Source organism: Saccoglossus kowalevskii, chromosome 19 (genome assembly GCF_978046115.1).
Source record: "Saccoglossus kowalevskii chromosome 19, keSacKowa6.1, whole genome shotgun sequence".
Classification (NCBI taxonomy): Eukaryota; Metazoa; Hemichordata; class Enteropneusta; family Harrimaniidae; genus Saccoglossus; species Saccoglossus kowalevskii.
The window spans coordinates 24,430,216-24,502,304 of NC_140659.1; the positions used below are offsets into that span (position 1 = coordinate 24,430,216).

General features: G+C 35.5%; 4 protein-coding genes and 1 long non-coding RNA gene across 5 annotated transcripts; 4 read left to right on the forward strand and 1 right to left on the reverse strand.

The window, feature by feature from the left end:
* Nucleotides 1-19,253: 19,253 nt before the first annotated feature.
* LOC144342506 (uncharacterized) lies at nt 19,254-26,212 on the reverse strand. Its single transcript, XM_085494122.1, has 6 exons — nt 25,830-26,212; nt 23,493-23,704; nt 22,403-22,461; nt 21,525-21,619; nt 20,609-20,721; nt 19,254-19,735 (listed from the first exon to the last, which is right to left on the reverse strand). The coding sequence occupies exons 1-6, from the start codon at nt 26,095-26,097 to the stop codon at nt 19,448-19,450; spliced, it is 1,035 nt and encodes a 344-aa protein (XP_085350248.1). The 5' UTR covers nt 26,098-26,212; the 3' UTR covers nt 19,254-19,447.
* A 219-nt stretch (nt 26,213-26,431) lies between these two features.
* LOC144354693 (uncharacterized) lies at nt 26,432-30,704 on the forward strand. Its single transcript, XM_085493760.1, has 5 exons — nt 26,432-26,708; nt 27,715-27,856; nt 29,530-29,611; nt 30,477-30,534; nt 30,697-30,704. Exons 1-5 carry the CDS (start codon nt 26,552-26,554, stop codon nt 30,702-30,704), a joined length of 447 nt encoding a protein of 148 aa, XP_085349886.1. The 5' UTR covers nt 26,432-26,551.
* LOC144354692 (uncharacterized) lies at nt 27,796-35,436 on the forward strand. Its single transcript, XM_085493641.1, has 4 exons — nt 27,796-27,856; nt 29,530-29,611; nt 30,697-31,816; nt 32,900-35,436. The coding sequence occupies exons 3-4, from the start codon at nt 30,802-30,804 to the stop codon at nt 34,423-34,425; spliced, it is 2,541 nt and encodes an 846-aa protein (XP_085349767.1). The 5' UTR covers nt 27,796-27,856; nt 29,530-29,611; nt 30,697-30,801; the 3' UTR covers nt 34,426-35,436.
* A 3,602-nt stretch (nt 35,437-39,038) lies between these two features.
* On the forward strand, nt 39,039-42,766 carry LOC144362056 (uncharacterized). The gene is made up of 4 exons (XR_014927418.1): nt 39,039-39,189; nt 39,293-39,334; nt 39,503-39,581; nt 42,690-42,766. It is a non-coding gene; the product is annotated as an uncharacterized LOC144362056 (long non-coding RNA).
* A 16,609-nt stretch (nt 42,767-59,375) lies between these two features.
* On the forward strand, nt 59,376-62,876 carry LOC100373400 (prokineticin receptor 2-like). Its single transcript, XM_002731432.2, has 3 exons — nt 59,376-59,781; nt 61,472-61,684; nt 62,575-62,876. Exons 1-3 carry the CDS (start codon nt 59,389-59,391, stop codon nt 62,761-62,763), a joined length of 795 nt encoding a protein of 264 aa, XP_002731478.2. The 5' UTR covers nt 59,376-59,388; the 3' UTR covers nt 62,764-62,876.
* The last annotated feature ends 9,213 nt before the right edge of the window (nt 62,877-72,089 follow it).

The following is a 72,089-nucleotide window of genomic DNA, read 5'->3' on the forward strand; positions in this document are numbered from 1 at the left end:
GACGCACAATAATATTTGAAAAATAAAAACAACACTATGTAACGCATATGTAAAGAGTGTTATAGGCGCACTCGTATCATAGAGCGTGTCACTATTGCACTGCAAGAAATAGCGTTTTCAGTCCATGAAATATATATATATAACGTATTGCGGTAATTGTTTCCCTCCCTCCCACCCATTATTTGCCCCCACACTCAGTGACGTTAACTTTGTCATTTGTTCAACAAACTTGATTTGCTACTTGCAGTCAAGATTTAGGGATTTTAGGAAATCTTTACTGTTTATTCAAATAAAGATTCGTTGTCGTTTATTCAAGCAATTTGTTCACTTTACCAAAATAGTTAGGGTTTTTTGCATAAACCGGCCACAACTGGGGTATACAAGTTGCGGTATATACTAACAAAAAGTATGTGTATTTAACAACAATATTAACAACTACAGTTATTATTCATTTTAAATCGTCTCTTAAAACTGACTGATAAGTGAGATACGACTGGCAACATCTGCGTTTTTTTGAGACATTGAATCTATATGAAACCCAGTAACATATATGTGTCTTTCTATATATGCTATTAAAATTACTGATCACTGACAGCTTCAATATCAAGTACTATTACTATTAAACATACTAATAAGTATATATTAAATAAAACTTAATATTGTGGGTATTAAGGCATTATTGATATGGAAGATATCATTAGGAGATTTGTATAATATTTTTTCAATGATTAATGGTAAATAATATAATAAAAAGAGCGTCACTGTGTTTACATGGTTTATATTAAATTTAATATAACCATACATATCCCCTTCAATGTTCCAAAGCATGGCAAGTTACATTTTATATGATGTTGATTGTACTTTGTTTCATTTTTTTTAATGTTGTGTTAAGGCGTTACTTATACTGTTATACCAGTATATGTGTTAGGGGCGAATGTCCGTGTTATAACGCGAAGGTAAAATTAGGTACGGACTTCAAACTTGAAACAAATGTTCTCAAAGTTATCAACACGACACAACATCTTTTCGATAACAACGATTCAAATATCAAGGTCACAGCTTGTGTTTATGTGTGTTTGTGATATATATTATAACTACAAACAAATATACAGCGCTATCAAATTTAGCGCACATATTCCATGTGCGAGTCGCAAGATCTTGCCAAATTTTAGGACAAGGAAATGAATCACAGTTTACGTATGTGTTATATATAACAAAAAAGAAAAACTACAGGCTTGACAAATGTGTTCCCTATACGTGCACGTGTCTCCCAGCACCTGGGCGCAGTCAAAAGGTCAAGGTTACATTATCGATTTATGTTCCATAATGATCTGCAAAAGGAATAGCTAGATACTTCTAACTTGGCACACATACAATCCATGTAACCAACACGACATGATATTTTAGGGACAAACGGTCAAAGATCACAGTGTATATGTTTGTACACAATACCAGAAAGATTATTCCATCGATCCTTTGAATTGTGAAATTCATAAATATTTATAAAGATGAAAGGAAATTTGTCATTTGTGTTGTGTTTTTCATTGTTGCGCCTAATTCAAATTATCGTGTGTCGTGCTTGTTAGAGGCATACTATCATTAAGAGCTAACACCGTCCGCATATCCAATTTACAATGACATTGGGTTGCACTATATATGACGTGAGCTGTTTTCCAAACAGGCTGATAGATCACGTATACGTGTCAGGAAATGCTACATTATATATGTTTGATTAACTGCTAACAAGTATTATTTTTATATTAGGAACTTTGAGATGCATAATACATCGAATTGTTCTAAATTGTTCTAGTTATCTCCGCATGTGATACAAGGTGATACCCGGGTATGCAATTCATGAGTTTCACTACTTTGTAGCTAAGACAATGAAATCTTGGAAGGTTTGTCAAATGACATCGCAAATAAACGACGTAATTTACTTTTTAATGGTTCATCAAATAGAAGTAATCCTCCTTAGTCCTCTTAGGAGCTATAAAGGTCAGACAAACTGTATACGAGCTTTGAATCATGTCACGTTTTCGTAAAATGTACCGCGTAAAGTCTCATATTGACCTGGCTGCACTTGAACAGCAGACAAATTATGTATGCATGGCAGTATTATTCATTCCTTCCGAGTGTATATTCGATTGCGACAATAGTTCACTGAGAGTATATAGTTATGAAGTAAGCTGATGAGCACTGGCATTATGAACGCCAAGTATAATAGAAATGAAAGAGAGTTGACACAGAGAAGAGAGCAAAGATATTAGATATATTATTTGAGTGACATTTCCCGGGGTAACTTCCACATAAGAACATCATCCATTTTTTATATTGATTTTAATCTCTCAGATATATTCCTTCTTTTTTTACATCTGTTTAATCTTTGCTATGAGGATCAATAAAAAATAGTTGTTCAAGGTCAACTCGTAGAAAATTACACCATAAAGTGCTTGATTTCATCCTAATTAAATTATGTGATGTTTTATACGCTATTATGTGGCGGGTATAGTAGGCACTTGCGATTAGTTAATATTAGTATCAGAGGGGGAATATAATTATCATCCTATTATTTATAAAATGGTATAAATGTTCCAGCCTATAAAACTATTCAACTTTACTGAGTCTTGGAGTTCACTGATTAAGAAGTGTATAAAAGTTTATGATATTATACTTAAATATTGGATAATACATATAATAACATGAGGTTATCACGATGATACCTCAAAATATGCAGTACCTCAACAAGACCGAGTATCGACCGACGTGTACATATTTTGAGATATCCTCATAACAACCTTATTAATATACATCTTTTCTTTCCAAGGATACTTCATGGGAATTCTGAAACCCATAACAAATTAGAACGGAATCGGTGAACTTCTTTGTTTTGTTCGAAATTCTTCATTTTTGTTTTTACTATTAAAGGACGCTTGCGCGCGTGCATCATTCTATATTTGGAATTCGCAGTTCCTTATATGGTAGGATAAAAATACCCCTTAAAATATCGCAAAATTACGGCACGCTGTAAGTTATGGCGTTACGGTGACAGGTGTATAATAATAGTTAATACTAAGACAGAATTAAACGACACAGTAGTTGCGTAGGTCAACAGCAGAGAGTCGGGATTACCTAAATTGCTTTTCAGTTTTATCGTAGGTGCTATCGCTTGAGGAATCCCACTGAATATGTAAATCAATAATCTCTGTCGAGATTGATCATCTTACTAGACATTGGTTACAAATTCACGTGAAATGAACATACCTTTGAGCATTCACTAATTACAATCATCACCTAATCTAATTAAGGTAGCTTTGCTTTGAATGATATAATATAATGACATATACACATTTATAATATTATAATTACAAATATATGTCGCTATACGATAGGCTGTCATGTTCTTCTGTTCCACAAAGCGAACTTATTATAACCAATTGTTATCATAAAAACAAAGTTATAAACCGTGATTTTAACACAACTGAACAAATTATTGTTCGAATGTCAAGGTTGATGACGTATACCTACAAAAAGCATTATGCACGTCGCAGTACCGATATATTATACAATCACATTTATTCAAAATTCACTGAATCAAGTTGAATCATTCACATTGACGCGCGCGGTTATATATTATCCATTACTGTTAAGGATTTAGGAATGCCTGTATTTCCGACAATCAGATGATATGCTGTTTTACTTAGTTTCTTGGTGTAACTCTAATATAAAGTATAGTTGGTGTGATTATATAGATATCTCTTTAATTGTCACGTTTTTGCTAAATGGCGTCATTCTACTGACGTCATATGTGATTTGAAGGTGTGCACGGACGGATGAACCCACCCTACTTACTTCTATATATTATTAATTATAAAATAACGTTAATAACGTATCTTTGACATTTACGACGACAATTGTAGGGATTGACTAGATTATTAACCTTATTGATGAGGGGGATATAATTGTAAATGATGCGTGGGATGATCTTACATGTCGCGACACCATGATTCACCTTGATCGAAATATAGTGCGACAACGAAGTAGAGTTGATCTTGATAACGAACGAAATTCTAGAGTAGTAATTTGCTAATATCTGCAAGTGTTTTGTGGTCATATAAGCATTCTAAAATCGATACAATCAACATGAAATGGCATTTGTGACGGGAAATATCCTAAAAACATTACATAGATTCAGATTAGATAAACTACTAATAATGCATTTTAAACATGCATACAGACAGACAGATAGGCATACGAATATCTCCAACTCCTACAGCTACGTATGCCATTTGTATTAATTAAAAGAGTTTGATAATATTGAACATGGAATTAATCATCTCCTGTCGCAGACGGCGTTCCACGTTAAACAACAGCAAATTGGAAAACAAATCACCTAAAAAGTATAATATTCAGATAATGTTCGCATACAGTTGCATATTCCGATTTGTAATTCATGTATCTAATCAGGTTTAATTCTGATCAGTTCAGTCTGTTGAGATCAATATTTAATGTTACCGCCATCGGATTATTTTGTAGGACCTCACAGATTAACATTTTTACACGATAATGTAAACCTCTATTCGCAAGTGAATTCATTAAAACAAAAAAGTCTACAAATTTAACTAAATTTATTTTAATTCCGATATTGGTATTTTAAAAACAATGAGTCATTCAATAGGGCGCCGGAGAGGACTCATTGTTGTTTAAATGAATGTGTGAATATGTTTGTGTGGTGATGTACATGTGAATCCTGTGTGTGGTAGGTTACTTGGAGAAATGAAAACAAATCCTTTGCATTATACCCCCCATTATATGGTGCGTACATATAAAATAGGGAGCATGCGCATATCACAGATATGTACTCTACTGTATGCATTTACATCTACTCTACTGTATGTAATTTTGTATATAAATCATTTATACATGTTATTTCCTTGTTACAATGTCACTTTATTAAATCTGAATATTTAGTATAATTTGCTATAAACGCGAGTCAACACAGGCAATTACTTGACCATGTTCACAACGACGTAACCCATCGCACACCAATATAGTAGTCACACCATTGCAAATTTAGAACGATAATACGGTTTCTGAATCGCCTAGCTTGATCAACAATGATGCTATTTACATAATGATTGAACATGAGCTTGATGAACATATATCTTATCTGTTATAATTATTTTTCTAGATAAAAAATAGTGGATGGACTGGCGCTGTTCCACTCACTTTACACAAGAAATAATGAATGGGCTGCCGCTGTTCCACTTACTTTACACTGGGGGTCGCCAATTGATAGTATGAAGCTTATAGCCTGATATCACTGATGGAAGAGCTGAATGCTACGTGTGACGTCATGGGATAGTATTTCCAACGAACCGAAGCCTATGAAGCCACAGGTATTGACCAGCTATGTAAATAAATGATACCAGGTGAGAGTTTTTTTTTCTCAAATGACTATGATGCTAGAACGGGGGATAAATTGTAATTTGAAGTAACTATGCAAATTACAACGATGACGTATTGCAATATGGAAGACGTCTAAGCGCATCACTAAAGAAACATTTAGAGTTACAGTAAATGGTAGCCAGCTAAAAAAATGGCGGGTCAAATGATGGTGGCAAATGAACAATCCAAACTACAAACACAGAGAGCGCTCTCTCTACCCAGAAACAGAGTTATCTGAAATTAATTACTAGTAACAAAATTGTTCCCAATACTGGTAATAATGTTACTACGCGATTAATATTAATAATAATAATAATAATAATAATAATTCGTAATTTTCAGCGCATTTGACTATCGAAATACAAAATTTTGAAAGTCTGAGTACGCAAAAGTTTGGCAAACTCAAAAAACAGAACAATGTTGCCAATACAGATGCTGAAAGCCATAACGATATTTCACTTGTGCGAGTAGCCGACAAGATCGCTCCAGTCACGTGGCTGGTATCACAACGTGAACGAAGCGCACAATTGTAATACGTAAACCAACGTGAGCGGGCCGGGGTCGCTGAATATATGAGATTCAAAACAGTTTTGTTACTTAACACATTGAAAGTAGAATATCGGGGACATTCCCCTTGTACAGCACATACCCGTAACTACTGTTCAGGGCCGTTGGACGGTGCGCAGATTACCAGTGATATCATGGCCATTCACATCACCTCACGATTTTGGCAAGTACACGTGATGACAAAAGAATTACTAACTGTACCCTTCGGGTATATGAAGATTTCGGCCCCGCGTCGGTGAATAATTGTCACATCGGGAGGCAAATTTTCATTTATCTCTCAGTTGCAGAGAATAATTGTTTATTACCATATTGGTCGTAGGTGGCGCAATAGTATTTAAAAATTGAAGTGACAGTGGGTAAAATAAGAGCGGGATACTGATAGAAATCAATGTCAAAATAGTAATTGAAACTATAAGTATAATGATGTTCCACATTAGTAGCCAAGTCATTGAATTTATCAATAAAAATGTATATGTAAAAAAATATTTTGGAGTTAAACATGTTATTACTGTCTGTGAATTACGGAGTTAATAAACGACGTGCTCAATTTGATTTGTTTTTAAAAAAACTCGAGATCATAAACCAGTTTCTCTGGCACCACATTTAAAAAAATAAAATAAAAAAGGTACCTATTCATTTCTAAACATACGTCATTTTGAGTAATTTTCCAAATTCTGCTACACTGGCGATATAACGTGTTCTCACACAATATCTGCCGCGTTCACTTTGAACCCGTCCACTTCCGAGAGATTGTATTGACCAACCTTATGTGTTGGTTAACTGTTTTCGTGTACGCAAATGTGTATGAAATATACCAAGTAACGTGCCAAGTATTGTTCTTTTTTCATGAAGGTGTGCAACACGATATCCTTTGTGTCCATTAACGTTCATTGTATCCTGATGTGAACAAAATCAAAGTGCTCTTACAAATTGTTTTATATCATCTTTCTTGTTAAACCTTTTACACATATGCAATCAGTCTGTATCAACTTGAGGAAAGTCTACGATCAACTGTTTTAATTAGTCATATTTCGCCTGTAATCGATGTTTTTTTTTAATAATGAATTTGTATCCAAAATATACGCTTTCAATGATCCCACTGGGATTACATCTAGGACAATTTGATTTAATTTGAAGGGATGTTGGTGTATATCGCCATCATTTGGCGAGTTTCGCTAATCGCACTGCCCCTTACCATGCGTGAGTGTGAAAGATAGTTTCAGGTTATTTTAACGTTTTATAATACTAAATTAGAATATAATGTGTAATTTTCTTGTATTTTCTCGTCATTGATGTGTAAAACAGGCTGAATAAACAACATTGAAAGACGTAGCTGGCATGGACGACCAGACTTGAGATGGCGATTTCGTGCATCGAATTCAGAAATAGAATGGAGGCCAGTTCTGCAGTTGAGATTTATAATAACATGAGCCACTTCTAACTTTACTTCTTTCGGAGAAAAGATAGTAACATAAACGTTGCTTAAAATTACGTGTTTCAATAAAAGATACACAAATCGAAAAAAAACACATATAGAATCTGGATAATTGCACAGTATCCTAATCATGTAATATATTGTCGAAGAGATCAGAGGGAATATATTTGTATGTTATGGTGTGACGTTTTTGGGACTACTTTATTACATGCGTCATAATACATACTTTTGTAATGCTGTTATATGTCACCTGATCACCCGAGTGTATTGATATATGTAAAAAGTAGTGCTGTTGGAGAACTGAAAATGGCGGAATAAACAAGAAGTTAAACTTGAAAGTTATCTGGTTTCTTTGATGTTTCGTGTGTTTCTGAGTCAACACATCACATGAGTCAAATGAATCTAGTCTTTGTTCACTGTATATACAACTCCATAAAAAAAGTTTTAAAGAAGTGTTAAAATAAATCTACGAGTTTGTGTTTAAATGATCTACTAGTAATTGTTGCGTGATCACATAACACGGAATATGTGTACGTTCAATGAATATTGTCGATGTGTGTGAACAGCGTCCTCAACGAACATTATCGATTTATCTAAATATTGTCCTCCACAAACATGATCATCACGGTACGTGAGTACAGCGCCCTCAATTTGTGAATACACTGTGCTTGTGTTTTATTTACATTCATCATCGAACTGGCCGTGTTGAACTGACCCTTGTGCCAACAAACTGTACTATGTATATGTATCAGGTTTGTATTTATGGCTTGTTCTCTGGTTATGAGTTAGTTGGTTGGTTGTCCGGAAGAAAATAAGTGACGCTGTCTGGCTTGAATTTGGGGTATGTTGCTTGGCTTTGAGTGTACCTTCTGGGAATCGCATAGGGGATATTTGAACTGCTCAACAATATTTACACAAGTCACTACATGTCGTTTTTTAATCACTTTATAATATAACACACACCCAGAGTTGCACGTCGTGAGGCCTAATTGTACATCAACGCCGAGTGCCGTATTGAACCGATCCGTCGTTCACTCAGTCTTCCATTTTTGTAACACAGGTCCAAATCAAATGCTTTCTGAAAGTCTACTTCTATCAAAACACCAGGCAATTTATTTTCAGCATACCACAGCATTTCCTCTATCAGTCTAACACAGTCTCTTATGTCTCTCTCCCTGACGAATGCACCCTGTATTTTGTGTGATAGAATTGTTTCTAATCATTTAGCAAAACCTTTTTGCATCTACAATAATGAGAAATATTGGTCGCAGTTCTTAATGTATATAATATCTCAACCCTTTTTCTCTATAAGTAAAATAACTCTTTGTCTCTGAGAATTAGATAATTCATCATTTTCATACATAGTTCAAGTCAACCACTAACTTACCCACAAGTTACCAGAAATGTCTATTGAATTCTACAGATAATCCATCATTACCCAGGGTGTTATTCAGTGTCATACTATTTAGAGTCAGAAACGCTTCATTGAGAGTAATTTCCATCTCACAGTGGGTTCTCGTATTATTAGTTATGACTTCATCTTAGGGTTCTAAAAAAGGGGTTGGCATTTGATTTCCCTTTCAACACCAGCAAGACAGCCTACCCAGACAAGAACCAGAAGTTCAACGAACGTCTTCAAGAGGCTCACAGCATTGAGGAACAAAGTGCAGATTGATTTGAAGCCAGTATAACTGAAATGGAGTCGATAATTGATGCAAAACGCAGCACATTCATCAGCTATAAGCGTGACGAGCTACCCGTTCTGGAGGAGTTGGATTCTGAACCAACTACGGAGGAGTTCAGCAAGGCAATCGATGCTCTGGTCTGTGGCAAAGCATTCCACCCGAGATCATCAAGTGCGGGAAACCTGTCCTGTTGAAAACACTTCATGCGCTACTATGTCACCACTGCAGAGAAGGCGAGGTACCCCAGTATATGCGCAATGCCAAGATCATCACCCTCTACAAAAACAAAGGCGATCGCAGTGACTGTAACAACTACAGGGGCATCTCTCAATTGAGTATTGTGGGTAAAGTCTTCGCGTCAGTTAATCCTCACCGAAAGGATATACCCGGAGTCGCAGTATGGCTTCAGAGCCAACAGGTCGACAGTGGACATGATTTGCCGTGAACAGGAGTTGCCTCTTTACATTGCATTTATTGATCTGACGAAGGCATTTGACCTCGTTAGCAAGAAAGGATAGTTCCAGCTGCTGAAGAAGATTGGCTGTCCTCCTTGGTTGCTCAGCATCACTGCCTCCTTCCACAACGACATGAAGGGCACCATCAGCTTTGGCGTCGAAGGATCAGAACCCTTCCAGATGCAGGGCGGCATTAAACAAAGCTGTGTCCTTGCACCAACTTTTTGCATTCGGTCAGTCCACGGAAGATGTACATTTACATACCAGCAGTAATGGCAAGCTGTTCAATCTGGCTTGCCTAAAGACAAAGACTAAGGTCCGCACAGTCGTCATACGGGAGATGCTGTTTGCAGACAACGTAGCTCTGAGCTCACATACTGAGGTAGACCTTCAGCGACTGATGAACAGGTTCTCCTATGCCTGCAAGGTGTTCGGGCTGACAATCAGCATCAAGAAAACGGAAGTTTTGGGCCAGGATGTCCCTTCATCACCATCAATCAGCATCGACGGTGAGGTCATTGATGTCGCCAACCATTTCACCTACCTGGGCTCAACCGTCACCAGCAAAATCGACAAACGCATCGCCAAAGCTGCTGCCGTCATGGCACAACCAAGTAAGAAAGTGTGGGGAAACAACCAGCTAACTCTGAACACCAAACTCAAAGTCTACCAGGCGCATGTGCTCAGCAGCCTACTGTACGACAGCGAATCCTGGAAAACTTCCACATATATTCTCAGCATCACGTGGCAGGACAGGGTCACAAACATCACAGTGCTAGAGAAAGCTGGCTCTCTCAGTATGCATCTCTTGCTCTGTCAGCGCCGTTTGTGATACTTGGGCATGTACACAGGATGGAGGATGGCCACATACCAAAATATGTAATGTACGGGAGTTGGCTACCGACCGTCGACCAACAGGTTGTCCAGTTCTGCGTTTTAAGGACGTCTGTAAGCGTGATTTGAAACTGACAGGCATTAATCCTAATTCCCGGGAATCGCTTGCAGTGTTTGAAGACAGACAGTGATAGAGGGAGTCAAGCGAGGCAAGAAAAAGAACACCAACAGTTGGAGGAGAGAAGAGCAAGAAGAAAAGAAAGGCAGCAGAACAAAGCAACAAATCCACCTTCAAACAATGTGTGCGGCAACTGCAGCAGAGACTGTCATGCAAGGATCGGGCTGCTTAGTCAACCCGCCGCTGCTCTAAACAAGAATGAGCGAATGACTCACTGGGCGCAAACTCATCGTCTCACAAGACAGAAGAATGCCTACTACAAGTCTGAATAAAAGTATTTAAGTTCTTTTGAAATTTCATTAGAACGAGTTTCCATACTTTGAGTTTTTCTCACCCTTTTGACTGAATTCACCATGGGAGAAGAAACAGTGACCGGCTATCTGTGTTGACCAAAATATTTCATCACTCTTAACACGGTGGGTCTCTTGCAGGAAAACAATGTCTGTTTTTTTTTATTTAATCCATTTATATAAGTACTTTTTTCTTTTTGCATATTTTCTAAACCCCAGTATATTCAATGAAAGTATGGTCAGTTTGAACACTGTTTATATTTCGGTAATACATTAAAACTCCCTAATTTATGGGCACCTGAATTCTACTTTGTCTTGAATGCAAAACAAAAACACAAAACAAAACATGAACAAGAATACAACAATCCGACCAGCAAAGAACAACTAGAAACATAGTTGGCAAAGATGGCCAAACCGCTAAGTGAGCCCACCACCAGACGAAAAAAAGGGCGGGTGGAAGAAAAACAGAGGCACGGGCCAAATGCCAGCTCCACATTTTGTTACATATTAATATCAATTTGCAACAGCAGGTTATAGATATACTCACATACTCGTAGTATTGAGTGGCATAACAACTCACTATGGAGTTCTATGAACTAACCAACCCGAGTAAAACAGTCAGACTGATAACAAAAGTTCCTGTTCATATGTCCGTAGTGGTCAAATCCTTTATTTTTCCATCAGAATCTTCTATCATCAGTGTTGGTTCAAATTAGATTTTATGGGCTACCAATCGCTGACTCCTCTGCTGCACCTGGATACTTACATCGTCAGTTATAAAAACATGATTTCCTTTATACAGGTAGTTCACAGCTTCTTTTGTGCTGACATTAAAATTGACCTTGCTACTGCTGCATTATTAAATGACACTTTAAAGGAAACATAATTCCAAACAACATAATGACCCCTAACGAAAATTCTCTACAAATGTAGGAGAATGCAATTTACAGTTTTTTTAAATCACTTTTTAGATATGAAACTTTTCATCAGTATTATGTAGTCAGCCATCTTGATTTTCAAGCAAAGGATTATGGGTAAAATATGACATCATAGAATATGTTGTCAGAAATTGACAATCAGTAAGAAAAATATACTGTGGACCTCATGGTCAATGTAAATACAAAATGAATGTCAGTGAATACAATATTTATGAAAACAATATTGCAGCCTCCATGGACAAGTTAACAAGCCCTAATATTACAAAACCGCCAGTTGTAAACTGAACTTAAAATTTCATTAGGATTTCCACATAAAGTTACACAGATTGTAAAAAAAAATGCATTATTAAGACGAGGAAAAAATAATGCTTTTTTGCCAAGGCTATATACTAAATTCTCTTATTTTGGGGGTATTTTGGCGAGTGTACACGAATGCATTAAAATATGTATACCCATTAAAATTATCAAAACTTCAAATGTGTGTGACAGTGATTTTGAATTTGTTGAAAAAAAAAACAACGAAATGCTGTGACAAGGTGGGAATTGCCAAGCCAGTTTAGAAAGTAATGAACAAAATTGTTTTTAAATATTACTGACCGCGAAAGAAGCCCATCGCGAAGTGTATTATAATTGTGATAAGAAAAACTGATGATAGCTTTTTGGGGGAAAAAAAGTATACCTTTTGCCTACTTGATATACAAACACTTAGGGAAAAGGCAAAACATGATTATCATATATGGACAGAATTAATATTCATTTTATGATAATCAGTGGAGTTTTAGAGCACAACATGTAAAAATAATGAGTCGTCTATTTCATTTTATTGATACTCAAGTATAAATAGTTTGTGATATACTGAAATATGTGCGAAAGAAGGTTTCTCAACTAAAATGTCTCAATGTTCACTACAGCTAGTGACCTAAAAACTGTAAACCATACTCGAACATATTCAAAAGTGTCTTGAATACTTTGAAATTTCAATAATTGCTAGAAGTCCTTCAAAATACGATATATTGAATTAAAAAAAACTTCATCCATATTAAAGCCGGGCAGTCGTCACCTGCGCATGTGTCAGATGGCCATGGCGTGTCATTGTTTACAAACAGTCGTGACGATCACCCCCCCCCCCCGCTTCATCATTGTGGCAATCGTATGAGTTCGAACTAGCAGATCATACGCACGAAGCTAAAAGTAAAATCTAGCCGAACATTTCTAATGTAATGCACAGTGCTATCAAATCAGATATAATCGATATATAGCTACTCAATAAACATGTATGGCTGAAATGAGTCATAAACAAAGAGAGATAATATCAGGTGACTTATGTGAAAACCTATAATGAAATTCAAGTACATTATACTTAAGCACGCCCCCAGTATGCATAAAACATCTTTGAGAAAAATACGATGAATTACTTTTGATTTATTGCTCGATCAACGGAGTAGTGATCAATATCAATTGTGCTAGAAATTTTCTAAAATATTTACCCTTATTTCGTGTTAATTAATCTTGATCAAATTAATATGAATAACATTCGACACATAACATTCGAAGGTTATTCCAGTTTTCGTAGTTTCTATTTTTCAGAATCATATTTCGCAATGATGACTTCTGCATGCAAACCACCATGTAGGCATTGTTATATAATATTAAAGATGCAGGCATACACAACTCATCAAAACCTCAATCATATGTAACTACCGCTGCGGTATCACAAGAATATAATTGATACCCGACGGAACTAGTCGTCAAACAACATTCAAAAAACGTTTAAAAATACAGTGAATTTAGACGCAAAAGGGCAAGTATAGTGACTTGAATTTAAATAACCCCCAAATCAATATTTATTGGTATCAATGCTGAATACTTGGCCAGCTCATGCGTGACACCAGAGAAAACTGTTATAATACGGTATTTTTCTATAATCCAGATGAGTTAAGGCTTTGCTTTGTTTTTGTGCTTTCTCAGCCCAACTCAATTGGTCTATTAGATCATTCATCTTCATTCATCTTACTTTACACCATTTTGTTGTTATCAAAGGCCAGTTTTAACTGAAAGCTGCCTTGTCAAATTATATCAATAAGCCGTTGGCAATTAAATGTATCCATCCAATAAAATAAATCACAACAATGTCTTCCCAGTGACTAAAAGACAGGGTGGCATATATGGTATGGAGCGGAAGGGATGGGTATTTTCTTCGATTGAAGGGAAATTACGCATGCACGGAATCAATTTTTCATGAAAAAAGCAATTATTGACGAAGACATTTCCAATAAGTATAGGTGAATTGTAAATATCGAGACGAGTATTTGTTAGTGACACCGTATCAACAAAAAATTGTTTCAGAAGGTTCATGTATCTCTCCCTAGACGTACTGTGTTGTATTATGTTATGTTTTTTTCTATTTGTTTTTCCGGAACTGTGAGTTTTTCTGTCAACTTTGATTATTAACATTTGATATATGCATAGTATATATGCACATTGAAGTGCGTTGTTAAATATGTGTTGAGAGGAAGGAAATTTCAAAATTTTCTGTGCCGGGCAGCTGTGCGGTGTGGGAAGAAAAAACATCATGCAAATGAACTATTCCAGACAACCTCAGTTTTGCAGAAAGTGAAAAATAGAAAAAGTAAAGGTGAAAGCATACGATTAAATCAAGAACTGTTTAAATCGAATAATCCACCCGCACTTGTACTCCGTTCAAACCAAAAATATAGTAGACATATATTGTCTCTATTTAATTTGCGAACCTATAGGTTTATCGAATGACACTTTGACTTGTTTGAAACATATGGTCACTAGGAATTTGGAACAAAAGTTTGTAGTATTTCCATTTAATAGGTTTTTTTTTCACACTGCCTTCTAAAAGTTTCACACCTTTGAATTGACCCGTAATTAACGCTATTGCCGATTGTCAATGCGGTTACTTTTTTTTCTTGGAACGATTAATTGTTCCTGAAAATATCAAAGGAAATGAAAAAATAGTTTGAGAGCTAAATAGTTTTGAAGGACCTGGTCGAAAATAGGTTGAGATAATCGCCATTTTGTTTAAATTTAAGCGAAACCACGAATACCTTTTGAACACATCACGAAAAGATCGAGTACCACAATCGGAATAACACTGTTTTAAAAAAAATGCGCGAAGCTATTTTGATGAGCGTGTTTGTTCCACAAAACGCGGAGTTGGCGAAACTGTCTTCGTGAGCCAAGCTTCTGATGTCCCGCTATGTTCATAAAATCAACAGTTTGTACGCACATGTATGCAAATTACCGATCAGCTGATTGTTTATAAATCCCGACTCGCAAGGGGCTAGGGTGTAAAATTCGACTTGCAGATGTCATAATAAAAATAAATAACGTTAAAAGGCTATGTAAAAGTATATTGTGCATCACAATATTACTGTCTCTGTAATTTCTGGGAAAATGCGACTGTCTATTTTGTTGATTGCTCTCATTACCAGATTTTTTTCTGTTAATGTCGAAATGTTTTCCATTTTATTTTGAAGAAACATATCCATAGCTCGACGACTCAAACACTCCCAACTCGAGAAAAATCTCCCAATCTTGTCGCGTCTTTTCATGCAGTATCAAAGTTCCTTTCCTATAGAGGGCACAGTCCGCGGCTTTCTCCAAGAATTTGTTCAGGGACATTAAGTCGATTATTCTCAGAACGCTTTTTGCTTTATAAAAAAGTAAAATTTCACCTCTAAATGCATTTTCCCTGCAACGCCACCTTAATAGCGTGAATTTTTATTTCTGTAAAATGTCTTTTGTATTATGAGTCGTCTATATCATTTAATAATATTCAACTACTAAAACCGTTCAGTATCGTAGACTAATTGTCCTTAAAATATTACATATTCTTTTAATAGAGGGCCAAACATATGACCGACATTGTATTGTTTTGCAAATGTTGACCCCGTAAAGTCGATGTGGATGTTTCTCGATCCAGAGAAAGGCGAGGTCGGTCCCGATGCCACCATCTGCTGTTACTCAAAACTACGCTTCCCACACGTGTCAAGACAAATTCATATTCGCGAGACAAAAATTCTAATTTGCAGGAAAAAAAGTTTCAATAACGCAGAACAGTGCGATCCCAACTAATATATTTGCACTTTGAACTCAGAAAGAAATCAGCTATATAGCTATTGCATGTGGTACAGAAATACTAAATACTAGTAGTTTATTTGGATAAATGAATAAGCTATAAAACGTACGTACGTAATGTACGTAGATTAACAGTTCTAGCGGCGATTGTGCTGTGATTGGGTTCACATGTCATATGTATTATTCTGTTAATAAATCACAATACCAGCGTAGGAAGTTGCGACTTCCTGCTCGCAATTGTAGTTTTTCATTTAGCCTTACAAATTAATACATCACTCGCATTTAGCGATTAAATATCAATTGCAGACACGAATTTAGCGAGTAAAATGGAAGCCTTAGTCGTACTAAAAATACACTGCCTTAAAAAAATAACAGAAAAGTAGGTCATCACAACAGTGTGTAGTTTAATTAAAAACATCTCGCGATTCACACGTGAAATTTGCTTCGAGACGAGTAGTTTTCTACATGTAATGTTTCTATCGATTGGCTTCTGGAATCCAAAGAGTCGATTTGTAACCAATGTTTCGTTACACATTTTCTGTGAGAGAACAAACACTCACTTGCGTGTGGTCGTCTTACAGCAATTGCAACCAGCTCTTTCAATAGTAGTGTTTAACTCTCAGGACATTCGTTCGACTTTATTAATTCAAAATGGGGAAGAACCTGTTCCCATATCGGCAAATACTGCGTTTCTTTTAGTTTCAATGTCGGGGCTAGTCGACTGTAAACCAGGTTTATTTATTTAGTTGTATTTTTGTGAACGTGATATTTCTGATATCATAATGAGTCGGCAGATTACAAGCTTTTTCCGTGTCAGTCTAAGTGAGCACGATGCAGACGGGCTCCACTGACCCGACGCGTAAACATCCAACAGGCGATCCTGAATGTGGTAAACTTGTCGAAAAAAAGGAAAGCTTATCGTTGCACGTGTGTCCATGCGTCACATCGCCGCAAGAAATAAATATTTTGCTGCTCCCATAAAAGACAGTTCTCTTGCCATTGCCTTCCAAAAATCAGACAAGTGTGATAAAACAGAAACGGACATGAAAATACAAATGAACATTGCCTATTTTATTACCAAGCGAGAGATGCCATTTCCCAATTTGCCAGAATTGCTCCCTTTACACAGGGAATATGGAGTGGAAATCAAACCCTTATATGACAACATCCACAAGTGTGCAGAAATAATGTTATGATCACTTTCAATTTCAGCAAATGTATAATCACTTACTTCAAAGTAATACGTTTTTTTAATGTTTTAATGCCTTGTATATAAGCTTCGAATCAAACTTATCCCCGAATCTGTAAGCATTGACGGATCATCGTGCGAATTAAATAGTTAATACAAAGTCGTGTGAATTTAGTTTTGTACTGACGCTTTGAAGTTGTCCCGACCCTTGTGGGATACTGTACAAAACTGTATATTGATCTTGGTTCAGGTTTACATTTCTAATATTATACCAAACAAAACACAACAGCTGTATTGTGTTGTTTCTATCTTGGTGTCGATCCCACTGACACATTAAATTAGTGTAATTAGTGTTTATAGCATTGCCATTAAATATGACCACTAAACCGTGTACTATAAAATGTTAACAAACCCTGTTTGAGTGAAGATTTGATACACATCGCGCGTACAGCGACACAGCCGCGGTATTTCGTCGTTATGCCGCCTGGTATACTTGCTTTTATATCTCATTCGCTATGTCAATGCTTCAAAAGTATCCAATGACGCAATATCCAATGGTCAATACCATTAGTTTATGTACAAATGTAACAATAATGTTACACACTTACTTAACGACTGTTTTGTTACTGCGACTATGGTTAATATTTGAACAGCGCTTCATGTGATGAAACATCAGATTCATGAGTGTATGAACAAAGTGGGTACTGGCAGTATTAGTAGTAGTAATAATCCGTTATTTATAAAGTGGTCAATGCCCGAATCGACTGAGAAGAATGCATGTAAATATCTGTCCACATCTAAAAAACAAATGAACACCAAACCTATTATTATTTGTTCATATTAGGTAACACTAAACACTTTTTATCTGAAAAATTACATATGGGCTATTTTGTATCAAGACATTTTCTTGTGAGCGTCACCCCCTCCCCCAATCATTAACCTCATATACCATTTCGCTTTTCTCCACTAAACTACTGCAAGTATATAGATCTTTGAGACATTTCGGGTATTATATTTGAAATAATGTGAGTAGTCTTACCAATTCCCAAGAAACGCTGCTTTGATTGTTAATCTCGTTATTAGCAGTCATCGGTTATTAAACAGGATTACAATATCCGCGTTTACAACGACCACATTGTTTGGGTACATTTATTTACGTTATGAATCAGTCCAATTAGCTAGCACTACGTGAAATTACGAAAATACAGACTGTATCATGCTGCATATTAACTTGTATTAACAGAAAATACACCAAAATATACGAGAATGTTACAATGCATTCATGTGAATATAATGTGAATACATGCTGTATTCACATGTAATTGCACTCTTTTAATACAGGTACAATACACATCCTACATTCAGTTGTATTCATGCTGAATGCAATCCTGCATTTTTCTGTATTATTGCTATATTTCATATGAATACAAGCTGATACAAGCAGTGTACTTTTCTGTATTTATGATATTGTAAATATAGTCTAATGCAAGGGACTGTATTTTTATGAATTAATGGAAAAACAGCTTAATGCAGGGAACTGCATTTTTATGAATTAATGGAAAAACAGCTTAATGCAGGGAACTGTATTTTTATGAATTAATGGAAAAACAGCTTAATGCAGAGGACTGTATTTTTAAGAATCAATGGAAAAGCAGCTTAATGCAGGAGACTGTATTTTTATGAATTAATGGAAAAACAGCTTAATGCAGGGAACTGTATTTTCATAAATTTATGGAAAACAGCTTAATGCAGAGGACTGTATTTTTATGAATTAATGGGAAAAAGCCTAATGCAGGGGAGTGTAATTTCATTAATTTATGCAATGGTTTAATATTGAAACTTTTTTTCTTATCATAAGGTCAGCATTAATACAAATACTTCAATACAGGGACTGGCACACTCAATTTGAAGGTTTAAATAAAATATCACAGAATTGTTGTTACAAATATCATTATCATTGTGCAGTCCTGCATGTAAGTAAGTGGTAAATTCTAATTTATGTGCTAACATCGGCCTTTGTTTGACATTTTGCAATGTCACTTAACTAATCCCATTAAAGTGGTGTTTCTCTATCCTATGGATCGGGGGTATTCTATTAAAGACAATCACAATACACAAACAACAATTAAATAAAATGAGAATAACTTGTATTGTTTATTATTTAAAAAAAAAGAATGATGAAAATAAATACAGGTAATAATTTTTTTTAAAATACATGAAAAGCAGCCTCTCACTCCATCCCCACACAAAGTACTTATCACTGTGCCTTGAGATCAATTTGTAAATAGTTACAGGGTCAAATTAAACACAACACAACACAAAGTTTAAATTACACAGCTGGCAGAAAAATGTTTATTTGGTTTATTTCTGAGGGAAAAAACTGTTGCTCTGTGCCTTTGTTTAACAAGCCTGTCCGTAATCCCTCTATCATTGAGTCGCTGGTCCAATTTTATAACGAGTTCATTTAGCGGGACAGCCCTCCACCTTGGAGATCTGAGGAGGAGAGAACCATCCTCCTGCTCCTCCTCGTCAGACATCAATTCAGGTTGTACTTCTTTCCATATGGCTCTCTCCTCCTCTCCATCCACCACTCTTCCACGTCTTTTCATTGTCTGGAAAAAATTGTTTCATAAGTTAACTATACATACATGTTTCAATTTGTTAATTACAATGTATATTATCAATATAAATGTTTGAAGACAATGTTGTCTGTACCATTGACTGATTTTTGGGTTTTAGATCATAATATAATTTTAACAGGGCACTGTTTGCTAAAGATACCAAAATATTGTAAATTGGCTCTATTCTATCATTAGGATACATAAACTCCAACATGTTGACTGTTGAGAGAAAAAAAATCAAATTAGAATAATACCGTATTTTCTCTATTAGAAGCACACCTCCAATAGAAGCACATATGATGTTTTTATTTAAATGTGCATCTGGTGTTTACAGTGTTCCAGCTATCTTATCCAGTTTGTGCTTTCATGCTCCTATTCAGACTTTACGCAATTGCTCACTTTTTAAATCTCCATCTCATATCAATGTTTAGAAATTTTTACCGTTAGTACAGTACGATGTATGAACTCTTATAATGATATTACTAAATTTTATCACATGATTGATATTTTCAACAGCATGGGTGATTTTAAATCGACTTTAGCTAATGCTGTTTATAACATGAAAGCAATCCAGTTATGGTTTTTGGGGAAGAATTAAAAATTCAACCGTACAGAACAAATTTGAGAAATTACCACTATGTATCTACACACACTAAGTGTGAATGCAATCCCGCTAACAGTTTTGAAAAACTACATTTCTTGACCTAATGTGCAGCATTACAAGTGTATCCTCTTCAAGTGAGCAAATTCCCATCTACAACTCAAAGCTGTACATGTATAGCAGTTTTTGAGAAGTGATTCATGGACAGATGTCTCAGCATTCACCACCACAAAACAATAAAAATTAGTTAACAAAAAACTCACCTGCCAACGGAGTGTGTGTGATCGCTTATTCTTTGTGTTTTTTGCCTTTAATGTCATGTTTGCAGCTTCTCTCGCCCTAATCCTTTGATTTTCATAGGCTCTTCTCACAGCAACTGGAAAGGAATTGAAACAAAATTATATGCTGCTATTAAAGATAGAGTTTAATCTTTCACATATTTCTTGTGTGTTCTTTCTATGAATACTCTTGTTCAAGTGATCATCTGTGAATTCAAAACCATAGCTGTGGTGATTAGGGTGCCATTTAAATCTTGTTACACTGCATCCATATACATGCACCCCTCCCATCCCATTTGTAACGCATCCCCGGAATGGGATAATAGCAGCAAACATATAAACTTTGAAATTATCTTGATCTGAACTTGGAATATTTTTGGAAAGTATATTGGCCCATGTGCAATATGTTGAAATATAGAAGGCCTAACATTCAATTGAACAAACCTGGAAGAGAACCAGCCTTTGTATCTACATTATGAATCTCAACACAATCTATCGAAAATGTGCAACAATATGCCAAAACCTGAATACGTTGAAACTAACAAGTCAGGGTCTAGTCTATGTCAAAAACATTCATGCCATATTTTAAAAGCAATCTTACATGCGGTTGATGAAAAAATAATCTTTGATCAAAAATGATAACATTTGCTAAAAAGAGAGATTTGCAATTATTGTCATGAAATAAACTAATCTGACAGAGGACCATCTGATGTAGCATTGGTTTGAATAACAAGACAGCTGACATTTATGCAGATAAAATATTCATAAAGTAGTGCACTGCATTAAAAAAAAGCACTGTAAGTTGAAATGCAATGAACTAAATATATTTTAATTATCAGGTACCCAGTAAATAATTAACCAAAATGTATACATGCAGAAACCAGTATCAACATTTACTTACACTGGTACTCTTTCTCAGAATACTTATTCTCAAACTTCAATCGTAGCTGATCTATTATTTTTTCTCTTTTATTTATGTTATGTGCAACATTCCAGCTGTAACAAACAAAAAGACAATATGCAATTATAATAATAAAATAATGATTGACAAAAAAATAAAATTCTGTTGTTGGTGACTGATAAATTAATGGAAAAATCTTAATATGATAATTATAGTAGTACCAATAAGCTATTCTCCAAATATCAGTAGTCCAGAAAAAAATAAACTGACAAAATTGATGGAAGCGGGACATCACAAACCCCCACAAGGGAGTCAGACCAGGTGCACATGAAGCATCTGCTGCTGGCAAGCCACACCCGCCGTGATGATTTTATTCTATAAACTAGTATAACAAATACATGCTGAACATAGAACCATCACTGTTGGCCTTAAAGTTGTAATATTTCCTCTTTTCGAAAATATGTTTTACTATACTGCGTACAGTATAATGCCTGAAAACGGTCTGTTTTAAAAGACTGAGTTCTCAGCAACTTGGGGAGTCCCAAACAACATGGTTAAATGCAGACTGTTGTATTGCTGGCAACTATTCACTTATATCACAATGTGTTTTTTGCTATGTTTTGCTAAGTTTCTTCATCTGTTTATGCTTTTAATATGCAATCAGACTCCCTAGGCCAATGCTGATAAGGTAACCCACTGTTGCATCATGGGATTTAATTTGTCCCATAATAACTTAGCAATTTTCAAGTAAAACCCATACATGTTGTCATGGATTTTTCGAGAATGGCGCATTTGTTGAACTTAGTTAAGGGGTCAAATTAACCTATTCACAAAGGGCTTTCGAAATATAACACATATTTAAGGAGTTTCATGCTTACCCAGAGAGAGCATCAAATGCCAGAGTCTGATCATCTGCACATAGCTGTTTGATTCTCATCTACAAAAACAGAAAATACATGACAATAGTGTTAGCCCTGATAAGTAGGTCAAAATATAATTTCCAGGATGTAGAATTGTGAAATCTGGCATACAAATCATTCATGATATCAATTATTTGTATGTTGCCTGTGATAAATTGATTAATTTCTTTATTTACAAGTTTAGCTTAAGAAAATTAAAATTACGAAAAATGATGCAATATCGCTCCTAATTTTCGAAGTGTGATAAGCATAGGCAGTCAATCTTTTAATCACATTGGTTTCTTGTGAAGCTTATAATCCTACAAATTTATAAAAAGTTGGAGGATTGAAATAGTATTTTGGAAGATACAATTGACGAGACATTTCTCACAAGAAATTGATTTTAAAATAAAATATTCGGCCGCGCACGGAAAAATTACCACTGATATATAGTGTTTTTGATGTACTTTCAAACACGCTTGAATTGAAGTTTGTGCTCCCATGGCCAAATTTACAATCACGTTTTTCAGTTCCGTTCCTCTGTCCTACTTCCTGTGTGGGCCCTCCTAGAAAACACACGTTTTGTATAAACAACACATTAGATTTGAGCTCCGGTAAATTCTATTTTTTTTGGTCAAATCTTTGCCTGTGGACGTCGAAATTTAGTTAAATAGTAAGCTGACCTCTTCTACGTCATGTTAGGGTAGGTGCCAATAACAGCATATCGTGGCCAAAATGGCCATCGCCGATTGAATTTGACATGTGCTGCGTCGCTTTCATTTGTGTTGTTAGGGGATAGTTAAATTGTGGCAGGTTGAAAGTTAATGATATTTTGTTCCCTGATACAGTGATTTCTTCACAAATACTTGTGTAATACACATCACCAATTTGCCCTTTTGTTTCCTACTTGAGTCGTTTTAAAAACATTTTTTCGTTCATCTGTTGACTAAATAGTCAGCAGAAGTCATGAAGCTCCATGTTACAACCTAACACAATCACACATAAAACTACAAAAAAACAACAATGATGTATGGCAATGTTTTTTAGCCGAGAATATGTTAATACTTACAGAAAGCTCCAATGGTGTTCTCATCTTGCTGCTGGCATTTGACTGGGATGGAAGTTGTTGATGCTGCTGGTATAATCTTACTGATTCATCAACCTTGTTTTCAAGATTGGCTAATTTCATCAAAATACTCTCCTTCAGTTCTTGCTGACTTGATGTTATATTCTCACAAGAATCTTGAATAGCGTTGAAATTTTCATAGATTCCTTGTAAATCTGAAATTAAATGCATGAAAATTAGCATAGCCAGCAGTGAGGATGTCTGAAATATGGTTTGAAAATACACTGCCTGTGACCAGTGTTCTCCCCAGACTTCATGTCAAGCATCACGACAAATTTGCATAACAATGCATCTAATTTGCATAATAATCAGTTTTTCCCAACAAATATTGTCAATCTACAATTAATTAAAGACAAGATATTTTTATATCTGATAAATTTTATATCATTTTACTGCATTGTATTTTATGTTTTTGTATCAAGTCAAATAAAGTTTGAAATGGAACAGCATAAAATGAAAAAAAAATGAAAGACTTGTGTTATAGCCAGTCAGTGAATATATTGTTATCCATGGATGTAACTGGTTCATCATTGTGTATAAGTATTAGAGCCCATGTCTGTTGATCTGCAGCGGCTCGGGAATCGATCGTGATTGGTTAATGTTAATGAGCTGCGCCATCTACGGCCAACTGGGTCAACGGTCTTTTAATCTTAATCTCCGAGAAGTTGCTTGTTGACCTCCTTTCGATTCATCGCGCAGTTGCTTTGAGCGCAATGTATCGAGTACAACGCTACGATCACTGTAACATTGTCAGCTGACGGCATTGCGTTGGGCGGGTATTCACCGCTGCTATTGCGATCATCGGTATCCATTTTTTGGTGTGAAATACACAAATTCTTTATTAAAACGATTCATTGACGATTATCATAGGCATTACATCAAAATCGCCAACGAGATGTTTTTAAACATCGCGGAAAATCATGCATTCTGCGCCGCCATCTTTGTATACCTCGATCAGAACATTGGTCACAATGTTGCAACGAGCATTATGTCGCCTTAGGACGGCGTTCTTCTGTACAAAGGCACCCTATGAATGGGGTATTTCCAGAAGTCAGAGTTCGTTTTTTCTCAACCCGTCTCGTCTGCTGTTGAATTATTCATACTTTTCTTTCCAATGCAACTTAATTTCACTTGTTTGTTTTTTTTAATTTTGGGGTAATTAATGTCACCGGCGATTGAGTGATAACAAATCAGAGTGCAGAAAATCGGGGTTGATCTTCCCGACGTACGCCGTGACTTGTTTTGTCACATTGTTGCCTTTGCGTGCAATGGGCAAATTATTGCTACTCTAGTTAATTTTTTTTTTATTTGGAGGCTCTGCACCTTTGAAAGACTTCGCAACATATTGCAGACTTCCGTTTTTATCACTGTCTTTGTATGGCTAACAAAAGCAGGATTACCTTTCGATCAATACATGTTATTGTTTTAAATACGTGCAAGACGAGACTGACACTTGTAAACAAAAACATAAGCATCACGGCGAGTGACCAAGCTTCAGAAGACTGGGGAGAACACTGACTGTCTCAACAAACACCGAAACAAAGGGGTTACAACTGTATTTAACTCATTTGCATAAATTGCAAGCTGAAAGCTAAGTAAAAAAATGTTGATCCTACAGTCAACAAAGAAAAAACAATTGAAAGACAATTTCACAAATATACAAGGAATGTTGTGAAAAACTTTAGATTCCTAAAAAAGCATACTGTATAGCTTTGCTTAATGATATGACTATTTTTATTTACTCACTAGAGTATTATAAAAAAGATTAATAATGAATAGATCAGTCAAACTGACTTATCAATGAAGCTTTAAAAATAAAAATAAAAAACTTTACTGGGGTTTAATTACTACATCAATCTACTCTATTCATCTATATGAACTACAGGGGAGTAGTTTTACATATGGTACAGACCATTTTTACAGATCCTTTCATCAACTGATAAAACAGGAAGCCAGGCATACTTCAATAAACTTGCACTGTGAACCACCGAATGGTATTTACATGAAAAATTACTTATAGTTCTATAAAAATGTTACATTTAAAAGAATGGGTGTATATTTTGGTTCATTTTTTTCTTTCCAAATGATTCTTTTGCAACTATTTCCATTACTTCAAGGGAATTATGTATAAACCAAAAACAAACTTAGACAAACATTAACTCAGACAAAGAAACACTTGCTGTTGAGATTGTCTGTTCACACCTTTAACAATGAATGAAACGATAAACGTATACTTATAGAATGACACAAGAATAGAAACAGAAAATAGTTCTTCATTACCTGGATTCTGGTCAGATGATGGAAATCCACTAGCTGCGTTATGATTATGCTGTTGCAGTGGTTGTCTTGGAGTTGACCACCTTGGTAACTGGGCTGGCTGTGCGTCTAAATCGGTATATTGCATGGATGATGTTGATGGATTACTCGTATTGTAGAATGAGCCACTATTGAGACTACTATTGGTGCTATTAGTAAATAAACGTGGCGGACTGTCTTCCATTATAGAACTGAATGCTTCAGTTGCACCAAGGCGTCGTCGAGAATTCATTGTAGATTATAACTTTAAATTGTAGCAATAAATGCAATCGAGTGCGAACGGTTCATAAGCAAAAGCTGAATGAGTGAAGCGTTGTGTACGCTGAATGACCTACATCTGGTGGCGCTGTGCTTGGACCACCTAGCTTGTTCATTACTATACAAACATATGTACATTTTTATCTTATCAATGTTCTTCATGTTGTCACTACTGAATTCAGTTGCATCAAATGTAATGAATCTAGTTGCCGTGAAAATTATTTGTTTTACTATAAATATTAACTGTTAGGTGAAAAAAATGTACACTAATATTAATATACACTGATCTAGGGGGTTCTTTACGCTGAAGTGTCTCGAGCGGATCACTTCCGGTGACTTTATGTGTTGCTTATGAGCTATCGCTATTTTTATCTTGTCCGTGAAGCGCCAAATACAATTCTGTTTTATGCAATTAATAATTCTAAAGTATGTCAGAACCACCGCCGAAAAAGCAACGCATGTGGAAGTGTGGCCACTGTTTTAGATTGATGGGAAAGTCGTCATTTTATAACCACAAACAAATGTATTTTGAAAGGCACGGTTACTGGGTTGACGACGACGGAAAGAAGATTGGAGACGAAAGAGGTGAGCCTGCACATATTTCAGTTTGAATTAAATCCATATTTGGATTATAACCCACCATTTTCGAGAGTTGTCTGACATTCTATTTTTTACCTCCTAAAATGGAACTGGCAACAAGCCATTTGGCTATTACTATTTTTACAACCACAATTTTACCGCGAAATTTAAATGTGTCAATTCACAACCATTATTTTGTCAGTTGATTTCGCCACTGAATACTGTAGAATATGCTGTATTAGTTTTCTAAATTATTAGAATTTTTATTTGAATGCGTGTTTTTAATGTTGTGGTGAAAAAGGCATAACATTATCCTTGTCAGTTCACTTTCCTGTTACAGTCGGAACGATTAAGAAGTGAACCGTAAATTGCATGGCGTCCCTGTCTCGCCAAACATTGGAACAATGGAGACTGCACCTAACTCATTAGCATAAAACAAACAATGAAATTGCTGGAAAGTGGCAAAACATAAACAGTCTCAGAACAAATCAGGGATGGATGTAACAAAAAGATAAAGTTCTGATAGATATGATACCCCAATGTGGCCCCAAATAGTTTAGAATTTTAAAGTATTGGCTTTTATATAGAGAGACTATATAGTAACTAATGTTTTAAAACCGTTTTTGACATGTAACTCGTGTTTTGTGTCTGTTTTCTGTCGACTTCTTTTCAAGTTGATGTACATGTACTATACATTAGACCCATGCAGAGAAATCAGTATACTGAACTTGAAGTATCTTGTCTTATATAACCCAAAATGCTTAATACATGCAGATACAAAAACATGTAGCTGTAATTACACCTCCCTGACACATGAAAACTTGAAGATGTCCTTGTTCAAGTAATTGTGTTGGACAAATTTTGTACAACAAAATACTCTGCAGATTTGTCTATTACCTTCTGCAACAATGGTCTCTAAAGGCACGATTCATACAGTTTAACCGATTGTGTTAACAATAATTATAAACAAGGTTATCAGGGCCATATTTACAATGAAGTCTTTTTTTTGTAGATGCATGTTCAAAGAAACTTAAAGAACATTCTGTTCAAGTTGATAATGAAATAAGTGAAGCTACCCATGATATTCCACTTTTGCTAGCTGATGACCCTAACCAGTCATTACATCATTCGGATCAACAATGTCAGAGCAAATGGTGAGATGCTTTCTTTTAATTTTATCAGTGAGCTGTAAAGATTTCATAAATCAGTTCATTTACAGGACTCTACATCACTGACTTGATATTATTAATAGACAGGGTAGCCTATTAATTAAGCAATATATATTGGTATGTAGTGAACTATTTTCTTGAAGGATCACTTGAAGAGTTACATTTGTAGGTGCACATATAAAATAGTGATCCACTTGAAGCTATATTTTATAATTACCATACTCGACCGTGTTAGTACCCAAGGGCTACAACTCAGAAAATCATGATTTTTTAAGGGGTGGGCACTTACCTGAGCACCCCCTCAAAAATGATGAAAATTGAGGGGGATATTACTTCTTTGAGGGAAAATCAAATTATAAAGTTAGTTGCGTCAGAAATGATCACAAAAAATATGCACATTTTATTACACATTAATTACGTACCACCAGAATTTACGAAATTAAAAATGTAAGAGCCTGTTGGAACACAGTCAAAGTCAAAATTCCCATCATGAAAATCTCCTTCCACCATCATGCATTTGCATAATTTGACCTGCAGCAGAATCCTTTGACCTAATGGGTCAATCAGAAATGCTGTGCTTACCGACTCAATTCTTCGGAAATAACCAAAAACTTTCTGGTAACGTAATGCGGAAGTGAATTTTCGATGTTGAAGAATGATCTGTTGGAATTGATTTTAGCGAATAAAGGACATGTTTTTTTCCCAAAAAAACTCTTTAACTAGCCATTTGTGAGAGGTAAACTGAATATGGCATGAAGTATTTACCACATTTTACATGTATTAACAGGTCATTGTCAAAGCGTAGTTTACGCATCGTTACTGTGGTCTATGCATTGACAACATGATATTCACAGCGGTCAATATCCATGCTGTATCATATATCGTATAAAAACAATTACCAAGATTTGTTACGCAATTATCGAAGATCAAGGTTTAAATTAGTTGCATTTTGAAGGGGGGCGCTTAGCCGAATGTAACCCTGAATATAAAAAATGCGCAAAAGTGGGGGATGGGCACTTGACCGGACATGGGCGCGGTCCAGTACTGTATATGTGAAACTGCCATAATTCTCTAAGAAAGACAAAAACTTGGCAACAGAGTAAGCATAAGTGGGGGGTGTATGGTTGCTGTAAGCATGGAGGTAAAAGAGAAGGAGTCATGCTGTTTGTACATAGATCTGGTAGTTTATTTGCCGAACGGACCAAGGAGGACAGTTTCCTCTTAGCGCAGTGAGGATTACAATGCATTAGCATACTACGGACGCCTTCGACAGTACTCTGTGATTTTCGTAACAATTCTAGTCAAATTCTTATAGCAAGGTTTCGAAACATTCACCATATTGTCGATTCAAAAATACAACTGAAAATGTGCTGAAAAATTACATAAAACTTAACAAGAAATTCTCTGATTTACTGTGACACCATAAAACAATACCTTGGAGTGTGTACTGTACGCAGCAATGCTTGAGAGTAAATGACGCGTTAGCGTTTAGGGGGATTATTTTGGCTGTGACTCCTTCTCTTTTACCTCCATGCTCTAAACAATTAATAAAACACTGGGCAGGGGTGCCATTGCTAGGATTTGTACAAATTCTCAGGACTTTACACCTTGAGCTGCGTACTAGTAACCTCTACTAATTTTCTTGTTGTGATTTTCAGTTTGCCGACTGATCATGAGAAGCTCAATAAATTGGATGCTTGTTCCAGTGATGAAGATGTTGGTGACAAAATCAATAGTGAAGTAAGTCTGTTATTTTCATTAGCTTGGCAAACATTATGTCAGATAAACTATTGGGATGGTGAATTGTTAGTTGTTAGTGTAAAAAACGGCTGTACCACTTTCAAAATAGTGATAAAATGGTGATATTATTTTCATTTTTTTTTGGTACAGTACTTGTCTTCAGTTAGGTGCTACCTTTAATAAGGCACCTCTAAGATAATTTACGTCTTCAGTTAGGTGTCAGATTATGACATAGCATTTATTTTATTTTTAAACTGTATTCACATAAATTATGTCCAGATGGTTGGCAAAACTTTACCAAGGTGCAATTATTTTAGATTTAGTCAGCAACCTACTGTTAAATTGTTTTATCACAAGTGATTGCATTACATGAACATGCCTTTGTTTTTTTACTTGTGCAAGTTTTCTATTAATTTTTTTTTTAGATCATTTTATTTTGTCCAAAAAATAATTAGATAAATCAATCATACATAATTCGTTAATAAGTATATTGTGACATGGTACAGTGTTGGAAAATGAGCATCTTTGAGTAAATTAGCTAAAATAACAATGCTAGCTAAAAAGACACGTTTTACAGTAACAACTTGACCAAGATTACAGTGTAAGCATTCCATATATTGGCAGTGTCTGCTTAATGCTTTTGAACTTGATTGCACAATGATTTTTTGCCAACAAAGATGTGTCATATTGCTTTGAAATTTGGTATGACCCTCCCTGGCATAGAGTCGACTATACATTATATATGGGCTATGTATAGTACATGGACTACATGATTCTGTACATTATATATTATTGGCTTTTTTAAAATAGTTTAAGAGTTCACTCTGTGCTGCACAATGTGTTCTTAAGTTTTTTTTTTTTTCAGTGCCAACAGAACTCAAAATTGGGGCTTTTTACCTGCCCAAAAAGGGAACTATGGGCAGGTATTTTTCAGGTTTCACCTGCCCAACTAAACATGCAAAACATTGCTGTTTTCATGCTGAATTTGGTTAAGTGGGTATTTGCGCAGTGAGATTAAAAAATAAACGAGGCCTGGCCAACTAACTGTATATTTCTAAATTAATAATGTTAATTTTTTTTTATAGAGCTGTAGAGATAATAATGGTTGTGACTCATCAGGAAATAAGCCTTTGCTAAATGAAAAGCATACAGAAGAAGTCTGGGTGGATGATGCTGACATTTATGAGGCCATGCAGTTCAATGAGCATTTACCAAATCAGCCTGATACTACCGGGGGTACACCAGCAAATCATTCTCATCTGATGACTGCAATATTGATGTTTCTGCTTTCTTGGCAGAAAATATATGTAGTGTCTGATAGAGGTATTCAATGCCTTGTAACATTCATCAAACATCTTCTGCTGACAGTGGCTGTGATTTTCAACGTTAATGGACTTACAAAATTCATCAAGGTTTTACCAGGTACATTATTCACCATAAGGAAATTTCTAGGACTTGACAGAGATGCATTCACACAATACGTTGTCTGCCCCAAGTGCCACAGTATTTATCCATTTGAAAACTGCTTTAAAATGAAATCTAATGGTCAGAAAGTGTCACTGAAATGTTCGCATATTGCATTTCCTCAGCATCAGCACCAATCCCGTCAAAAGGCATGTGGAGAAGTGTTACTTAAAAAAGTGAAGGGACAAAATGGCCAAGAATATTTGTATCCAAAGAAAGTGTATTGTTACAGAAGTTTAATAACATCACTGAAAACATTTGTTAGAAGACCTGGATTTGTGACTGCCTGCAATATGTGGAGAGAAAGACAACCTGAAGAAAACATTTTAAATGACATTTTCGATGGGAAAGTTTGGAAAGACTTTCAAAATGAAGGATTTTTCAAGAGTAAATTTAATTTGAGTCTCACCTTGAATGTGGACTGGTTCCAGCCATATGACCACACCCCATATTCCGTTGGTGCACTGTATATGGTCATAAACAATTTGCCACGCGAAGAAAGATTCAAAGAAGAGAATGTCCTGTTAATTGGTTTATTACCTGGACCGAAAGAGCCGAAAAAAGAGATGAACTCTTATTTAGACCCACTAGCAAATGAACTACAACAACTGCTCATTGGTGTGAAAATAGACGATGGTTCCAGTATGGGAAATATATACAAAGCTGTTCTGATGTGTATATCAAGTGATATTCCAGCTACTCGAAAATGTGGAGGATTTGTTGGGCATGGTGCACTCCGAGGTTAGTAATCGTAACACTTGTCCATTTATGTAACCTTCTATGTACATGCGTTTCCAGCGCTGTCAAAAGCATCGCTGGCTTCTAATACAGTTAAAGTTGTATTATGTTTTATATTTATGAAAGCCTTTTGTAAATAGGTTAATTTGACCCCTTAACTAAATCCAGGACAACATCGATGGGTTTTGCCTGAAAAATGGCCAAGTTATTTAAGTGGTGACAAATTAAATCCCATGATGCAACAGTAGGTTAGCTTACCAGCATTGGCCTGGGTAGCCTGATAGCACATTAAAAGCATAAACTAATGAAAAAAAATGTTGCGATAACACAGAGAAACTTAGTAAAACTCATTGTGATAACAGTGGATAGTTGACAGCAATACAACATTTCATAGTTGTCTGCATTTACCATGTTGTTTGGGTACTCCCAAAGTAGCCGAGAACAAAGTCTTTTAAAACAGACTATTTTCAGGCATTATACTATATGTGTATATAGTAAAACATATTTTTGAAAAGAGCAAATGCTCAAAAAAAAGCATGAAAAATAAAATGCGATTTATACTCTATTGACAATAAGAAATTTCAAAATGTCCCCTTGTTCATGCGCTGTATGTGTTTGATACAAAATACTAGTAGACCAGAAATAAGTTTGCTGTCATATAAGAAAAGTACAAACAAATCTAGGTTTTTCTTAGAACAAGTTATGTCAGCGTTTAGGTTCAGTTATGAGGGGTAGGGTCTCATAACAAGTCAAAACAAAAATAGGTTACCTACCCCACCTAGTTTTAAAGGACTTATTATAACATTTTTTTAAGCTTCGCTGTCATTAAAGATGACTGAGCGGAGCTCATGGTATGACTGATCATTCGTCGTTGTCCATGTCCACTTTTATCTTCTTCTCCAGAACCACTTGACCAAATGTACTTGGACTGATTTTTCCAATTAAAGTTGTTAAATTTGTGTCAAAATATGCAAATTTTGATTTTTAGTGAATATTTTTATCATTTTTGGTCAAAAGTGATTTTTCCCAAGAATGATATGTCGTGAACCTTCCAGGCATATGTACTTATTTTTTTTTTAATTTCAGGTTGCAGTAAATGCCTAAAAGAATTCCCACGTGCAGCTTTTGGAGAAAAGGCTGATTACAGCAACTTCAATGTTGAGACATACCCAGAAAGAAGTGAAAGTGAACATAAGTGTTATGGTTTGAAAACATTACATGCAAAGAATCCAACAGAGCAGTCAAACCTTGAACGAGAATTCGGTGCACGGTGGACAAGTTTGAATTCTTTGCATTACTTCAAGCCTGTTCGTTTTCATGTTGTGGACCCAATGCATAATTTGCTTCTGGGTACCGCTAAACATGTAACAAAAGTGTGGAAAGAAGCAGGAATTATAGATGCAGCAAAAATGGATGAGATTCAAGTACGTATGGACAAACTTAAAGTCCCTTCAAATATTGGAAGAATTCCAAACAAAATTGCTTCTGGCTTCTCAGGCTTCACTGCTGATCAGTGGAAAAATTGGGTGTGTGTATATTCGTTATTTTCTCTGAAAGATGTGATTCCCAAGGAACATTACAAGTGTTGGCAACTGTTTGTTGATGCTTGCAAGTTGCTTTGCACAAGAAGAATCTCCATGGAAGAAATATACAAGGGACACAAGTTATTAAATGACTTTTGTAAAACTTTTGCAAGACTCTATGGAAATAATAAATGCACAATGAATATGCATTTGCATATGCACCTAAAAGACTGTATTTTAGATTTTGGCCCAGTATATAGTTTTTGGTGCTTTTCATACGAAAGATTCAATGGTATTCTGGGGTCTTATCCCAAAAACAACCATTCTATAACAGTTCAACTTATGCAACGATTTCTGCAAGGTCAGCAGGTGTTTGATATACAATTTCCTGTACAATACAGTGAAATGCAGAATATCCTTACTGATGATAGATCACGAGGAACCCTACATCAGATGAAAACAGCTGAACAAGGCCATTCAGTGTACTTGAATTGTGTAAATCCTGATATTAGTCTTTGTAATTTCACTGAAGACTGCAGTATAGTTGTGTTGCCACCAGAGCGTGCATATAGCATTGATGAGGATGATGTATCTGAACTCTCTGAGTTGTACGCAAAGATGTATCCATCCAAATCATGCACAGTATTGCAGCTATCTGAGCAGTACAAGAGGGTTAAGTACTGTGACAATATCTATTGCACAAGGTTTTCTAGAGGAGAGACTTCCTCTTGCATTTATGCCAAGTGGATTGGTAATGTGTCTGAGATAAATGCAAGTGCTCAGCCAAGACCAGGGCTTATCACCAACTTTATTAGGAGTGAGGTTATATTGACTGACTCGGATGGCAACAGGAAGAAAGTGTCTCACATCCTTGCTGAGGTTTCATGGTACAAGAAACATCCCATGCACTCTTACTATGGATCACATGTTGAAGTTTGGGGGACAGACTTTGAATGTGTTGCCTTTGTTCCAATACAGCGAATAATGGGGCACTGCATTTCTGCTGAACACCAAATACAATTTCCATATTGTAGGTCAAATGGTGAAAATGTTACTGTGGTTGTACCATCGACTCCAGTATTTAAATAATTAAATTTCATATATCATGTACAGGGCTGACACTGGGAATTTTTGTTAAGTGCAGAAGGGGAGGAGTCAAATCGCACATGTTTGTGGCGTTCCATCTCTCTGTGTCAGACACTGCCATTTAGGGTTAGCCATAGTGATGGTCCTGGCAAAGTATTCAAGTCATATCTTGCAATTCTGTCTCATATTTTTTTTTCTCAAAAAAATACATAAAAAGGATAGAACAACTTGGTATAGATATGCATGTTATTTTTTCCTTACGAGGCGTGCACTGTGCAATATTGTGTTGATTTACATATTTATTTTTTCAATAACTATTCGATTTAATAGGGCCTAGATGTTTAGCTGTGAAAGATTTACTTTTGATTTTCAACTTAGAGAAATTCACCTATTTAATGGATTTGTAATACTTTACTATTGGGCCAGTGTGACCAAAATTTGTATATACATTGTACATAATTTTATTTTGTTTCGGCAAAATAGTCCATATGTGACCAAATATGTGGTAAAGACATACTCGGTGTTTTTATCTTGTGAATTGTTAGTCCAACTTGATGAAATGATGAAATCAAGTAAAAAAATAATAATTTTGCAACATAATTATGTTCATGTGAAAATCATAGCAATAAAGGTTTTAATGAAATCTGATAGAAATTGTAAATCAAATCATTACATCCACAATGACTGCCACTCTAATATGAATTGCTTGGCCTGTAACAACCTCAGATGGGCATTACATTTATGAATAAAATAATGTAGTTTATAAGTAAGACCACATGTACCACAAGAGTTTATAAGGAACACATTTTCTTGCATTACATTGTATCTGAAAATTCCAATATAAAGTGTCATCCTTAACTTTGTTGTGTAAAAAAAATCCATTGAAATGCATGTATTTGTATGTGCAAGTTCTCATGCATGTGGTTATACATGTTTGATACTTTGTTTTAAGTAGTTATTATATAATTAGTGTTGTGTTTTTTTAAATAAAAGAGTGAGAAAAAATACTAAAAATGTATTTCACTTTGATTGATTTACAAGTTGTGAATGCAGTGTAATCAACTGGAATATGAATTTGAAATCAGACCCAACATAAAATGTTGAGGCTGCAGGTTGAGAATTTTATCTTTGGGAGGACTTTATATCCCAGATTATCCCACAAAATAGGTACTTCATCAAACTTCTGCATTTTCCACCAAAACTCATGAAGCTACAAATGCTACACACATCATAGGTACATGATTATCTCCCCCATTCTTATGTGATATGATTTGATCATATTTGCACTAAGCTCAATATTGCATATGAAAACTTATTCAGTTTACAAGATTCTTTTATTTTGTTGTCATAGTAATGAAGTCAGCCATGTCACGTGATGAAATATCACAGCCAGCTATATCATTTTTTATTCAGAAACCACAGAAAAAACTTGCGTAGATGTCACGGCAGCAGTGTTCTATGCCTTCAATCATTGTAGTAAGCTGACGTTTTTAGCCTTTTGAATGACCATGCAATGTCCTGTTCGCAGAATTTGTGGTAAAACATACAACTTATTCTGGCAGGCCTATTCACGCCCTCTAGAGACATTTTAAACAAACCAATGATGACATATCAAATTAAATCTAAGACAAAGTCCTACCTTATTGAATAACATTTAAAAAAACAGTCAAAATGTGTTTAATCATACCAACATGTGTAGCAAGTGGCAGTGAATGTGCCGGGAAATCCTGCCACTAGTGATACACAACAATATAGTGTCTCGGGGGGGGGGGGGGGTTACTTTCATCTTAAGTAATGCCCACATCCGTTAAACCATGCTCACTTCTAAACCATCCAGATATCCACTTCTTAATCGAAATGAGAGTTTTCGTTCACAAAGACATGACACATCCGTACACATAAACCTGGCTTACAATTCAAAATTAGATTGGGATTTTTATACATTTAAAATCAGCGCATTTTGGCAGCACAATGATCTTATCTTTGAGCATTTCAGTATCTGGAATTGACTAATGAAATGAGAAACTGTAAATGAAATGTCACGCACTTCCAAACCAAAAAACATTTGAAAATTACTACCCACTTCTAAACTAAATTAATGCAATGCGGCAACCCTGTTGGGCGACAAATACAACGCTTCCGTGATACAGCAGATTGGATTTCAGTTAAAGATCCGTGTGTTTTTTCCATGATTTGCAAATGTTTATTTCTCTGAAAATATATCTACATACAGTACATCTAACGCCCAAAATTTGACAATGTAATGAAGATATGAATGGGAACATAGGATGATAGCCATTTAAACTACTGAGCATTATTTGCCAGTTTATGTATAATAGAATGTGACAGGATGTATAAAGTGTGTTTAATTTATATGCAAGCCATATATTTATCTGCATTTGGTTAATACAAATTAATATAGTTTGTAGAAATATTGCTAAATAAATCGTCAATAAGCCATGTATTTACAAACACTATTCACTGATATTTACAGTTTATTCACCATGTATTTTCAAGAGTGCAATTACATGTGAATAAAGGCATGAATACAGAAATTTATTATTATTTCCTGTTTTCATATGTATTGTCCTGCATTTGTATGTATTCGCCATGAATACAGGGGAAAATAAATACCTGCATTGGCATGTATTAACACCATTTCACGTAGTGTAGTCGATATCAAAGCCTCGTATATCTCATTATTACTTCGTTCTCCCATTCACAGGTGAAACATTAATAAATGTTATATGCATATTGATCTTAAAAAGTTTGTTTAACTGAATACATGTTTATATAAAATACGTAATTTTTTCTGCAATCCAAAATTAATAAACGTTTGTGCATCGGGTGTTCATCAATTGAAAGGTTTTGACAATATCAAACACCCTAACAGAATAATTACGTGTGGTATTTGTGTTTTTATTTCGTCGCACATGTACAGCTTATGTTCATGAGAACCTTGGCAGGCAACGAGTTGTCTACAATTTGATTACATGCGTGACTCATACACGTACAATTTATATAACTATTGCTCAAGACCAGTGTATTGCCGAACATCCGGCTGATCTGCACTGGCTCGGAAGATGAATTCTGATTGGCTAAAAAAAAACAAAAAAACTTGTGGCGTTGAATGCACGTTCATTGTCAGTATTGTTATGCAAATTCAAACTAGCTAATCATTTACAACCTTCCGAGCCAGTGCAGATTAGCCCCGAACATGCTCTGACCTCCGGTGTCTGCATACTTTCAGTTATCAGTGAAGATGTTAATGACATTCAATTCAATAGATGTCCAATCTACCGAGGATACGTAGCATCACCAATCTTTCTTTTTTTGATAAAATGTCATCGATCAAATTTTTAGTGAAAAATTGGCTAATAATGAATTTACCTATTTACAATGTATTCAATAAAGTTATCGATTATTCAAATAGCGCGATTGCAACGTATACATTATCTGAAAAGATAACACGAAGCTTAGTAGGACATACAGACAAAATAGTGAGAGCCAAAAATATGATGTTCCATATTTTTCCATTGAAGATTAAATTTAAAGTAATATAATTAAGCAACGTTGTTAATTTCATTATTGCCTATAATGTTAGTAAAAATCCAGATTAAAGTAACATGTTTTGTTTTATAAATAGCAATTAATCTTCTCATTTGCTGACGAAAAATGAATGCACATATTTATATTTACATATTTAAAGAGAAGTTGAAGCAATGGACAACCAGAAATAGCTTCCATAATTGCTAGAACTGTACTTTCATTATTTTAATGCGTGTGTGTACTGCGTTAAAATGACTAGATCTTTCGCTGGCGGTTATGCGATTTTCATTTCAAGTATTGAACACAATTTGTACAAGATTGTACCTGTCGCAAGACTTTAAAAGGTCGCTGCCGACGAACCTAAAATTCAGAATGACATGTTGGATGCAGTCTTGTCAAACTGGACAATTACCATACTCTGACTGACCCGATAAAGCGCACTACTATGTCATTGTGGAACTATTTTTGATAATCAAAGTGAATGAATGTACCATTTTAACCTAAATATAGCGACTGTGCCCCTTTAGATAGACTTGAGTAAAGGAATTATTAGTAATAAAAATAATAAACTGAAAGCATTGATCACATCAAAATGTCTAAATGGACTAGTGCAGTAAAGTCGCGAAGTTTAAACCGAAAAAGATCAATAGGAAGGGGACAATGACTGGCGTTAAAATAGATAGCCAATCAGTGACTAGCGGTAAACCAGCTGATAATAGCCGAAGTGAATACATATTTTTTTTTGTCTGCAAATAATGGGCTTCTTGGATTTTTATATGTACCACTTCTAAAGTGGCCAAATGAAACTTAGAAAAAGAAACTTTCCAATAAACCAAAAAAGTTGTTTTTAGTTTTTACATTTATTCTAGCAGTGAATTTATGCTACTATGTGTGACTTAGAATTATCTTATTATGAACTTGAGTGGTAATCATAGACGTTATTGGAATGTTGTTATTTTTGCATATTTTTTTTTTTACTTTTTCAGTTTGGAACAAATACCAGCTGTAAGTGCAAGCTACCTGTGCAGTTCAATTCTTTTGTTTAAATCAAACATTTGCATAGTTGGCCCCTGACCCCTGGCTGCCTTCAACCATGTGGCAGCTCATGTGGTCCCAGTGTTCTGAAAGTGAAGACGTGTTCTAGTTTCTTTGAGCCAAGATTAGGTACGGCACAGTGGTGGTTTGGTTTACTTGTCCCGAAAGACGTCACTATTCAAGGTAAGCATTATTAGTGTTTTTTGTAGTATTTGTACTTGTGTAATAATTTATTCCTTTGTGCACTAGACATTGAGCAAGTGCATTTTGTATGTTTTCTTCATAGACCACATGGCATGGAGTAAAGTACAAGATATTGGTGTCAACAGTTTGTGCAACTTCGTTATTTGCTAATTTTTACTGTTTTTTGAATTTCTATTTAGATTCGTGTCACATGTCTCGATGTGTATTGTAACTAGTGTACATAGAATAAATGAAAAGTCACGTGTTACTTGATGGTGTCATTATACTTACATTATACATTATACCTCCGTAGGGTTTTGGATCCTACACCAGCTATTATCACTAATGGTGTACCCAATGTTAACAATCCTGCTGAAGATCTTACAAGCAATGTATGTATAACCCGGACATGGTCTATGTTATTGTTTACTTATTTAAATAATATAAAATTACTGTAAATATGTTAAGAGTGTTCTAGTGTTTGGGTTACTGAAACGGCATTGTGAGTTTTACGGTACTGATTCATTTCCGCCTTGGTCGTTGCATTGATTTTGCGATGAAGGATTTTGTAGTGTAGAGTTTGTGTTTTCATGGGATTATAATTACCTATGGCCACACAACGTCTGGTGGCTATCGTATATGTTTTGTTTCGAATGGTTATTCATCAGTTAGTCAGCCGATAACTGTGTTTAGCCAAAGACATTAGAAAGATTTCTATTGTCTTTGGTTTAGCATTACAATCGCACTGTGTGTTAAGTATAGGGGTTGTGTTTTGTTAATTATTTCCTCCACTGAGACGAGAAGTCTTGGTTTGAACTTAGTTGATTATGTATCTTTATTTTACTTTGATGATTTGAATTCTGTTCGAATGTCATGAATGTAATGTATTTGAAAGACCGACTAAAATGTGGGCTGTTTATGGCGTGTGGAACGTGAAGGAGAGAGGCTAGAAAGTGTGACCTGTGAACGAGGTTGTCAAGAAACTGTCTCTTCGCGCGAACGACATTTTGAAAGTGGTAGTGGCGTTTTCATAGCTGTGGCTAAAATCAAGTGAAGTGGCGGAAATTGAGGAAGGAGGCCGACCTGGATCCGACAGAAGACTCGCTAAGGGGTCCCTCCATCGATGGTATGCTAAGTAACCAACTGGACTTGATGGTAACTTGGAATTCGCCGATTTGTCGTTGACTAGCCTGGTGCTGGGAACTACGTGCGCGTTGAGCACTTTGCCGTGAGTACACACGTAACACGTGACGAGGGACTGAATCGATAGTGATTGTTGTTTTCAGAGCTCTATAAAAGTGGGTTGGGCTGAAAGTGGTTATCATTTGATGTATTTCAATTGTGTTTATGACTACCTGTATTTCTATGCTATTGTGAAATGTTTTTTTGAGTGGAGAATACAGAATTGCCATGTTTATTGTTGATATTTGCAACACGTGTAGAATTGTGCAATTATTGTTGTTGATGGTGAGTGAATTTGTACGAGTCACTGTGGAACTGCCTTGATCCATCCGGACATATCACATTAAAGTGTTTGCCCTGGTTTATGTCCAAGTTGTTTAGAAATTGGAATCTGGCCGAGGTGTGGTATAAAACGGGTTGTTTATGCATTTTAAAAGTGGATTGAATCAGTGGCATATCACTGTTATTCCCACACGTGGACGTTGATGCTATATAACTGGCGCCTACGTTTTGGGGTCATATAAGTTTTAGTGTTTGTTGTATCTCAAGATCCAGTCATCAGATTCAGATGAAACTCAGCAGTCAGATAGTATGGGACAATTGCAAATCTGATTGGGAGTTAGTACCAATCTGTGCATAATTAATTAGCTTGATTTGCATATTAATTACTAAATTGATGTCTGAAGAACCAATGATTGAAACTTGACAGATGCTGACATGTATATGGATTTTCTGATTTTCAGTCTCCATTGAATTTGGAAGAATCAGAGTATGCAGCACACAGTGAACAGACAGTTGATGGAATTTCCGATGATACAGTGCAGTACTGTAATGCCAATAACTCTAGCAACAATCCTGTGGAGGTGTTACGGTATTTTCAAAAGATTATGGTTACTGGCCGAGCTTTGGATATTGAGGATGAGACTGAATCACTTGAAGGAGAAACAAATTTCAAACAGGGAAGATATAATCACTTCAGTATTTGTTGAAATCGAAGATATTGATGACTTCCGCAGAACACTTAAAATCTAATTTTATGATGAAGTGAGTTACAGTAGTCATGGTTATTATACTATATACTGCATGTGTTTCAGTAACTATAAGCCGGAAAGTATGCAAATAATTATATAATAAATCTGGTTTTACTCAGACAGCATAGTATTATAGTGCACTGTCACAGTGTAAGACCTGTTTATCGCACCACCCACAGAACTTCTTTCACTGCTAGTATGGGGTAGACAAGACATTCGTACTGAAAATGAAATACACATTCACCAAAATATCAAGTTAAAGCTCCTGACTTTAATACCTCTCATAATAATTACAAGAAATAAAGCACAGAAAAATACAATGAATAAAATCACTAAAATAGGGGATTGCTTAGGAAAGTGTGCATTGGTGATAACTCAGTTCCAGTAAGTATTATTGGACATAGTCAATGACTTCTGCAACACAACAACTGAGAAATACAGGAGTCTTGCTTGCAGAGAAACGCTGGTATTCTGGAGGGCACCGCTGAAAGCAGGAGATCGCAGAGCAGTTCATACAAGTCTCACAGAATGATGGTTGTAGCCTGTTATACTGTATCGTAGCAGCCCACACAGGAAAGCAAGTTGAAGTGACGGACACCAAGTTGAAATGATCGACCCAAACTGTCCTGAGTCTGTCCAATTTATAGGCAGTGACACCACCTGGGTCCCCACATAAGCCAATCAGAATGTGATCTTGCTATTAGCTGTGTCACGTAGGCAACTCAGTAGATCATAAACATGCTTTGTTATTCAAATAACAGCACACCTGGTAGATTCTAATTCTCCTTCCAAAGTTGTAAACACCCTTTGTTATGTAAATTACAAGCACACCTGGTAGAATCCACTGTCCTTTCAGAGTTGAAACAAGTATGACCTGTCAATCACCTTTATGACAGTTATCACAATACACACTGTTCATTCCCATGATTCCATGCACACTTCCATTTACAGGGTTTAAGGTAATATGATAAAACATGAAATAAAAGACGCTGACATGCATACCTTGAATATTAATTTCCTAGTTTGCATATTCATTTTCTATTTTACATTTCTGGTCGTATCTGATCAAAACTAGGGTAGGTAGATGTGGTAGAATACAGAATAATAGTGCAAATCTATAATCTATAATTACATAATTTGTATAATCATAAGCAACGGGCTTTGGCCTATTTTTGTGGAATAAATTGATGATTTACAAGTCAATCTTCTAATTTACATGGTCTGTACATGTATAATATAATACCCTAGTGCATTCTTATCAGTATTTGTTGATTTTATTTTTTTCAGAGAGCAGCAGATTTTGGTGGCCCTAGAAAAGATTTTTTTGTTTTTGTGTTTAGAGAAATAAAAGCCAAATAATTTGATACTGGACTGAAATTATAATGGGTGAGTGCAATGTATAATAGATTAATCATGTATGTTTCTTGTCTTTATTTAATCTTCTTTGTTTGTACCCTTCCCTCCCCCAACACACACATCTGAACCCGATCAGAAGGCGGAACAAATATTATGTTGAGTCAGACCATGCCATGTGATCATAACTGATGATCCCATACTCAACAATACAGTTGATGGTTTTGGGTTTTTTAGCTCTGCTGTCGACTTTGTCAAGTGGAGCTTATCATATGAGTGTTTGTCGGTGTCAATTTTTACTTTTTCGACTTCTTCTTGAAACCAACAAGCCTGATGCTTTGATACTTGGTGTACGTGTACCTTGGGTAGACCTCAGATTTGTTTATTTTATGATGATATGTTCAATTCTCTAATTTTAGTGAATATTTTTGGTGAAAAGTGATATTTTCGACTTCTTGTTGAAAGCAGCAAGTCTGGTTGCTTGGATATTATATATATATATATCTGTACTACATGTGGACCTCTCTCAGATTTGTTCATTTTGTGATGATATCTTCAATTCTCTAATTTCTCTAACAAGTATTTCCAGTAACAGTTGTCAAAATTATAATACAATTGTAGTTTGCGTAGTTTGTTTCTTATAACAAATCTCTGGTATTATTCAGATGACCTTAAGTGGATGTATACGGCCAGACCCATTAAATAATTTCTAAGTAAAAGTTCATAGGCTTTTACATGTTTTCTTTTTTTAGCTCTGCTGTCGAATTTGCTTCAGTATGTGTTGAAATTTATTCATGGTTACCTGTTTACATTTCAACAAGATTAAGCATTCTTAAGAATGTGTGTTGCATCTCTGGAAGGGTCTAGCCAAACTAGAAATACACTAGGTAATTTTATAATTGAGCTGATATGTTACAGTTGAGCTGTCATAAACATTTACTGAAACCTGTCCGAATTAAATCTAGAGAGTAGAATAGAGCCGTCTTTGTATTGTTTATAAAATATATTTATATATATATATCACTTGGAAACATGCATGTGTACGATTATATATTGTTATGGATTGCATCAAACCCTAACAATTGGGTATTGAACAACCACAATTAACCTTGACTCTATCCCATGTTTATCAAATTCCAACATGTGTACATCACATAGTAGAGACCTTCATCATATAATGACATGTTTCAGTAACATGATACACTTCAATCACATAATGGCAGGCTTTCATCACTAATGAAATATTTGCATCACAAAGTCATCACTTTGCATCACATAATGGCATATTCACATCGCATAATGGAATTCTTTCATCACATAATTATATGTGGTTGTCACATACTGATACATCTGTATGACGTAGTTACATGTCGATATCACATAATGATATGTCTACATGACATAAGGAGCTTTCTCCATGGCATAATGCAAGTTAAAGTAGACGACCATCTGATATATGACTTAAGACAGCCATGGCGTTCCATAGTATGGTTTGTGAGAGCATATAAGAGTCATACAGTTAATTCTTCCACAACGTGATGCTTGACATAAAATTGTTTTCTGAAGGTAATCTCATGACCATCTCATTATGCGTTGAATTAGGCACCATAGTTGATTGTATAGTTTATATATAAACAATTATGTTTACTTACTAGTCCCTCAACTTTTCACTGTTTCATGCTGCTTGCATAAAGTTGAATGCGCTAGTGCATAAATGTCCTATCAATGTAAATACTTCGATGACACATTTATTTCAGTGTTTTATAATTTTGAAAAAGTGTACTTTTGGGAGTTTTCAATGTGCTTAATTGTCATCAAAAAGTGTTTTAATAGCTCCCCAAAACACTTTTCTAAAAATATAAAACACTACGGTTTTGATAGCAAATACAAGTGTTTTAATATATAAAATGTTTTTAATTACAACTATCTGCTTTTAATTAAAACGGTGTTTTAATGAAAAACAAGAAAGTGCTTCCAAGACTTACAGTGTACGGAGACAACTAAGTCATCGACGGCATAGTATACGCAGGGTTATACGACCTTTGTGAATCAATCTACAGCCAATGCATGATGGTTCCACTATAAAAACAGCACCATGGTTCCTATATTTTTACTCTCAAATTTGTGTGACTGCATGAAAAAAAGGAGCAGCAATAACGTAATACAGAAACTCTTTTTCTAATAATAATTCTATATTGCTCAAAATGTAACCATTGCTTTCCGAGCAATGTTTCTATTATGTTAGCAAAACAATGCCAAATACTGCAATATTGACGCACCATTCTTTCTAAAGGTCACAGTAAATCGTTTGTTTGACTCGGATCATACAGCTGTGCGTCGGTCGATAGTCCCGCTGTACCTCCCTTTCGTGCATACATAATTGCGCTATCCTCGTAATAACCTTACATAACGAGTATGATGGTGAGTTGTGAAATGTACCGGGTTTCTTCTACTTGTGATTCAATTCATTCTATGCTCGTTTATAGCGTTTCTTTAATAATTCCGTGGGAAGCCTCACATTGGAGTTCACCCAACAATAGTAAATTACAATTTTTCCCCGCTAGTTGTCACCGGTTTGAAATTTCATTTCTCAAAAGTCATAGAGTAGTAAGTGCTGATTTCACTAATTTATTAAAGTCTAAATAGCTACCATCGCTGCTGATCGATGATGACTAAAATGCAAATGTGCTTCGAAGCAGAATTACCCAAGAGGGAGAGAATAAACATTTTGTACGTCGATACTCGGTCAATCAAAAACTTACATGCAACTGCGATTGCTTTAGGTCAAAACAAAAAATTGTTTTGTTGCCCTCAGCGACCGACCGAAAAATATTAAATATCGGGTTGCGTTTTTTTGTTCCAATATACCTCGGCTATTTACGATACCCTTAGTTTTCACCAGTTAAAAAAAAATCCGACCCACCGACCCAATTTTTCAATTTTCCGACTTGAGGGCAACATAAGTTTTTTTTTTTTGCCTTATTTTGACATCCGTCCTCATGACGGCAGGAGGCAATAATCTTTGGGCGTCATATTTTACTCATAAATGATCGCCATTATAATCCGTGTTGTCTGAAGGTGTTTATTTAAAAAAAAATTGAATTGATTCCTATATTTTGTTGAACCTGAAATGCGCACAATTACACGTGCATCGGGAGATGGCGATTATCACCATGCGAGCAATAAGCAATAGGCCCCCACCGACATGTACCGAAGCCGGGTATACCCTCGAGTTATTGCACAAGTCACGACATACATGCACGAGCCGCAATGCTTGTTGAACGGATGAACAAACTAAAATAAAAATATTCGAAAGAAACTGACGTACAATCTTCCGCGAAGTCAAAACCCAGCGTGAAAACTGTTATGGCGTCGTGTTATCATTTCCACTGAGCATGGAACTATAGTTCCATGCACTGAGGAAGGAACACAATGGATTACGTAAAGCCGATGAGATATTCATACAGTTATATAAACATAACTATCGCCATTTGGTGTGTTGAGTCTAAATTTACCTTTCCCCAAACCTTTAAAAATACTTGTATGACGCAGTTTTTTGCGATCCCCGGTGAAATGGACCATGCGAAGTTAGACGACCCGGTTGAAATTGGTCGTAATATTTTCCTACACAACGGCTATTCGCAGTTTTCCCTATCGCTCAAATGCCGGTGATACAAATTTGAAATGAAGTCGCATTGGAAGGGAAACTATTTTAAATCGAGGCCGGTTTCATACGAGTTGGGTCGATACAAATTAAATGAACCCTTGCCTCTGGAAATACCTGATTAATACAGTGCCTCGGTATCAGAGGTCGTCAAGCACAGCCATACTTTGCGACATCGCTACCGGTGCATGCTAGCTGACAAGGGGGGTTTCCAATTAATTAACAGAGTATTTTACTTTTGTGTATTTTGACACTGAAACCTTAGTTATCGATGACAGAAACAGCAGTAGTGTTTATCCATCGCATCGCAATGCTATTAGCACGGTGATTGTTACAGTGAAAAGTAAAATGAAATCTATGCACCAAGAGAACAAAAAATTGTGGCCTTGTTTTGCGCGAAAATTAAAATCGCGCTATCGGGCCTTCCTCCTACATTAAAAATAAATAGAAAATCAAATCATTAAACATTATTATACATCTGTCACCGTAACGCCAACAGTTACAGCGTGCTGTAATTTTGCGGTATTTAACGGGTTATTTTCATCCTACCATATAAGGATTTTTTGTCGTTTGCGAGGCTAGTTGATAGCGCTTGAGGTAAGAAAACAGGGTCCAGGACAAGAAATCTCAAACCACCGCACCGTAACTGAGGCCAGCAACTCATTTGCATATAACATCTACAGTGACTCGTAAACAAACTTTCGGAACTTTTAATCACATATGCGTGTCTCGGTTTCCTATATTTTAAAATCGTTTTTTTTTTAAATTTTAACACCAAGGCTGTCGGCTAAGAAAAGCGAAAAAAAATTACTCGGAGTGTCCACGAACCTGCACCAGTCCTATACCTTAAATACAAACTTGTTTTATTCCGCGTGAAAACAAAACATATCCCAAGTGGATAAAACAGCGTAAATACAAAAATTCACATAACAAAAGATTACCTTATTGACCTTTTACTACTTACTACTACACAACAAAAAAAACGGATTTTCCACGTTTCCATTCCGATTATTGTACAATTTGGCCCATTGAAAGTAGTTGTGAAATAAACCAGATGTTTGATTCATCATACTACCTGTAAGTGTACTGGATATTTGACGTTCAGCGCTACTTAATTACACCGAAATCTGAGTCATGGCGAGATGCGGTGGTGTATCATGTACGTATAGTGACCGGCACGGCGATCCCAACTCCAACATCTGACCTGGATACATTTTTGGTATAACCAAATTTGTGACAGTATGCCTGACAAATGTTATCGTTGTTCGGAGGTAGGTTTGTTGGTGTAAGATGTGATGCTCGCCTCGTTTTTGTGACAGAGAACACGTGCGGATTTAGGGGAGGCGCCCCAGCCCAAGTCCGCCATTCAACCCGCAGAAAAAAAAAATGCGCGGACGTTCCCAACGGCCACGTCAATAAGAGCACCCGTTACCGAATTTCCGAATCCGCCAGTGGGAGACGTACATGATACGCCTTATCTCAACTCAGACCGAATCAAGGTCGCTCTAATACAGTGGTTGGTGTACACTCGGGACAAATTTGCAGCTTCCGAAATTACTTTCATCATCTGCCCTAATTTATTTACCCCCACTGGAGAATTATAATACCATAAATATTCTGCATTATCCCGTTGAAACAGAAGGCAATTACCCAGGTGCAATTTCGTCTGATAGAATTCGGACGCCGCTACATCTGGCGTTTGTTTAGGTTTGTGTAGCAAATGACGATCGCCCAACTACCGACACTTTTACCAAAATACAATATTATGGATATATAATTGTTTAGATGTTTTAAATTCGATGTTTAGATTTTTTTCTTCAAAATTCATCCACTGTATTTCCCTAAAAATAAAATACTACCGGTTTAATGTAATTCCGCATTAAATTTGCAGTCAATTCATGTTGCAGGGCCATTTTGTGTAGTGTAAGTGTGCATTATCAGCCAATATATCCTTAATTGGATATGCAAATTTTGTGTTTGGACCAATCAGATAGATGGATTAACACCATCAATATACTGGTATAATATAATAAAGGGTAACACATACACAAGTGGCTCGAATAACATAAACAAGAATATAAAGTTTCCATCATTTTAAAGACTTCCAACCTATCACAATGAATAATAAACTGTCAATTTATAGTCTTTGATGCTACGTTTTCTATCAAACAGAAGAGCCAACGTTGGTGTGAATTTACCGGATTTCCATGACATCGGCGTCTAATAAAAATTGTGATTAGAAGGGAAATGTAATAATATATCATAAAACACCTAGCCATGCGTTTGTGTGAATTAAACCGATTCAGTAACATTTAATTAACTATTTAGGTTTGACGTATATTGTGAGAACTGCTCACCATAAGCACTTAATCATATATTGGCATGCATATAAATACATTCATGACATGGCATCAACGTTATGTATTAAGGTATGTAATACCCGGAGATTAATTTGCGTAAATACTGTAATATTGCGTGGTAATTAAGATATGTCAAAGACATCTCGCCTATGATCACCCGCTCACTCTTATTAAGATGTTCATATCTTGTACGGCTATAGGTGATGAAGTGTGATCGTTAAATATTCCGTCAATTCAAGTTGGTATTTTCAGAGATGGTGAGAAATCAAGTTATCCACTATAATGACAAGTACTATACTGAAGCTATAGTAACTTAGTTACTACGTATATACACTACAGGTGATGTTTATTGAAACACTCTGAAGCATTCTCACAATTCACATGGTTGCCAAAGTAGCCATTTTATACGTCTACAGCCGTCAACACTACAAGCTTGTTAATCGATTTTTTTTCCTGGACAATACAAGTAGATGGAGCAATATATTGGACACAAAAAAGTAACGCTATTTTTACGGACTATGGGCACCGTGTGATGGCGGAATAAATCTTTAACGTATCTATCACGTCACAGTGCCATGAGGGTAACACATGAGGTAACATGTTACGTATGCATGGGCAAGCTATCCACATGTGAAAGATAGATATTTGGAAAAAGTCAGGATTACTTCTGTCTTTTTGTACATAGTATATATTACCATACGTAGTATTATTAGTCAATACCACGTGCAGCCTTGTTATGTTATCAGAATATAATTGGTAGGTTTTTGACGTCAACCCACGAACATACAAACAAACGAACGAGTTTGACTCTCTCAAATTTGTACGGATCGTTACAAATCAAAACAAGTACGACGGTTAAATTCGTCTTGCGTTTTCGTCGCCTATGAACTCGGGAGCGGATTCTTTATTTTGTTTACCTCGGTGATTATTTCTCGGGAAATACCCGTTCATTCAGGAAGTCGGGGGTATTTTTTAAGCTGTAATCAATTGTTTTTATTTTCGTAATAATGTAATTTAAATAAATAAAAAACGTAAATTCATAGACAGCACAAGGTGTCAAATATAATCAGCTATTTTATTCGTTCGCAATTTGTACAAAGATATTATTTTTTGTAAGTGTATAAAGCATTTTCCAAATGAAATGTCGTAATTCGTACGCAATTTCAAATTTTGATTCCTAAACACAAGTTATCGAAAATATTATAAAAAGTAAAATGTAATTAGGAATTTGCTTTACCTGTAAAGTGTAAAAAAAAATATTTTTCCGTAAATGGAACTTTCATTTTATTTCCCGTAAAAACGTAAAATGTCGTTTTTTATTACCTGTGACCTGTACCAGATAGTGCTACCCCCTTTGCCGCCCCTCATTCCACTAACAACACGTACATACCTCTATAGGTTTAGTCCTATGGCATATACGGGCATAGTTGTGGTCGAAGACACCAAGCAAACAAATTTGTTTTTATAACTCCCAGACTCTTACTCTATCCGCTAAAATTGCACTTGGTAATGACCCAACATCTTCTAAACATTAAGCCCCAATTCCTAATGTTTCTAATTAGCACACAGGCCACCGGGAGATCCAGTAAACCTGCATATTTCACTGTTAGAAGATCGAAAACCGGTTTCATTTTTGTCAATTCACATCAGTTACTATGAATATCACGGTACTGATTGTTTGCCAAATCTGTCATTACTTGAGAATTGGTCAAGATTTCTTTAAAACTTAGTTAGGTTTGAGTGCAGAGATACAAAATAAGTAAAAGTCTTGTCAACCACTATTATCTAGCAGTGACGGTAAATAAATAAACTGTTCACAATATACAGGATTTTCTCCTCTACTAAGTCATAGCAATTTTGCTCGAATTCAATTCGGATCTCATTCAGAGTTGTGGGGAAGGTGAAGATAGAGCTAGACTAGACGAAGGTGGTGTATTGTACAGAACAGTAAACTAAAGTACAGTTTATCTACGGGGAGAAATGTGCACAACGCTGCTCACCCGGGAACTTAAATTTACCAGTTATACTTGTTTTTATATATTGTGGAAATATTCATTACAATTTCATATTGAATGCGCCTATATAAACGATAACTATATAACACGGAAATATTCAAACTGCGGTGATCACATTTCACTTGTTATTCACGCATAACTGTATTAGTGTATACAACCCTGGAATAAGCACGATATCAAATAATTTACCTTATTTATTGTATATGTACTGAAGTATTCATAGTTAGAGCCTCGCTCAATAATATTGGTAATGACTGTGCAAATAAGATAATAGTCTTTTCTAAATTGGACAACTTGAATTAAGCGGTTTGTTTTGACACTTCATTTATAATGTTTAATTTTATAGTTACGCATAGTTGAATAATTAAACCTGTGGAGTCATTTTCTTGCACAAACAGGATTATCGAGAGCAATAATATAACAATGCAAAATAGTCCCGTGTCCACGTAATAATTACGGCATTTTCACGACAGATTGAGCAAGTGCGCCGACAAAATAAAACAATGTGAAAAACCAAGCGTCTGCCAACATTTGCATATGAAAAGAATAAAATACCGGATTAAGGATTCAGAGTTCAAAACTGGTTACTCCCCTTGTGGTGTATCCATTCTGCATTCCTAATCGCTTCGCTAGTAAACATACGGCCGCAGAATGCACTAGTATACTCATATTACCTGTAATGAATTCGCAAATAGCTTGTAATAAATAAATACCGAAACAACCACTACACCAGCACTTTCCCAAATTTACCATATGAAAATTGGTGCTTACAAGTCTTAGTGGGGGATTTGGATTATAACACGATCTAAATCCAACGTTAAGCCTATAAACGTTCCATTGTTTTTAGTGCCAAACCCCTTTGTTAAGTACAACAACAAATATTTCGTTGGTGTTTGTGAGCTCTTGTGTGATTGGTCAATGCATGGACAGCTCTTCCACTTCCGTGTTTTACTCCCTATCAATTTGGGCCCTGTTTAACCATAGACAGTATAGTACATATAGTAACACCAATGTCAAACGCCGTATGCCCAACGTAAGCAGGGCTGGAATATTATGATGAGCAAGTAAACAATAACGTCATATTTACTTCCATGCGATGTCACTACTTTCGTATCAAACTACAAGTATCTTTCCGCAATGCGCATCTTCCGAACACACAATAGTTATCAGATGTTCTCGTGAACGTGGTTCACTAGTAAAAAATATGACTTTTAATATATATGTTCCTGTTTAATTGAATAAAATTAAAAGTTAGTTTCAGACGGCAGTAATGTTTCCGTACATGTTATATTCATCAAAACGAGTAGTCTGGGGTATACTAGTACTCTGACCCATGCCGAGGACTTCCTGTTTGTAATGCTATATGATAAATCAGATTAACTATCACGTGAAACCAAAGACAATTGTCTTTGGTGAAACCAAATGAAAATCATTATACCCAATTGATTCTGGGAAAAAATGACATTTGCAATAATAATCGACGAGCAGGTCCGGGTAGTAACGTTCGGTTGACGAAATAGACGATACAACAGTACTGATTGGACCTACATGAATGCTACTCTATTTCACATAACCAAATGTTGTTGTTTTTTGCTGTTGTACATTATCTTCGGTAATAACTCCGAAAGTGAAGTCTTATATCTTCAGGAGAACGTAGCCGTTAAAACTTGCAAAACGAGTCTGTTTCAATCCATCATCGCTTAAGCAGCATACAATTTATTTATTTTTTGACTCATTTAAAAAATACGAACGGTGTCAATATTTAAAACTGCATTTTGTCTGTCTCTAGCGTGCCTCAGAATGATATAGATCTTGGCCGATCGTATTTTTACAAAGGACCTGAATGTACAGCACTAATTTCACCCAACCTCCTGCTCGCTTCTGCTTTTCGATTATCATTTTTAATCGCTTTTGCAACCGCCTGTTGAATAATTTTCGCTTATTTTTTGAGCGCGCGAACCCAGAAATATCGCCCGTCTGCATGCTCGCATTTTAAATACATGGCATCAATATGTTCCTGGTGTATCTGCTCTCTGCCCTAAGGAGTTAGCATTGCCTGTATCACGTAATTGTCTCGATAATCATGTTGTTGAAACGATATAGCAGCCCTGGATTCAAACGGAACACATTCCCGCTGTACGTTCGCGAACGAAACAAAGTATGATGGTTTGGAAGTGTCGTTCGAAATTAAATAATGGTTAATACTCATTGAATCCTCAAACTTTAGCACTAAAACAACCATTTCGACAACTCATGTGCCAGTGTCCAGTGTTTGAACAAGCGGTCAGTGTTTTTAATAAGCGAGTGAGAAAAAAAGGGATAAAAACATGGTCGTGTTTCCGGTCGGAAATTAAGTGATATGTTATAAAATGTTATAAAAGCGAAATATTGGGCGAAATGAGTATTGATGCCCATTTATAGCTTTACATGCGTCACCAAATAGGGACATGGTTAGAGTTGGTAGTACCATGGAAGGTACTAATCCATGGTAGTACCAGTACTAGTATACGCGGGGAGGGAGTCCAGAGAGGGAACAGCCAGCATCCCTTTTACGGGAAAACGTGACATCTCGACGGATTTGTTTCGTACTCACATGTAATATTAGGTTTTGCGGGCTTCTGAATTCAAAAATGATGACTAAATCAGCTAAAAAGCAAGCGTTTAGTAACATACATATGCAGAAGTTGGTTTGCCAGTACTTAATCCATTTTTAACACCTAGGCTACTCTATTGACATTGGTTGTTTATTTCATGGATTTGGCACTTGAGGTAGCTGATAAGCCGTGTCGAAAACGTGCACAAAACGACCATTCTGTGCACGTTTTCGAAACGGATTAAAAACCAGTTGTAAGCACAAATTTTCATATGCTTATTATACATGATTTCATCCCATTTTGACAGCGAATGTCCCATCATTTTTCGCACGTTTTGAGTGCGTATAGGTAAAAGTACTATGCAGTGCACGAGTGTTCGAATTTCAAATTAGAATCGTGTCAAGGTCGGAAAGGTGGCCAACCCTTACCCGTATCATACTTAATCAATTACTATAGTATATGAAACGATCTCTGTGTTTACACATTTAAATATGAAAAGCAAATAATACTGAGCGTACAATGGTGTAACGGTGTTTGTTTTGACGAGCACACAAAGCAACTCAAGTCACACAGTACAACTGTCTACCAGTATATAATAATATATAATACGAGTTACAGAAATGATGGGCCGATCGTTTCGTGAATGAAAGGCATGCACACGTGCGTAATACAATCAGCATTGCTCTGGCGGTTATTGCACGTACATAGACGCACGCTGCCTTCTGTTCGCACATTGGCGTTAATTAAAAAAAACTGCGGGTACCAACATACAACAACATTGTTGCATAAGACAACGTGACTGCCTGAGTTTTCAATGGAAGTTATGTATATTAAAAGAAATATTCGGCGATGCGTTTTAATCGTTCAATGCAGTGGCTTTCAGAAAAAAATAGTGCTACGTAATGACGAAAGTGCTTTTGATTTGTGCGACTTACTTGTATAGTAAGTTGTATTCGATATTATATTGAGTAATCTGCAAACCTACTTCCACTGCTACTTAATAAGCTTGAACGTCAGAGCTTGCTTTATTGTTTTCTCGCTGCTGACTATAAAAGTAGAATTAACGCTATAAACATACGCATTTCGTAAGTACACTAAGATATACAAGCCAGCTACTTCCATGTAACCTACCAGTTTTATTTCCCACATTTTTATCCTTTACCTCAAATAAATGCGATTACTCAATCAATCAGTTGAGTATGATACTAACGTAACTGATCGTCAACATGACACTAATGCACGTCAATGCAAATGGTTTTCAAAAAGTAAAAGTTCTTAGAGCCGCGAAATTATTTTACTGTTAGTGTATATGCGTCAGCCTTTCTGTTTATGTAAATAAAGACCACGCCCTCGTACCCTGTTATGCGTGGTCGTATGATTGAGCTGTTGTTTCTATGACAACCGTGAAACGCAGTTTCAATGCATGAGCGAGGCAGTTCTCGATCAGAACCACTCTTCTCCTGGTTGAATTCGCGACACTCCTGCTCTGCAGCACCCCGAGTGTCGAAACACGTGGACGCGATGGACAGAACTTCGATGGTGAAAGACTATTACAAATTTGTCTTTAACTGTACATGTGACGAGAATGAGTGTTACCAGAGTCCGTCGTATTTGATGTTCAGAGAGTTGTTATGTCAAGGCGTATACAATGAATCTGTATCATTCAACGGAACTATCCCGGATTACTCATTGTTCAGAAAACAGATATCGTTCACTGGTCGCGTATTGCTTGGCATTGCTTATACTGCCGTGATCATACTATCCCTGTGTGGGAACGTTGTCGTGGTGATTACTCTTTCCAAAATCAAACGTCCTAGAAACAATATGAACGCCTATCTGATAAACCTGGCTGTAGCCGATATATTGATGGCGATGTTTTGTATGCCGTTCACGCTTGTTTATATTGTGTTCCAGCAATGGATGTTCGAAGATATACTTTGTCCAATTGTACAGTTTACCAAACAGGTATGATACTTGCTATTGCAATGATTTGTACACTCACTAGGCTCTTCCAATCCCCACTATACCAGTAATTACCAACGTTAAACTTTAATGCTGAAATTAGACCCACCATTCAGGACGAGCACATTGCATTTGAAACAGAACTGTATACTGCACGTCGATGACAAATTGAATGTTAAAAAAAAAATCACTCTAATTGCTGTGCGAAATCGCGTCTACATTATTCCATGTGCCAATGACCGGCGTAATAATTGCGAGGCACTCACTTTGTGTTCATAAACATTACACAACTAAACAATTTATTACTACAGTTACCATATTTCGACATATAGTTTATGTCAATATTAATTAACATGCAGTATTAATCACCTGTCTGAATATATCGTCACCTGCAATTAGTTATTAAATTAATTAGTTAGATTTCAATTTTGTTGTGTGCCAGCCAATAACAGTGCGCAAATTGATAGTTTCCACAATCAATAAATAAAACTCTTCAACTTGGTATCGTAGCATTTGTAGTTTATTATAATTTGTGTGTTCTATTGTTTATCAGTGAGCTCACATCAAACATGTGAGCATCGATAAATTAAACAAGAATGGGTGTCCCAGCTGGGTCATGCATTATCTGTAAATCGTGTATCGAATAACAGATACTATTTTTTGACACGCTCGTATAGAGTGATAAAATGCAGAATAGCCAACGCTCAGTTGACCAGAGTTTTACATGATTTCCAATGCCTTGTTGATTTCCATTTTAATTTGATTTTTTCCCGAATTATATGTTAGATGGTAACTCAAGCAGTAACTATCATTTCTGTTCACATCGTCATATGTGAACATGTGTGACAAAATAATAGTGCCAATGTGGCAGGTAGCTTGTGGGATAACTGGGGAAAACGTCCATAGAGGAAATGTTGTGTATAGTGAAAAAGAAACTAGATCGCTCATGAATAATTAATGACTGTATTGGATATACCACACAGCGATTTTCAGTGACACTCACTGTCAGTTTGAGTGTACAAATCACCGATCATCATAAGATTCAAGTCTGTTACCTGATACTCTGCGTAGCTTGTAATTGCTGTAGCGTCGAGTTCTGTACGTGGTGCTTAGTTGTACGAGGTATGAACAATAAAGTTGAGTCAATTTACTGGAAGCCACAGCTCTTCAAGTATTGATCTTATGGAACTTGTTTTGATTTGATTTGATTTGATTTGATTTATTTCACCAGAAAATATACAACAACAGAAAACAACAATGTGCGAAAGAAAAAAAGGATGTTTGAAATTTTCTGATTTGGTCCAGGGAAAAAAATGTTCGTCTGAACTAATCTAGCTCAAAAACCAACTTATTGTATGATATTATGGTAATAAAACTTGTTAAATAATGATTAGAATAATAAATTAAAATGGAGTTAGGTAGGTAGGACAACCAAGATAGTAATATACAACTCATAGAAGGAGGAAATAAAAGAACATAACAAAACTGATGTGTAAAAAACATATTGATAAGGTAAAAGATTTAATTCTGTAGTAAGTACTGTTTTAATGTGTTTTGAAGTGTGTTCTATTATGAGATATTTTAAGGGAGGTTGGGAGTGAGTTCCAATGTTTAACAGATGCAAATTTTAGATTATGCTGAGAAATGGTCAGGTTAACTTTTGGAATTGCAAGGTTGCTTTGCAATATTGACTTCGTCGGATAGCTATGAGACAGATCATCAAAGTAGTGACTCAGATTATTGGCAAAGCGATTATGTTTAAGGTCAAATATAAATAGACAAGTGTGAAGTTTGCAAAGTTTATAAATATCTAGTATGCCGAGTTGATGAAAGATATGTGCAGGAGGTGCACAAAAGTATGAAAATGTGATTAGTCTAGCTACTTTTTTTTAAACGAAGTATTGGTTCCAGCATGTAGGATATGTATCCCGCAAATTTCAATGCAGTAAGTTAAATGTGACAGAATTAGTGTGTTATATAGAAGGATTAGTATTGATTTAGGGATATAGTGGCGAATGCGAGATTATTCCTACTTTGGGGCTGATAATTTTCTTAACTTTTTCAATGTGAGTTTTCCATGTTATTGATGGATCAATGCTAACCCCTATGCACTACGTGTCAGCACTAGCACTTACAATTTGCACATACAAAAAAGTCAGGAGAGACAACAGTCACATTCAATGTCCGGAACTGTCTCCTGGCACGAAAAACTATTTAAAAAAATGAAAAAAGTAGGTGATTAAACGTACGCCCTCTATAGGCGAACCGTCAACGGCTAGACAACCTTCCAACTGGGTAGAGGTTTTATGATCATATAGTTTTGGAGTAACATTTGATTGTCTATAGTGTCGAAGGCCCTTTTTAAGTCAATAAAAATGCCAAATGTAACAAGGCCTCTATCTATATTATCTGTAATATCTGTAATCTTTTCGAAAACCATACTGTGATGGCAATAAGATATGACATTTTTCAAGAAATTTGTAAAAAAAATTGTAAAGAAATTTGTAAAGGACTAAAATATTTTGCTAATAACGGGTAGGATAGATATAGGTCTATAGTTATTAACATGGAATGGTGACCCTTTTTTAAAATAGGGGTAATTTTTCAAACTTTGAGTGCATCTGGGAATTAACTGTTGGTAAAGAAATCGTTAAGCTTTATCTAAATCTGACAACTGTTTGTCTGCATTTCCATCAGCATTCACTTTTTGAGAGGATGTCACATTTGCATTTTTTTCTTAGAATCTCATTAATAGTTTTCTGTTAGTGATTAGATTTTCAGTCCTATTATGATTTTTTTGCAGGATATTGAGTTGTGTGATTGGAATGCCATATAACACGATAGCATTGCAATGAGAATACATATTAAGTTGCGTGAATTAACTTCGCGAGTTAGCACTGTTCTACATTGTTGTTCTTGATTATGGATTTTCTTTCTATTTCGATATTTATTACGTAAGACTAACCGTGTTAAACTGATATGTCCCCCGTCACTAAATACGTTTTGTTTTAACTTCATTTTACTTGACAAGCAAATTGAATTGAACTACATATACTTAATGGCGTTATCATATAGATGATGTAAGCTTTCATCCATATTTACGTATCACATGTTGATTTGGCAGCAGAGGAATTGGATGGCTTTCACTTATGTTTTAGAACGTGTGCGCTTTCGTGTTTTGAGATATCTACTACACCAATGTTTAGACGCAAATATGGTTTTAGGTAAGCAAATATGGGGGCCCTGAAATGAAATATACTGAATTAGCAATGTACAATAATGTGATTATTTGCGGTATTCTCATTATATTCGAGAACAATTATCACAAGAGTCTAACGAACGGAAATACAAGAGAATCTTCACCTTAACAATACCCCACACAACCAGAAAATAGTATTAATAATACTTATTCATTAACTAATACAACTAAATCATAAACAAGTAACGGGTGTAATATAAGTTGCACACAGATCGGTAATACTAATGATATTGATGACACCTAGGACTCAAAAGTTGGTACCGTGTAGCTCCAGTGGGAGCTCAGTCACACACAGTGACGTCGGCGAGAAATTCACCCCAAAGCTTCTAAACAACGAGGTCTCAATGAATGCAGAGTACAAGAGACTAATTTTAATGTCACGCTAATTGAACACTATCCGTGTAGAGAATAAAAAGAAGTTAATCAAACACCTTTTTTCGCGAAACACGGGTCCCCAAACACTGTTATATTTCCGACGTATAACCACTGCAGGCTACCCTATATTTCTCAGTCCCTGATCAGTTATTAGACAGGCCTCAGCGTGAAACGTGTACTAGCTGCCACATCGAGTTTTGCGCTGTACTGAATGTACAATGCACGGCATGGGATGACTAATATTAAAATTAGTAATATATATATATATATATATATATATATATATATATAATATTGTATAACTATGTTGTTCAGGTAGACAGCTATCAATAACAATTTTTGCAGTATTATGATTTTGCAATTTTTGTTTGCAGGTCTCAGTAATGGTCAGTATTTTCACCTTGATGGTCGTCGGTATAGACAGATACAGAGCAGTCGCATTACCATTACAAACGCATATAAATTACCAGAGATACCGCAAAGTTGTCATAATAGGACTAGTTTGGAGTATAGCTATATTGCTGAGCACTGTACAGTTGATCACAGTACGAGCAGTGGAGAAGGGCGTGACTAATGCTCTGATGAATGAATCAAAAAAGTCGTGTAGTGAGGTGTGGGCCGATAATCAGACGGCGACAATTGCGTATGAGATGTTTATATTTGGTGTCATCTTTCTCAGTCCTTTCTTCGTCTTTGCTGTGACATATGGCGGCATAACCAGACGATTATGGTCGAAAAGTATCCCAGGACAGGATGACCGCAATAAAGATGCCATTCGCCGAAATAACACATTAAAGGTGAGTCATTTTAAACAGTATATAAATAGATCATTTGTCTGTTTTAGAGATGAGACTATGTTTAAGATTTGATGACGTATTCTGACGTATATGGCATAACACATAAGCCGCAAGTGGCAAATAACACTTAAGCCATGAATAATTATTTCTATATATCTTATTGTGTTTTTTGGACAACCATTTTGCACATACCACTCGTCTTAAAAGGGGACTGGGAAACACATATACTGTTAAATTCGCACTTCGGATAATAATAATAATGTTTAATGATCGTTGTAACTGACTACTATTTGTATTTAGTCTATTTTAGCTTATATCCCTATAAATAAATATTGTTTTTTTTTCTCCGGATGTTAAACGAAATAATAACTTCCCGGAAAATAATAAGCAGTTGCTCATGTGTGAACAATTGAAAATGGACGCATAGTTGAGATGCCGAGATGAATTCACGAAGTTTACATTCCTTTATTGCTTTGGTGAACTGACAATTTACATATAACTACGTCGTACTAATACATAAGTTATTGTGACACAATGTTTTCTTTCTTCTATCTATATAGAGTAATCATAGGTTTAGATCGACAAAATTTCATATAATATTTATTGAAACTGATGTAAAACAATTGTTTGGTATATATCGATATAGTCAAATAATGAGTGATAGAGAACGTAGTCGTATTTAGTCTACACAAAGTACGGGCTAAGATTTAAGCTAAACTTGTGTGCTTGGATTACAGCTTTACCCAGCGCATGGAAGAGAATAGTAATTAGCGCTCAAACTTGTTAAGAATATACAAATCTTTAATTATGTGTCTATTTTTACTCACTACAGTGACGAGGAACGTGTACATGTTAGTTATATGGTTATAAAACATTAACAATGCAAATTTAGAACGTGCAAATTACCAGTATTACAGGATTATTTGTTCACGAAAATAATTCCCCTGTTTGTGCTGGCGTTGATTTTATTACATGTCGGACATGGCATACCAAAAATACAGTGGTATTTTGGGCTAAGCGCTTATGTACACTTCATTGTACTAACGGTCTAGATCCGGTCATAACAACAGATCACATTTAGCTCGACATATCGTTTTATAGCCCGTGCTAAGCGTTCGTGAACGTCTTCTTAGCACAATCTAAGGCTATTGATATCTTGAATCGTGTATACCAAGAATAACACATCTTGATCACAACAAGATTACATAAGTGCTCACCGAAATACCACAATTTATTCCGAATGTTCAAAAAACGTCAATATATTGAATAATATTCACAGTTTATCCGAGTTATTCAGACTCTATTAGTTTTCACTCACAACTTGCAGCATCGGTATATATATGCTACATTTTAAGCGCGTTTTCACCGTATGAATTAACAAAATGTTATAGGTTACTATCGGGATTGTCCGCAGACAGAAAAAAACTTTGTAGTAGTGATTAAAACTCTCAATGTTGTAAGGGTTACGTACGAGAACTACTCTTTATAGCTTTTCCAACCTCGTCTTGGCAGGTTGTTATATAATTTAAATCCAAAATGCAAAAGAATATATTTCCATCAAATTAAGTGACACGTTTCCGAATGAGATTCGACTTCTACGATTTTTTCTCACGACATAGTTAATCTTTTAAATTTCCTATGATGTGGCATTATCTTACGAAGAAATAATTAGTTCATCTGCTGTTTCTAGATAATACGAATGGTTCTAATGGTCGTCTGTGTCTTCTTTATCTGCTGGCTACCACTTCAGACTTTACGCCTTGTTATAGTATTTGACCCAGACGTGATGATCGGTGAGAGTGGATGGCTTATTATAAGACTATACTTATTTGTGCATTTACTGGCTATGTCGCACAGCTTTGTGAATCCCTTCATATATACATTTCTGCATGAAAACTTCAAGGTGAGTCGATCTCAATAATTGAATAAATCTCTTACGTATGCACAACCCTGCCCCTGATTCATGGCTGTGCTTGAATTTAGTTGTATTTGTATGTAATTGCGCTAAATGTGATATACCTATCTAATATTCATCAAGATCGTACATATTTTCAGATATTGAGACATTCCAGTGCTTAATATTTTACTTATTTTAATATTGCATTACTTGCGCAGAGAAGCAGACTTCCCTTTTTCACCTAAACCAATAATCACATAATACTAATAACGATATTGATATTTAGAAACGAAAGTATGGGTAAATTTACTTAATTTGGTGTTAATATACCCCGGTTTGTTCGGTTCAACCAAAACGGATGTAAATGGTATTTCGTTGAGGGTCGCAACTGCTTAAAAATCCTAGACAGTTTTGAAGGCAATGGCACTTAATTGAATAAAATTGTCGATTTGTCTCGAACAGGGCATAATATCTTATTACGTGTTACAGTGTATCAGATTACTTCTGATTTGATAAGCCATTAAATATTAATTTAGGTGCACCTTTAGGTGTATCTCCGTTTTTTTTTTTAAGTTTGTGAATTTAAGGAAATCGCAACTGCTGTGGGTGCGTAATTTCAAAAAATATACCAAATATAACTGTCTTCGGTATTTGAACTCTCATTTAGACATATTGTAGGTACGCCATATATTTGTGTTGTATGCGTTGTAATGTATTAAAGTTGAGTGTAGTGTAGTAGTTTTAACCAGCTGTTCGAGTTTTAGTAGTACATGTATGTTGTTGTATTCTTTGAGACAACGTATCCTATTCCACACATGTACGTATTACAAAAATAAGAAAACACAAAATTGTGAAACTGTAATAATTCGTGTCAATAATATGTTATCTTTCAACAGAAAGATGCAAGGGAGGCTTTCATGATGTACCAATCGTGTTGTACGAAACATAACGCAATGAGTTTCAGTATGAGTAGTTCACGGTCTCGCACCTTAGCACAGTCATCAATGAAACAGTCTTCACGTCTGAGTAAAGGAAGATTAAGCTCTACGAGTAGCAAGGGCAATCGCCAGCCGTCGTTAACGTAAATGTTTAATTTTAACGAGAAATACCAAACGCGATTTGAAACCCAGTTTACCAACCAACACCGCGATTAGAAAAACAATGTGCATGTCATACATATATAATATTAATTATTGAATTACTCTTACATTTCTATTCTATTATTTGTTTGGAATTGTTATTATTTATATTCGTATTTCAATATTACTTACTATTTTAACATTTTTTAGTTCTTTTATAGTTTTTGAAATTGCTATTGTTAATATTCGTATTTCAAAATTACTTACTATTTTAACCTTTTTCTAATTTAATATGTATTGCTTGTACTTTTTACATGGGCAAAACTGATATATATATATATATATATATATATATATATATATAGTTATTCAGTCAGATATCAGCAATTTATCATATTTCAACTACCTGTAGAAACATGTAATAGATGTATAATTTCACAGTGATACAAGCCACTGGCTGTATTGCCACTAACGCCAACCAAACAAACACAGATCACGAGATTATACATAATTGGATAACATGACAGATTGAAAATGTATATTCTATTGTTTGATGTTACATACATGCCGAACTGATTTTTATTGCACGCTTTTTTCAAAAGTTACATTCGCTTTACGGACCGATGCATGCTCATGCGTGTTTATTAATCAACACTCTCCAGAAATCGACTAAAATTAAAAGTAAAAACTTGAGCAAATTGGAGCAACACAACACACGGAGGAAGTCAGTGACGTCAACAAATGAAAATAAAATTGCATACGAGACGCGTGCAATGATGTGTTGACTATATGGTTTCAATTACACAGTCAAATTTCCGCAGTTTCACTTCTTGGAAATATGATCACACATTATATGTTTTCCTAGGTTGACGTCAACAGACTTTTAGAGTAGCCAACAGGAGTAGTCTGTTGCTCTGATTGACACAGCACTGTCGTCGTACTATATGTAAATATTCCGTTCATCATTTAAAGTTGCTTTCGCTTGTTTATTGAAAGGTTTATGGAAACATCTGTTATTAAATGTGTACACGTAGAGCTAATATAATATTCAAATGATATTGATTTTATTAAAAAAATATAGGATAATGTCTTTTAAATTGTGCTTTACATTCGGTATTTTTGTCAGCTGAATCTGTGAGACAGCGATTGCGATTGTGGCAGTGATTGCACAGTTGGAGGCGTGGCCTGTTCAGCATTTTGTCAACAACCAATCACAAGACTGGTTACGAACCACATCGAGGTCACGACTCGGTTAGCCTTGCTCAACTGGTTCGTAACCAGTCTTGTGATTGGTTGTTGACAAAATGCTGAACAGGCCACACCTCCAACTGTGTCATGCGTTCGGGCAAACCGTTCAATTTGTGTTGTTTTCTTGATTTATTCTGCAGATATTGGTAAAATATAGCTAAGGCGTTGGCAAAATATGAAGGAGCAACTAATATTCTTCAACCTGGTATTTTTTTTAGATTTTATTTTTCATTCTTTTCGTCTGTTTTTTCGAGTATAAAAATGTGAGCTGGCTGGAGCCTTCATTCCTTGTCTATTTCTTACACTAGATACCAGCAGTTACTCCCCCACCCCCGCTCATAGAGACTGCGTACTACAGTTGATTATAGTTTCTGGGCTCCCTGTGATTAAAAGGAACGAAATCACAGCAGTTTCATGGTATCTATGTCAATAAACTGTATTCTGACAATCATTATGTGACATTGCGTTAAACATATACCAAGCGGTATTCCTGTAACAAGATTCTAAGTTTGCTCATTGACGTGGCTAACATGGTAGCCTTATAGTTGGCCGCAGAGAATAATGGGAGCCCGGAGTTGTGACGTAGAAAAGTCTTAAATGTAATGCTATGATAAGGGGTCTTGTAAGGTTTTTGTATTCCCTAAGATAGTAGTAATAAAACATCTGTGTTTACAAATATGCCTGCTTGTAAATATTTTGACTGTTGTAATGACAAGGATCGGTGCCAAGAAAAATATTTGTTTACAACCGATATTTCAAACATCTATTTTTTCGTCGCTAAAATCCTAGTTGTCTGAGCTAAAATACAGTACCCATTTCGCCCAACCTCCCATCCACTTTCGCTTTTCAATCGCTTTTGCGACCGCTTGTTGAATTCGATCGAACAATTTCCGCTTAATTTCGACCGTGCAAACCCGGAAATACCACCGCCCGCTGACTCGCATTTAAAATTCGGACTACTAAGAAATGTTCAAGGTTCACATTGACTTATAATTGTCTTTCTGATCCCGTTGGTTTCTCCATACTGAGTTTAGGGCGGGCGTTGGTCCCGAAATCCGTCATTCAACACAATTAGCCGAGACAGAACAAACATTGAGCGTAATTCCTTAGAATCATGTCCCGTAATTTGTGGGCTGAAAACCCAAATAAAATATTATTATGTAATTTTTTTTTATTTTACATCGCGAAACTAAAACACAGCTAGAGTTGTTTCGGTGAAACAGCCGCCTTGAAATCGATGCAACTTCAACTATCCATTTCAATAAAAAAAAATAAAAATTCGATGAGCATCAGGGAATATAATAATAACCATTCTTACCAATCACTAGCTTTATTTTATTCGAATCCATCCAAGTTTTTAGACATTTTTCGGCAACTAATTGTTGGCTAAAAATGGTTGAAAATGTGGGTGTGATTCTCGCGCAAAGTCATGTTGATAATACAGACAAATATGGTTCTGTGACCCAGGTCGGGCTTTGATCAGGTGACTCTCAGCCAATCAATGATGTTGTAACAAAGCATATTTGACGCAAATTGAAGGATCGTCGTACCATCCAATCTGCGGCGTTGATTCACATAGTTTTTGCGCTGTAACAGGCTTCAAAATTATTCATTGAAAACATCGGTGTATTTTGACAAAGGGGGTGGGATTTGACCTCAGTTCAAAAAGAAAAACTAGGCCGAATTAATGTCCATGGCGAATCAGTTTTCTTTGCGAGTTGTGAAATAAGGTAAACCAGAGTAGGGTCGATAATTCTCATTATCAAAGAACTTCGTGTAAATCATTATTTTTAAATTGATCATCGATTGGTCACCAAATATTTACAGTTACAAATAATTTAATACGTTTTTTCTGAACCCCAATAAATTATTTATAAATGACAAGCTCTGTTCGAATTTTCAGGGCATGTGGCCCGCTTTTATTCGAAAATGTACCTCTGATAATAGTTAATACGACTATTACTAGTTTCACCTCCACACTTTACTATCAAAGCCACCATTTCGACCATTCATGTGTCAGTGATCAGTGTTTGGGTGAGCGGTCGGAAAAAAGGCGGTTGAAATGCAGTCGGTTTCCGGTCGGAAATTAGGCAGTAATCGTTCGATTAAAAGCGGTAAAAGCGGAAGGTTGGGCGAAATGGGTACTGTAGTAACCCACTCAAGGAACTTATTCTTTTGACTATTTAATGAAAAATTTCCCTTACTTCGCACCGTTGTAGTCGGATTTCTGCTATCTGTCCAAATGGGGCGATCTAATTACGATGATTCATAGCATGGTTTCCTTGTTTTATAATTCAGTCCCGGACCTAGGGAGTTCCTATGACCATTCTATGGAAGCATGATAACACCGCGAATACAAACTGAGTTATACTGTAGAAAATAATGTTCAAAATAATAATAATCAACATCAAAAATAATTTTCATAATTTATGTAGAGAATGGTTTTAACTGGGATGCAGACGATTTATTCTAGAAATTCAGAATTAACAATTAATAGATCTGGCAAAATCGCTACCTATATTATGGCTAGCCTGGGGGCAATAGCGTGTTTCGCCGTAAATATCAACTTTATGATTTAGTAGAGCTTTTGTCTATATCGGTTGCAAGTTTGAAATAATTTTGTCTGTTGGACACTAATTGACAAAATAAAAACCAAAAGTAAATAGCGGGAGTCGTTGTCCGGACTGAATTATAGACTGACAATGTTTAGCTTTCATATCTCTACGTTTAGTGTCTAATATCGATTACTTTTCATTCACATTAATCGTCACCACTGTAAACAATATGCAGCATGGTCACGTGGTACAAACAATTAAATACATCATAATCGAATACATAATGTATTCAAATGCATGCTTAGTAATTACAACCAACAATTGTTATAAACGGGGCATCATTTATTGTGTATGAAGTGTTTGCCTAAAAACAGGAATTATATATCCCAACATGGTGTCTGTTAAAGCACGCTTACCTGCAGCAATGTACGAAACATTGACAAGCAATGCAATGAATTAGATGCGGATAGAGGATGTTTATAGTTACATATCACATTCAATTATCAGTAATTAAAATACTGTGCACAATCGAATAATGGCCAATCGATATTACCTTTACAAACGAACAATATTCAATGTATTCCCACGTGTGGACCGACATATAAAATATGCGAGTAATTGACATGCAACGTGTATTGAATACGCCGAATAAAAAATGCTATTTATGGTGTATACTGTATTATAATTAAATTTATCAGCGACGATTTTAATTAATTAGTCAATTGAAAAACAAATATTTAATTTGGTTACATTGCTTGTCAATGTTTCGTACATTGTTGTACGTAAATGTGCTTTAACAGACACCATGCCTCATTTATGTAATATATGTATTACAAAAATAATATAACACAAAATTTTGAAATTTAATTATACGGCTGACGGCACGTATGCATGGATAATAAAATCTGTAAAAAAAATGATATGCACAACAATTTTGGGACACATCACTTCAGGAATACTTATGGAGGGTGTCAATATTGTATTATGGCTGGGGCAGCCATTTTAGTTTTTATTATAGGAGGCGCGTAATCGTTCCATATTTGGAATTCACGTTTCCTAATATGGTAGGATGAAAATACCCGGTGCAGTACCGCAAAATTACGGCACGCTGTAATTTACTGTAATGTTACAGTAACAGATGTATAATAATGATAATTATAAGTTTATTTAAACAAGCAGCCTATCGGCTGAGATAGCTCCGCTGTTAGCAATGCACATTTCAATTAAAGAACTGAAGACATCATTAGAAAATGAACAATATGAATAGTATCAAAGCAATCGGACTTACAATTTTTAACAAGAAGTCGAAAATATCACTTTTTACCAAAAATTACAAAAATATTCACCAAAATAAATTAATTAGAGAATTGAAGATATCATCACAAAACGAACAAATCTGAGAGAGGTCCACATGTAGTACCTATATATGTAATATCAAAGCAGTCGGACTTGCAGTTTTCAACAAGAATTCGAAAATATCACTTTTTACCAAAAATGACAAAAATATTCACCAAAATTAGAGAATTGAAGATATCATCACGAAATAAACAAATCTGAGAGAGGTCCACATGTAGTACCTATATATGTAATATCAAAGCAATCGGACTTGCGGTTTTTAACAAGAAGTCGAAAATATCACTTTTCACCAAAAAATGACAAAAATATTCACCAAAATTGGAGAATTAAAGATATCATTACAAAATGAACAAATCTGAGAGAGGTCCACATGTAGTACCTATATATGTAATATCAAAGCAATTGCACTTGCGGTTTTTAACAAGAAGTCGAAAATATCAGTTTTTACCAAAAATGACAAAAATATTCACCAAAATTAGAGAATTGAAGATATCATCACGAAATGAACAAATCTGAGAGAGGTCCACATGTAGTACCTATATATGTAATATCAAAGCAATCGGACTTGCGGTTTTTAACAAGAAGTCAAAAATATCACTTTTTACCAAAAATGACAAAAATATTCACCAAAATTAGAGAATTGAAGATATCATCACGAAATAAACAAATCTGAGAGAGGTCCACATGTAGTACCTATATATGTAGTATCAAAGCAATTGCACTTGCGGTTTTTAACAAGAAGTCGAAAATATCAGTTTTTACCAAAAATGACAAAAATATTCACCAAAATTAGAAAATTAAAGATATCATTACAAAATGAACAAATCTGAGAGAGGTCCACATGTAGTACCTATATATGTAATATCAAAGCAATTGCACTTGCGGTTTTTAACAAGAAGTCGAAAATATCAGTTTTTACCAAAAATGACAAAAATATTCACCAAAATTAGAGAATTGAAGATATCATCACGAAATGAACAAATCTGAGAGAGGTCCACATGTAGTACCTATATATGTAGTATCAAAGCAATTAGACTTGCGGTTTTTAACAAGAAGTCGAAAATATCAGTTTTTACCAAAAATGACAAAAATATTCACCAAAATTAAAGAATTAAAGATATCATTACAAAATTAACAAATCTGAGAGAGGTCCACATGTAGTACCTATAGATGTAATATCAAAGCAATTGCACTTGCGTTTTTTAACAAGAAGTCGAAAATATCAGTTTTTACCAAAAATGACAAAAATATTCACCAAAATTAGAGAATTAAAGATATCAACATGAAATGAACAAACCTAAGAGAGGTCTACCCAAGGTACATATACACCAAGTATCAAAGCATTTAGGCTTGTAGTTTTCAAGAAGAAGTCGAAAAAGTAAAACATTGACACGGACGACGGACGACGACGACGGACGACGACGACGACGGACAATCACTCATATGATAAGCTCCGCTCGACAAAGTCGACAGCGGAGCTAAAAAAAACGAAATATCGAAGGTTAATATTGCCAAATGCGCTTTTACCTATTTTAACTATATCAATCTGTGACATGTTTATTATTTAACGCTTCATTGCCATACATTTGTTACTAGCAGTACACAGTAGGTTCGACATTTGTAACTAAATTGATAGTCAAACAGATACACGTGTCTATTGGAGTAGGTCAATTCATAGATTAATACAAATTACATTGAATATTTGCTTTTTATCTTGCCTCAACATGGCCATTACAACGTCTATTATTGGTAGTGAATACTACGTGTGAATGTTTTATTATATATATATATATTGTTCGAAAATTAATCGCACATTACGCAGTATTGTCCTAGTTAATACTACTGCAAGTACACTTAAATGTTTAAAAGCGGTAATACTTGCACATACGCATTCAGTGTTATTACATTTGACCAGAATCACCGAAGTATGTTTTATGGAAACAGCCCCACAATACGCGAAATTAAATCGCCGAATTGGGTTCGTACATTTTCGTCGGTATTTTTTACGTACTGGCAATAGCACTTCGGGATTCAAAAATGTCGATAGGCTTACGACGCAATTTCATAATAATAGCATGCTAGCGAATCGTAATCGACTTTTGTTGAGGAAATGATTTTTAGAAAAATTCTCAAGAGCAATACATGAGAAAAACAATGATTAAGTTTGCTAATACCACCGTTACTGAAAAGATGCTCCGGGCAGCGACGAATGTCCACAGTGCCGTAAAGAATGTTATTGTGGCAAGAGAAAAAACGCATACTGACTTTGTTCACAATTAAAAAGCAACAACTGTGTTTAAACATTTAAAATCTTTCAATCTACTAATATTTTGTCAGAATGTTATTTTTCCTTTAATATAACATATTCTATTAGTTTGTTATGTACTATATTGATAGTTAAAATTATTATTAGTAAATGACGTGGTGTAGTAGATGGAAAGATTGAGTGTCAGGCATCTAGTGCAATTTTAGAAGAACAATTTATTGATGACAAAGGCCTACTTTCGTCAACTTTAATTTTACTGGCTAATGACGGCTCCAATATTGAAATCTCGCTTAATAAACTTACCCTAGCCAGTGGCCAGGCTGTAGACTGTATTCCATACTTTGTTAAGTACCAAGCACTCGTTAAATGATAAATATTATCATTATTCACCTAAGAATCATAACCAAGTAATTATTCACCCAAGTAAGATAACTGTTAGCAAGAAAATATTGGGTAAAAATATCTAATCACAACACTCAAAGACGATAATTACAATTATAGGAACAATGCTGATAGTATAATTGGTGATAGTAGGAACGCAGGCTACTTACTACCTTGCCACCTTGCCGTCATATACTCATTAACACCTTATGTAAACAATAAGAACTCATTAATCGGATCTGAAAATTATTGAGATCATTGGTTTTATTGGTGAAAAGCTAGTTTTCATTTTTAATTCCCCATATGTTGTTACACTCGTCTGATAAACAGTATAATAACACAATATATGTAAACATCCATGCATTAATGTCAGTGAAGAGGACACATCAACATGCAACAAGCCCGTGTACCCGTGTATACAATGAAGGAGTATGAGTACCAGTAACTTGTTGCAGTTAATCACTAGCGCTGTTGAGCGCGGATGGCGATTATTTACACGAGTACGCAGAAACACGATTTGTTACAAATAATAAAACCAACCATACGACTTTTGATACAATTAACAGTGTATTTTTGACAGTGTATAATATAATACGTTTCTGGTTTGAACAACATGTGTAAATGTTTAAGGTAACGATGTAATATTGCGTTGAAGTATATTTAATTTTGCACTTTGATAGCAATATTGTCACGGTATTAATATCCATCACACTATCCTATGGTTCCATTAGCCAACGATACTTGGTGCCAATGAATCACCGTGTTTGCTGCCTAAGGCGGACATAGAAACCGTACTAAAATTTTGTTCTAGATTTTAGATAGCAATCAAGCAATCGACCTAGTTTTTGGAGTCTTACATGAGCACAAATACAGCATTGCTATAAGGTAAGATGGCTTTCTAGTAGAAATTCGCTTAATTCCACAACCACTTACTTTAAACATGGATTTAAACATCTTATTTTGCTCTTGAAGAATGACTATGAAAACACGGAAAAATATGCACACGTGCGTTTATATTACCAGTGCACAGCACAGTTTGTGTACATGATTAAGCTGGCTTCAACGTCTTATCATATCGTTATTTGCTTAGCTTGTTTTGAGCTAACTGTACCACACTTATTCAATGTTAAATTAAGTTGGTAGTTTTTAATCAAGTCAGCTTCATTTTTTTTTCAATTTATTTCCACATTCGGTCGTATCATAATTATTTTTTTCTTCTAATCAACATATATACAACGCGAACTGATTATAATTGACGGCCTTAAAATTCCAAATTTGATGTGTTATCATTTGTTTGCTGCATATTAGTATTTGTGACTGGTCATTGATAGCTTTGGCCAACTAAATACATTCTGCTGCAAAAAATATTATAACGTATGCTTACATGGTGTAAGAAATGTCTCTGCTAACCGTGTATGTTCTTTTGGACAGCTGCGGCATCAATATTTACTAATTTATTCAAGATCGAAGGAAGCTATATATAGATAAAAGCTTTAAAGCTCACGCATGGAGTCTGAAGCGTATGT

Excerpts from the sequence above, each read along its gene's own strand:
- LOC144342506 (XM_085494122.1), bottom strand. The coding sequence starts at position 26,097 with ATGAATTCTCGACGACGCCTTGGTGCAACTGAAGCATTCAGTTCTATA. Across the intron at positions 23,705-25,829 it reads ATCATCTGACCAGAATCCAG|ATTTACAAGGAATCTATGAA; the intron begins GTAATGAAGAAC and ends ATTTAATTTCAG. Across the intron at positions 21,620-22,402 it reads GCATTTGATGCTCTCTCTGG|CTGGAATGTTGCACATAACA; the intron begins GTAAGCATGAAA and ends TGTTTGTTACAG.
- LOC144354693 (XM_085493760.1), top strand. The coding sequence starts at position 26,552 with ATGTCAGAACCACCGCCGAAAAAGCAACGCATGTGGAAGTGTGGCCAC. Across the intron at positions 26,709-27,714 it reads GAAGATTGGAGACGAAAGAG|ATGCATGTTCAAAGAAACTT; the intron begins GTGAGCCTGCAC and ends TTTTTTTTGTAG. Across the intron at positions 29,612-30,476 it reads GTGACAAAATCAATAGTGAA|TGCCAACAGAACTCAAAATT; the intron begins GTAAGTCTGTTA and ends TTTTTTTTTCAG.
- LOC144354692 (XM_085493641.1), top strand. The coding sequence starts at position 30,802 with ATGCAGTTCAATGAGCATTTACCAAATCAGCCTGATACTACCGGGGGT. Across the intron at positions 31,817-32,899 it reads TGGGCATGGTGCACTCCGAG|GTTGCAGTAAATGCCTAAAA; the intron begins GTTAGTAATCGT and ends TTTTAATTTCAG.
- LOC100373400 (XM_002731432.2), top strand. The coding sequence starts at position 59,389 with ATGGTCGTCGGTATAGACAGATACAGAGCAGTCGCATTACCATTACAA. Across the intron at positions 59,782-61,471 it reads GCCGAAATAACACATTAAAG|ATAATACGAATGGTTCTAAT; the intron begins GTGAGTCATTTT and ends TGCTGTTTCTAG. Across the intron at positions 61,685-62,574 it reads TTCTGCATGAAAACTTCAAG|AAAGATGCAAGGGAGGCTTT; the intron begins GTGAGTCGATCT and ends ATCTTTCAACAG.